This window comes from Eumetopias jubatus, unplaced genomic scaffold, assembly GCF_037043125.1.
Source record: "Eumetopias jubatus isolate StellerSeaLion01/CBP00866 unplaced genomic scaffold, mEumJub1_p1.0 scaffold_1, whole genome shotgun sequence".
Taxonomy (NCBI): domain Eukaryota; kingdom Metazoa; phylum Chordata; class Mammalia; order Carnivora; family Otariidae; genus Eumetopias; species Eumetopias jubatus.
In genome coordinates this window covers 67,999,414-68,062,007 of record NW_028274807.1, presented here as the reverse complement: position 1 = coordinate 68,062,007, position 62,594 = coordinate 67,999,414, and the positions used below count along the sequence as shown (strand labels likewise).

General features: G+C 37.6%; 1 protein-coding gene across 1 annotated transcript; it reads left to right on the top strand.

Annotated features, from left to right (window-relative positions):
* Positions 1-9,560: 9,560 nt before the first annotated feature.
* On the top strand, positions 9,561-62,114 carry CCDC14 (coiled-coil domain containing 14). The gene is made up of 13 exons (XM_028091293.2): positions 9,561-9,734; positions 16,517-16,572; positions 16,896-16,968; positions 17,205-17,274; positions 17,366-17,485; positions 18,528-18,764; positions 18,875-18,969; positions 20,060-20,558; positions 22,519-22,660; positions 36,737-36,819; positions 47,081-47,299; positions 47,375-47,507; positions 61,088-62,114. The coding sequence occupies exons 1-13, from the start codon at positions 9,561-9,563 to the stop codon at positions 62,007-62,009; spliced, it is 2,823 nt and encodes a 940-aa protein (XP_027947094.2). The 3' UTR covers positions 62,010-62,114.
* The last annotated feature ends 480 nt before the right edge of the window (positions 62,115-62,594 follow it).

Genomic DNA, 62,594 nt, shown 5'->3' with positions numbered 1-62,594 from the left:
ACCGAGGCGCCCCTGAACTCAAATCATTTTAATGCAAATCTCTCTGAGAGGTACCCATAACGTGTTACAGAGATCAGTATTAAAGTGGCAATGTCAGCAGATTTTTCTGACACCATATACAGATGTAATGGGACCCTCTTGGGAATTGCCGTGCATGAGCTGAAGACCCCTGACAAGGTCACTGAAAGATTTTTCTTTCTTCCAGGAAGCAGATGAGATGAACAGGCTGTGGGGTTATTGTTCTTAAGGCCAAGCGTGCCAAGGTTGCTGGATTCCTTCTCTCTATAATGCTCTTTTTTCTTGAAAGCTGTTTTTGTATAAGAATCATGTTATGGTGCTTTTTCCTTTATACATATCTTCCTTCTGAATTGGGGAGAAATTAATCTGTTAGTGTCTAACTCAGTAAAAGAATATTGTGAAGGGACGCCACCACAGGTCCTTTAATTTGGCCTAGAGTGAAGTACTAAAAAGAGCTGAAACACATTCTACCCACCCCAGTCATCCGGTTACACCCGCAGGGGTTGGGCAACAACCAATTCCCCCTGCTGTCTACCATCTTAGCCAATGCAGCCTATCATTTATATCCTCACTCGGGCACCTTCAGCTGTTGGAAAAGGCTGCAGCCCTCCAGGCAAATCCTGGCACTGGAATTAATTGGGGCTAGAGAATGAGAGAAATCCTTCAACCTGCCCCGGTCTCTTGGTTTCTCTCTCACTGTGATCAAGAATTCCAATATGATCTTGCCTGGGAGTGGGGAGTGAAGGGCCGTGGCACAGAGGGAACAACCCCCATTTGAAAGGTCCTAAAACAACAAGTTAAGGTCATAAACGTAATAGAAGCAGAAGGGGCCTTTGTATGTTTGAGAAAACAGATTGAAACTAGAAACCAAACCTCAGTAGCCCTGAGCATAATCTCTCAAGAGTGAGGCTAATGCAACCACAGTCATCAAAGTGAATAGTGGACCCAGATACGAAGTCACTGATGGCGCTGTGGCCACCAGTTGAAACTCAGCATAACTGGGAGTGCCACCTGTTCATCTTCTAACGTACCACGTGATGTCCACCATTTTCCTCTCCTGCCCTGGCTCACTGTGGCAACGCTTCCTCTAAGCCACTGAGACTAATGAGCCCCAGATGCTCATTAGAGACAGCCCCTATAGCACATCTGCCAAATTAGCCTACCTCAGAGGTCATCCCAAAGGTGAAGATCAGCTTTGGCCTCAACCTGCGCCATGCTATATTCACAGTATTATAAAGACGGTATAAATGATCATCACCAACATGTATTAAGCACCTACTATGTGCAGTCCCTATGCACACAGTTTTACATACATTGTCTAAATTTTCTTTACAACCTGACCTTGTAAACTCAATCTTATTCTACCCATTTTGTAGATGAAGAAACAGCCTTAGAGAAATTAAGTTGTTCACTGCCGCTGGTGAGAAGGAGTTTGACTCTAGGTCTGTCTGACTCCAAGCTTGGGCTGCCTTGGTTGCTCAATGCCCTTTTTAGTAGTTTCTTCCCAGAAACAGCCTCTGAGATAAGGATTTAAGTGCAAGTAGTTTATTTAGGAGGCAATCCCAGGAAGAGTGGAAAGGGAGTAGGAAAAAGTAATATAATGATGGAAAGAAAGCCAATAGACCATGTGTTATCAAGCCACTAATCCCTAAAGTGCAGTTATGCTGGAGGACTCCAGGAGACAGGGTAGAACACACCTAAGAATTGTCCCAACCTGAGGGATGAGGAAGCTCTTCATCATCGGCTACGGCTGCTTCCTCACCAATTTCCTGTCTGTCATTGACTAAGGATTGTTTCCAGAGGCATTGACTTACTGGCATTTCCAGCTTGACTGGCTTAAGGCCTGAGATTTCTCCTTTTGCTGCAGAAAAAATGCTCTCAGGTAGAAAGTCATGGATGTTTACAAGAAGCAGCCTTTGAAGGCATTTGCATGGGGTACCACCAACATCTGCTACAATGCCTTACAGAGAGTTTAATAAAACAAAAGTTTAGCATTTTCATCACAGTTGTTTCTTTCCTTGGGTCAGGCACAAGTCAGTAGGGGCTGCAGGGCAATAAGTAACCAACACCATGTGTGTTCAAATCACACTTGACCCTCAAACCTGGCACATTGTCCCAAACCAACAGTTTCTTCCTTATGATGAGATCATTCCAAAGGGGCTTTCTTGGTCCTTGCTGCTAAATAGACCCTTGTCAGATCCATCCCATTGGCCTTCCTCTCATGACCAGAAATATTTGAATCTTAGGATGATCTCAGTTAAGCTGTCAACCTGAGACCCCTGTAAAATATGGTTTATATTTCTCCTTTAAAAAGAAAAACATTCAGGAAGCAATCAAATCAAGATTTTATAAAGAAAAAGAAGTGGGCTCTTTCTTTCCTAAATTAGGCTATTTTGATTAAAGTGAAGACTGCATATACATTTAAAGCTTCAATGGGAAATGCAAAGATTATGGCTCAATTCCATGTTCTCTGTGCTTCATGCCCTTTCTCTCCATGATACTGTTCAATCAGGTAGTTTCTCTAACTATCCTTAGTTAACCAACAACCAAGATCGACAGGGCCCTGCAACAGAAGGAGCTGGACAATCACATGTGAAAAGTTGGTTTTGAATTAGGTATATGAATAGGATTCTTAACCTGAAATCCTTGGAGAGGTTCCTGAATGTTTCTGATAATTATATATACATATATATATACATATATATGTATGTATATATATGAAATATGCACATTAGCATTTTTCTGGGGAAAAAATAGAAAGCTTTTAGCAAATTCCCAAATTATATATGATCAAAAAAGGTTAGGAACCCTTGGGTTATTAATAATTCCAGAAGGTGCTGAATGGCTTGAGGAAAAGCAACAGGGCAGCCTTGGATCTTCCTAAGCAGAACTGAGCTCATTCTTCCAACATTTATTTTATAATCCAGTCTACAGCTTCTTTCTTTTTGAATCTTTTATCCTGTCTATAAATCTTAACTGGGTTTTTAGATTTTCATATACTTTGCAACTTTGGTGGTTCTATAAACTGGAGCTTGGTTAACATGAACAAAGACTTTCATACTTCAGAAGTGAGCCAATGGGAAAAGCCATAGGCCCAATGCTCTAAATTATAAAACATTGCCTAGACCAGGCAGAGTCACTAACCATGACACTACAAAAGACCTAAAGTTCCATATTAGGCTCAGAGGGCTGAGTCCTGAATAATCCTAATAACAGACCATCAAAATATATAAAGCAAAACTGACAGAACTGAAGGGAGAAATAAACAGCCATATAATAATAGTTGGAGACATGAATACCCCACTTTCAATAATGGATACAACAATTAGAAGATAAATATAGGACTTAAGTAACACAATAAACCAAGTAAATCTAACACATATACAGAATCAAAAATAAAACTGGAAAGGTCACAAATTTGTGGAAATTAAACAACATACTCTTAACCAATTGATCAAAAAAGAAATCACAAGAGAAATTAGAAAACACAAACAGAACATACCAAAACTTAAGGGATACAGTGAAAGTAGTGCTCAGGGAAAAATTTATAGCTACAAATGCTTACATTAAAAAACAAGAAAGATCTGGGGCACTTGGATGACTCAGTCAGTTAAGCATGTGACTCTTGATTTTGGCTCAGGTCATGATCTCAGTGTCGTGAGATCGAGCCCCGCAATGGGCTCTGTGCTCAGCGCAGAGTCTGCTTGAGATTCTCTCTCTCCTTCTCCCTCTACCCCTCCCCCTGCTCAAGTGTGCCTTCTTTCTCTTTCTCTAAAATAAAATTAAAAAAAAGATCACAAATTAACCACCTAACTTTATAATTTAAGGAACTAAGTGAGAAAGAAGAAAAAACTGAAGCTGAAGCTAGCAGAAGGAAAGAATAATAATTAAAGCAGATATAAATGAAATAGAGAATAGAAAAACAGTAAGGAAATCAATGATTCTTCAAAAGATCAAAATTGATAAACCTTTAGCTATATGGACTAAGAAAAAAAGAGAAAAGACTGAAATTACCAAAATCAGTAATGAAAGTGGAGACACTACTACTGATTCTACAGAAATAAAAAAAATATTTATAAGATAGTATTATGAACATATTGGATAACCTACATGAAATGGGACAAATTCCCAGAAATCAAGACCAAGATTAAATCATGAAGAAATTGTAAATCTGAATAGACCTATATCTAATAAAGAGATTGAGTGAGCAATCAAAAATCTCCTAACAAATCTAAGTACTGGACCTGAGGGCTTCACTAGTGAATACTACAAACATTTAAAGAAGAACTAATATTAATTCTTCTTAAACTTTTCCAAAAAATTGAAGAGAAGAGGACCCTTCACAATACATTTTATAAGACCAGCATTATTCTGATATCAAAGAAAGACAGTACAAGAAAACTATAGATCAATATCCCTTGTGAATATTGATGCAAAAATCCTCAACAAAATACAAGCAAAATGATTTCAGTATTACATTAAAAGGATTATACACCATGACCAAGTGGGATTTATTCCTGGATGCAAGGATGGCTCAACACATGAAAAATGGTCAATATAATATACCACATTAACAGAATGAAGGGAAAAAACCCACATGATCATCTCAACTGATGCTGAAAAAGCGTTTGACAAAATTCAACATCCTTTTATGATAAATACACTCAACAAAACAGAAATAGAAGGAGACTACTTTGAGGCATTTGAGTGGCTCAGTTGGTTGAGCGTCCAACTCTTGGTTTCAGTTCAGGTCATGATCTCACAGTTGTGGCATCAAGTCCTGTGTTGGGCTCTGCGATTGGTGTGGAGTCCACTTCAGATTCTCTCTTCCTCTCCATCCCACTCACACACTCTCTCTCAAATAAATAAATAAAATCTTAAAAGAAGGAAACTACTTCAACATAATAAAAGCCACATATAAAAACCCATAGAGAACATCATACTCAATGGTGAAAGACTGAAAGCTTTTCCTTTAAGATCAGGAACATGCAACAATGCCCATGTTCGCCACTTCAACATAGTACCAGAAGTTCAAGCCAGAGCAATTAAACAAGAAAAAGAAATAAAACACATTCAAATTGGAAAGGAAGAAGTAAAATAATCTTTGTTCACAGAGTGTGTGACCTTATATGTAGAAAACCCTAAAGACTGTACCAAAAAAACTGTTAGAACGAATAAATGAATTCAACAAAGTAGCAGGATACAAAGTCAACACACAAAAATTAGTTGCATTTCTATACAACTAATAAGGAACAACCTGAAAATGAAATTAAGAAAACAATTACATTTACAATAGGCTTCAAAAAGAATAAAACACTCAGGATTAACTTAATCAAGGAGGTGAAAGATGTACAATGAAAACTTCAAAACAATGATAAAAGAAATTAAAGACAAATAAATGCAAACACATCCCATGTTCATGGATTGAAATAACTTAATATTGTTAAGATGTCAGTATTACCCAAAGAGATTTACAGCTTAATTCCTATCATAATCCCAGTGACAGTTTTTGCAGAAATAGAAAAACTCTTCCTAAAATTCAAATGGAATCTCAAGGGACCCTGAATAACCAATATAATCTTGAAAGAGAACAAAAAACTGGATGGTTCACGCTTCCTGATTTCAAACTTATTACAAAGCTACTGTAATAAAAATAGTGTCGTATTGGGATAATGGCAAATATACAGAGCAATGGAATTGATAATCCAGAAATAAACCCTCACGTATATTGTCAAATGGTTTTTGACAAGGGACCATTCAATGGAGAAAGGACAGTTTTCCAAACAAATAATGCTGGGAAAATTGGATAGCTACATGCAAAAGAAAGAAGTTGGATACTTACCTGACACCATACACAAAAATTAACTAAAAAATAGATCAAAGATCTAAATATAAGACTTCAAACTATAGAAATCTTGGAAGAAAACCTAAGGCAAAAGTTTCATGACATTGGCTTTGTCATTGATTTCTTAGATATGGCACTAAAGACACAGGCAATAAGAGAAAATGGACAAACTGAAAACTTCATGAAAATAAGGTTTTGTACATCAAAATACAATATCAAGAAGTAAAAAGGCAACCCACAGAATAGGAGAAAATATTTACAAATCACATATCTGATAAGATATTCATATCCAGAATATGTAGAGAACTCCAAAACTCATCAACATAAATACAAACAACCGAGTTAAAAAATGGGCAAAGGACTGTTGATGGGAATGCAAACTGGTGCAGCCACTCTGGAGGTTCCTCAAAAAGTTGAAAATAGAACTACCTTAACCCAGCAATTGTACTACTAGGTATTTACCCAAAGGATACAAACATAGTGGTCCGAAGGGGCACCTGCACCCCAATGTGGGTTTTTTTTTGTTTCTTTTTTTAAAGATTATTTATGTATTTGAGAGAGAGAGATAGCACAAGCATGGGGAGGGGCAGAGGGAGAGAGAGAAGCAGACTCCCCACTGAGCAGGGAGCCTGATGTGGGGCTTGATCCCAGGACCCTGGGATCATGACCTGAGCAGAAAGCAGACGCTTAACTGACTGAGCCACCCAGTTGCCACTGCACCCTGTTGTTTATAGCAGTATTATCAGCAATAGCCAAACTGTGGAAAGAGCCCAATATCCACCGACTGATGAATGGATAAAGAAGATGTGGTATATATACACAATGGAATATGACTCAGCCATAAAAAGAATGAAATCTTGCCATTTATAATGATGTGGATGGAGCTCGAGTGTATTATGCTAAGTGAAATAAGTCAGTCAGAGAAAGACAAACACCATATGACCTCATTCATATGTGGAATTTAAGAAATAAAACAGATGAACATATGGGAAGGGGGGAAAAGGAGAGAGGGAAACAAACTATAAGAGCCTCTTAACAATAGACAACAAACTGAGACTGATGGAGAGCAGTGTGTGGGGGATGGGCTAGATGGGTGATGGGTATTAAAGAGGCACTTGTTGTGATGAGCACTGGGTGTTGTATGTAAATGATGAATCACTGAATTCTCTAGAAACCAATATTGGACTGTATGTTAACTAAAATTTAAATTTAAAAATGGGCAAAGGTCTTGAATAGACATTTCTCCAAAGATACATAAATGACCAATAAGCACATGAAAAGATATTCAACATTACTAATCATTAGGGAAATGAAAATAAAAATTACAATAAGATACCACCTCACACCCACTAGGATGGCTACTATAAAAAACAAACAACAACAACAACAAAACAAATGGAAAATAAGTTTTGGGGAGAATGTGGAGAACATGGAATGGTATCACTGTTGGTGGGAATATAAAATGGTACAGCCATGTGGAAAAGAGTATGGTAGTTCCTCAAAAAATTAAAAATAGAATTACCATATGATGGTATATACCCCCCAAAATTGAAAGCAGGGTCTGGCAGAAATATTGGTATACCCATGTTCACAGCAACAATATTTACAATAGCTAAAATGTGGAAGCAACTTAAATGTCCATCAACAGATAAACAAACAAAATGTGGTATATACATACAATGAAATATTATTTTGCCTTAAAAAGGAAGGGAATTTTGACATATGCTGTAAGATGGATGAACTTTTGAAGACAAGTGAAATAAGCCAGTCACAAAGGATAAATATTCTATGATCTTGTTTTGTTTTGTTTTTAAAGATTTTTATTTATTTATTTGACACAGAGAGAGAGAGAGAGCGAGCACAAGCAGGGGGAGTGGCAGGCAGAGGGGGAGGGAGAAGCGGGCTCCCCACGGAGCAGGAAGCCAAACCTAGGGCTTGGGGCTCCATCCTAGGACTCCACCCCAGGATCCCAGGATCATGGCCTGAGCCCAAGGTAGACGCTTAACCTACTGAGCCACCCAGGCGCCCCTCTATGATCTTGTGTATACGAGGCACTTTATCAAAATCAGAGACAGAAAGCAGAATGGTGTTTGCCGGGGCTTCCCGGGCGTGGGGTGGATGGAATGGGGAGTTGTTTAATGGGTAGGCAGTTTGACTTTCATAAGATGAAAACAGTTCTGGAGATGATGGTGGTGACGTTGCCCATTATGAATGTATTTAGTACCACTGAATTGTGCACTTAAAAATGGCTAAGATGTATATTTTATGTTTTGTGTATTTTACCACAGTAAAAAAAAAAGGTGAGAAAATAAAGACAAAAAACACTGGAAGCTATTACCTTAAAAGCTAAAAAAGAGGGGAAAAAGGGGAAAACCAAAAAGCAGACAAACAAAAAGGAGGGGGAGGAGCATAAAATTCCAAACAGTAGGAAAATGGCACACCAGGCAGCCATTTTGTAATTGTAAATTACTGAGAATCGATGTTGATATTAAAACTCTCATGTTACAATAATATGCATCATATCATTTTGTTGTTTTAATATATTTATACATATATATATATATATATATATATATATATATATATATATACATACAGTTGGGAGAAATCAAGAAGGGAATGCACCAAACTGCTAAGAGTGGTACTCTCTGGGATTATGGATGATTTTTTTCATTTCTTGTCTCTATTTTCTAAAATAAGCATGTATTAAGAAAAATCAGTGTAAGTTTCTAAAAATCAAGTCAACTTAAGGAAAAAACTTTGTAATCTCAAGTTAACTATGTTAAACACTTACAGGAGAGGGATGAAGAAGGGAGAGGTTTTCAAGTCTAATTCAATACAAAGCTAAATTTATTAAATACCTAGTTTCCCCAAATCAGTATGATTTTAGGTTTTGGATTTTTATTTTAACTAAGACTTTCAAAACGTAGCTCTTCTTCCTATTAAAAATGTAATCAGTTGGGTTATTTAATTTCTCCCCAATTCGATTTAAAACATTAACCCAAAACTCAATGTCTTAAACACTAAAGACTAATTCCCATTAAAAACCGTGAAGCATGCTAATATAGGAACACTGAGTCACTCTTCATTAACAGTAATTACCTCGATTGAAGAGTAAACAACTATGCATGGAAGTAAAACAAAAATCCCAATTAATGAGCATCATTCTGAGATCAAGGGCCACAGTGAATAATTTTGAAATTGCCATCAGAATTACGCAAAGATAACCAGACCGAGGATTGATTTTTATTGACTATCAAAAACAAAGTCATTCAAAATAGCACACAAAACACAGAACGAACCAATTCCTTCTAAAACCTAACCGCCCTCTTCCTCAGTCCCTTCCTCTGGCCCTGGAGAATGCCTGTCGCCACTTCCCCCCGGCTCGTGCAGGGCACCTGTCCTGCACCAGACGCCCTCGCAAAAGGGCAGTGAACTCAATTCTTTCAGGTGTTCAGGGGTGGGACTCCTCAGCCCCGCGCACACTCCGAGCCGCTCCCAGCCGGCCCCGCCCCTCCCGGCCGGCCCCGTCCCCTCCCCCCCGGCCCCGTCCCGCCCTGCCCCGCTCGCATTCTGTGGGCTTCTCCCACGCTCCCTGCGTGTGTGTGACGAGCCGGCGGCTGGGAGGGGTCGACAGCGCACGCCCAGAGCGGTGCGCTGGGAGTACTGGAGAGGCCTCGGCTGCACTCCCGAAACTATGAGGCGCGGGATTCGGCGGGCTCCTTCCCGGAAGCGGAAGCTTGGGGGGCGGGGCAAGGGGGGCCGGGAGTCCGCGGCGGTTAATTCCTTTTATCGGGCGGGTTTACTTCCCTCCGTGTGGGCTTCTCTGAGGCTGCGAGAGATGGTCAGGTCCGGATCTCGAGTTGGCCAGGTGAGGGCTGCGGACCTGAGGCGTCCACCATGGGGGTAGAGAGGGATTGAGGGGGTTCTAGTGCCGGGAGAAGTGCAAAACTCTGAAAAAAGTAAAAACAAAGACAATGCGGCGGCATTTAAAATGCTGAGAAAGGGGAGTTGGGGGGACACCCAATCTTAACATCCTAACAGCCGCTTCGTCCATAGATGTATATTCTGTTTTAATCGTAGTAGTCGCCAGAGTGCTGGCTTTGGTGTGGGGCGCGGGTTCGAGTCTAGCCTCCGCCCTGGGTGGAGGAACCTCTCCAAGGCTCAGTACATTGTCGCATCAAACCCAGGTTCTCGGCTGTTCCACCTAGCGCCGCTATTAGCTGGTCCTCCGTCACAATTGCTGGTTATTTTACCACTAGTAAAAACGGACGTCTCCCAATTAGTGCCCCGCCTTCAACCCTACCTTTCTCAAATGCATGCCCCTCGTTGTAACTAAATGATTCACTTTTCTGCTTAAAAATTGACACGAACACTTTGGTTTCAAAGTAAAAATCTCAGTTCTTTGGCCTGTCAACACAGCCGTTTTTTGATCCCACTAGTGCATTCCTTACCGGACCCCGCCTCCATTCCTGAAGTATCCAGCACTGTTCACCTGTTTGTTCTGCATGTCCTGGATGCCCCATGCCCCCTCATGCTTCCATGCCTTTGCACTTTCTTTTCTGTCCTGCTTAGAATCCTCTTCTATTCCTGGTACCTCCACTCTCCATCTCCTCCTCAGCTCGAGGACCACTTACAGAAGGCTTGCCTAGCACTCGTACATCCCCGTTGTTTGGGTGTTCCTTGCTGCCCCTTTTGTGCTCTGTGCTAACCAGAATCAAATTGCTTTTCAGGCGAGAGACATTGCCAGTATGTCTATCTCCCTTATTACACCATTTATCTCTATATCCTCAAGGCTTAGGACAGCACCTGGTGTATAGTAGATTTTCAGGTAATGAATCAACTATTTCTCACAGAGACTCACTATCTAGAGTGATCTTACTCTTTAAATATATCCACCTCTTTCTGTTTTCTTTTTTTTAAATCTCCCTTCATTTATCAATTCACCTATAATGCTGTCTTCCCCAGTAATGTGAATCTTACGCTTTTTTTCAAGACCTGGCTCAAAACTTTTTTTTTAAAGATTTTATTTATTTATTTGACAGAGATTGATAGCGAGAGCAGGAACACAAGCAGGGGGAGTGGGAGAGAGAGAAGCAGGCCTCCCACCCAGCGGGGAGCCTGATATGGGGCTCAATCCCAGGGTCCTGGGATCATGACCTGAGTGGAAGGCAGACACTTAACAACTGAGCCACCTGGGTGCCCCTCAAAAGACTTTCTTCATGAGTACTTCCTGACCATCCTCACCCTTTTAGATCTCTTACGTTGAGTAAACTCAAGAGTATGTGCAGTCAGAAAGGGGGGAAAAACATGGTTTTTGTAATCCTGGTCACCTACAGATTCAGATTCCCAGTCTGCCACTACTGTGGTAGTGATATTAAGCAAAGTACTTTTTACTTCTCCAAGTCTCCTTTCCCTTAGCTATAAAATAGGTGTAAATAGGTATCATTCTGCCTCAAAGAATTGGGGAGATTAAATGAGAGAACCTGGTAAAACATCTGTTTCACTCTTGGCGTAAATATGCAACAAAATTTGGTCCCCTTAAAAACAGTTTACAACCATCTTAACGATAAGAATAGCTAACATTTAGGTAGCACTTGTGTGACAGATGCTACTCTTAAGTATTTTTACATAGTACACATAATTCATTTAATATTCATAATAGCCTTATGAGGTAGATACTATTATCATTTCCATTTTATAGATGAGGAAAGTGAGGAACGAAGAGTTCAAATAATTTTCCTGTAGTTACAAAACTCATTAGCAGTGCAGCAGGATTCAGACCTACAAAGCTGCTGCCAGAGTCCATTCTTTTAAACATTACACTATATTTAATCAGATGTATGACTTTGAACAAGCCTCCTTTCTGAAATTTGGGTTCCTACTTCACAGAAATAATAAATCATGGGGTGTGGATTAAATGGAAATGAAAGACTTTGGGATACTCTAAATTATTCTACAAATGTAATTTTATCTTGTACTTGTTGGTAGGAGATATAACTTGTAAGAAAAGCTTATATTTTTCTCAAATAGCAAAGAAAAATAGTTTAATGATAATACCCAGTGGTAGTAAATGTGAGATAAAACAAAATGATTGTCTCATGCATTGTGATTTGAGGCACTCCTTTTGGAGAGTATTTTTGTAATTTGTGTCAAGGGCTATTAAATGAATAATGGCCTTTCACCAAATAAATAAGCTTTTAATCCTGACTATGAAAAGGCTTTTTTCTGTATATTGGGAGGTTTATGTCAGGCTTGTTTTTCAATTGTGAAAAATATGAAGCAAACCTAGGACATGTTATATTACTTCCACTCAAAGAAATACTATACAACCATTAAAAGAAAATTTGAAGGTATGCTAATATGGAAACAGATTTAAAAATAAAACCATAAGATTTACTTTTTTGTAACTAGCTAGTCATTATGACTAAGTAAATAATTGATATGAAAAAAGATTAGAAGTCCCAGTAGCAATATCTAGTGCCTAGATCTTGGTTTCTAAATACCATTGTCCACTAAAAGGCACCATGACTTCATGGAGGAATGGCCAACTCCACAGCTGAAGCAGGAAAATTATAAGATGAGCCTGGATACATCAAAATAAAAAGCATCTGCAGAGTAAAGGAAACAACAGAGTGAAAAGGCAACTTACGGAGTGGAAAAAAAGATTTGTAAACCCTCTGTCTACTAAAGGGTTAATATTCAAAATATATCAGGAACTCCTACAGCTCAATAGCAAAAAACCAAATAACCTGATTAAAAAATGAGCAAAGGACTTGAATAGACATTTCTCCAAAGAAGATGTATAAAAGGCCAGTAAGCACATGAAAAGATGTTCAACATTACTAGTCATTAGGGAAATGCAAATCAAAACCACAGTGAGATAACACCTCACACCTTTTAGGATGGCAGTTCTCATTGGCAAGGATATGGAGAAATTGGAACCCTTATAAACTGTTGGTGAAAATGTAAAATGGTGCAGCTGCTATAAAAAATAGCATAACATTTCCTCAAAAAGTTAAAAATAGACCTCTTATACGATCTAGAAATTCTACTCCGGGGTTTTTATACAAAAGAATACGATTTTAAGGAGATATTTGCACTTCTGTGTTCATTGCAGCATTATTCACAGTAGCCAAGATGTGGAAGGAACCTAAATGTCTACTGATGGATGAATGGATAAAAAAAAATGTGCTATATACACACAGTGGAATATTATTTAGCCTTAAAAAAGGAAAAATCCTGCCATATGCAACAGGGATGAACCTTAAGGATATTATGCTAAGTGAAATAAGCCAGTCAAAAGGACAGATACTGCATTATTCCATTTATATAAGGGATCTAAGATAGTCATAATCCATAGAAGCAGAGAGCAGAATGGCAGATGCCAGAGGCTGGAGGTGGGGGGATTTGGGGAGTTGCTATTCAATGGATATAAAGTTTCAGTTATGCAGGATAAATAAGTTCTAGAGATCTGCTGTACAACATCATACATGTAGTTAACTGTATGGTATTGTGCACTTAAAAATTTGTGAAGAAAGTAGAACGCATGTTAAGTGTTCTTACTACAATGAAAAAACAAAACCAAAGGATGAGCCCAGAGCACCTTGTTGCAGAAAGTAAGGAGTTACTCAAAAAATAGTGGGGACATATTAAAATGATACAAGAGCCAGTTTGAAAAGACTACCACTGACAGAATCTGGGACAATGGAGCATCAAAATATTTTAAATAATGATGATAATGGATCATAATCCATTGAATAAAATAAGAATGAGTCCATACTAACAAACAAGGAAAAGTGCTTACCTAGAGTTGAATGCCAACTAATAAATGTAGAAGGAATGATGTAAGTTAGACAAGTCACCCTTTCACAAACAAGTGGATTAAGGCAAGAATCATCAATGGGTGCTAAAACTACTGGGTGAAAGTCTAATGAATAGGAAGTCTGCATAATCTCAAAGTATCTGCCCATTAAATGCTTAATACAAAGGTAAAAATAGTAACCTTACAGTGAAAAATCTGGCAGACACCATCTTAAATAATCAAAGTTTACATCATCTATAATGGGAAAATTGATACCATGTACTTACTCGCATTAAGACAGACAAAACTTACCTTTTGTGGTATTTCTGCCAAAAATGTACAACCTCAATCTAATCATGAGGGAAAATCAGACAAGTCTAAATGTCCGGAGGGACATTCTACAACATAACTGGCTTGTATTTTTAATATGTGAAGCTTATAAAAGACAGTGATAACCTGAGGAACTATTCCAGATTAAAGGGGACTAGTGAGGTGTGACAATTCAATGCAACATATGATCCTGGCATTGCACATGTACTAGCATTATTTTTTATAAAGGACAGTATTGGAATAATCAGCAAAATGTGAATAAGGTCTGTAATTTATAATACAGTATCAATGTTAATTTCCTGGTTTTGATAATTATACTGTGGTTATATAAGTGACCATGTTCTTGGGAAATATTTAGGAATAAGTATTTAATATCATACCTGCAACTTATCCTGAAATGGTTCAGAAAAACAATAATACTATTTATATATATTTTTTTGTATTGTATATATTGTGTTAATATATATATTTTGAGAGAACATGGAAGATACAGTGAAATATCAACAGTTGGGGAATCTGGGTAAAGGTATACAGAAATTCTTTTGTACTGTTATTTCAAAATAAAAATTACAAAAAAAGTTTTGATGGAGATGTGCCATTATTATAGCTACTGTTGCTTTTATCCTGGGTAATTTTCATTACCTTGTTTTCTGTAATATAACCTCATGTATATTTTTTAGAGAAATATGTTATCCTACAATTATGCCATGTGTTTACCTCTGTATACTTTTTAAAAAATTTTGAAATAAAATAATTGTGGTAGGTGTTTTTGGACTTGGTCCAGAACATAGCAGCACCATGGTTTGGAATTTTATTATGATTCTGGCCAGAACACCAACATATGTATGTACCAATGGGAAAGACCCTACGGATGTCATGCAGGGACCAGCAGAGCAACACCACATAGGGTCTTATTTCCTACAGTGTTGGTTCTCATTGCTGGCCTTATGACTCCATGATATCCCAAGTTACCTCAAGGAGAAGTGTAACTCTATTAACCCAATTTTTAAAATGTGCTCTCAGTTGCATATAATTCCAGATAGTTTAATAGTTACTGCTGAAAGCTCTCTTGGGATGAAATATGTAACATGTCAAGAGAAACCATAAATGTTAACTGCCAACAGTGGTGACTACTTCTGAACGGTGAAATGAGGGAGTGAGTAGGGAATTTAACTTGTCTTTCAAAAATTCTATTTTAGGGACACCTGGGTGGCTCAGTCAGTTAAGCGTCTGCCTTCAGCCAGGTCATGATCCCAGGGTCCTGGGATCGAGCCCTGCATTGGGCTCCTTGCTCAGCGGGGACCCTGCTCTCCCTCTGCCTGTCACTCCCCCTACTTGTACTCGCTCGCTCTCTTTCTGGCAAATAAATAAAATCCTTTTTAAATTATATTTTAAATAGAGATTATAGTTACCTGTTATTAAGATGTAAGAAGGTATACCATAGAAAGTCTCCCTTCTTGCTCTGTTCCCCAGATTCTCATTTTCTCTCCCCAGAGGCAAACACAATGAACTTTTACTTGCCTAACTTTCAAGATATTGGATGCACGTTAAAGCAAGTGCATTTTTTTCTTGTACACAAAAGTAGCCCACTTATTTTACTTTTAATAATTAATAAATAGTTCAAATTGTTATGAATATTTAAAAATAAAATTGTTTTAAAAAATATTGTCATATGAGTTTGAGAAGAAACTAAGAGTGAAATGTAGATAACAAGTTTTCATGGGTTGGTCTTGTCAGGCATTCTAAATAATGTGGATAAATAGAATCAGAGTTATGAACTCTATGCTACATGTTGAATTAACTTTATGTTTTGAAGACTTGGGGAGTGTAGGACATGCTCAGATTGAATATAGTCCAAACTTAACTCTATTAGATACTTCTGGTTAAAATAATACCTCAATTTCATTTTCAGCTTACACAGATACAAGGAACAAATATATGTGCTGTTTGCTTGACATTTTATGTAGAACAAACTATTAGTAAGAGTTCAATTGTAATTACGGATTTATAGGATATATCACATTTATAAAAAATTAACAACATGCTATATACATCAAATAGAATATTATTCAGCCTTAAAAAGGAAGGAAATTTTGACACTTGCTACAAGACATTAGGTGAAGTGAAATAAGCTAGTCACAAAAGGAAAAATACTGTATGATTCCACTTATATGAGCTTCCTAGAGTAGTGAAATTCATAGAGACAGAAATTAGAAGGGTGGTTGCCCAGGGCTGGGGGCAAGAGTGGGTGGGAAGTTAATGTTTAATGGGTATAGAATTTCAGTTTGGCAAGATGAGAAGATTCTGGAGATGGATGGTAGTGTTGGTTACACAGTGTGATTATATTTAATGTCATGGAACTGTACACTAAAAAATGGCTACAATGGTAAATTTTATGTCATGTTTTTACCACAAAAAGAAAGGAAACAACATTTCAGGTTATGTCAAAAGACAGCCTACTGAGAATATAATAGAACAATATTTGTATATTTACTATAATATAATGCATTATATCATAGGTGTTATCTTCAGGAAAACACACCGGACCTGCTAAATTAACAAATGGAAAGAAAGGGTAAGTACTTAAAGAAGTTTACAACTTCAGAAAATCTCAAGAAACTTTTCAGGTCTTTGGGCTGCACTAAATTTTGCCTACCCCAGGAAACTAGACGGGTCTCTACCTTCACAGACTCTGGGGAGGAACCTTCCATATCTACTCATGTGGATCATTTTAGTGTTTAACAGTCCTTAAAGTCATTATAAAATCCTATATAAGTCCATTTTATGGACAAGCTTTCTTATCCAACCTTTGCTGGGAAGAAAATGACTACTTATTAATATATTTTAGAAAAAAAATTTTGTAGTATTTGTGAAAATATTAATGAACTTGTTTTCTAGGACCCATTTAAGAAAGATATCACGTTTTAATGCAGATTCTGGCTATGCTATCCATTCTGATTCAGAAAGTCAGGTAAGATTAAACTGAGGAGATACAATATACATTATTATAATTAATTTTCAGGTTAAAAACTAAGAATTGGGAATAAAAATTCAGAGGTAAAGTATTGAAGGCTTTTTGCTTTAAAATATTTCTACCAATAATAAATTGCTTCTGAAGAAAGAAATTTTAAAACTACATAATTTGTTTTTTTTTTCCTCTGCACTAAAATTTTGCCTATGCATTTCTAAATGGCTTTCTCCTTACAGACTGAAACTGTACAAGGGCTTGATGGTTGTGCTTCTTTGCTGCAGGACATTTTGAGAAATGAAGATTCAGGTTTTTCAATTTTTTAAATACCTCTTTGCCAATCACCTTTTCTCAAATAATTCTCTTAATGCAAATGAATTTTTGTTTTAATTATTAATAGGTTCAGAAATAGCATATTCCGAAAATAGATATAATCCCAGATTCTTAGAAGGCAAAAGATTTGGAGCTAAAAAGAAAGGACATGAAAAACATGTTCCTTCAGGAGTCCGGAAGGAAATTTGTAAGTATTTTTTTCTCTTTTTTGTTTAAATATGATCTTTGGGGCTTCTGGCTGACACAGTGCAGTGTGTGACTCTTGATCTTGGGATTGTGAGTTCGAGCCCATGTTGGATGTAGAGATTACTTTAAAAGTAAATAAAATCTTAAAATATATATATATATAATCTTTAATTCTGAGGGTTTTGATAAATTATTGGGCGTATGCAGTTGGTCTTTCATTTTAATATGTGGGTTATTCAGGTGTGTATGTGTGTGCTTATTTATGCTTCTCTTTCTCTATTCTGCTTCTAACTACTGGCTAGTTACTTTGTTTACCATCACTTTCTCAAGAAGAAGAGTAGAAAAAGTGACAGACTGGGTTTTGTAGATGAAAAGGTTCAAACTCAGAATGACATTTATGAGGTATATATAGAGTTATCTTTGTTCTCCTTGCCACTTAATTCCATAAGTAACCACAAATTGGTTGTGTTTCATGCGCATACTTATAGATACTAATTGTTTTAAAGTCATTTTATGTGTATATATTGTAAGTAGGTTTATTACTCAACTTTAAATGCCAGGTTTAAGATTTTGTCAAGGGCCCAGTGTGTAGATTAAGTACACTTTTATTCTTGCTCTCAAAGTTCTGATTTTTTTTTTAACGGTCCAGGTATCAAAATTGTAACAGTTTCCTGTCTCTCTTATTCTATTTTCCCCTGAGAGCATGAACTGGACAAGGAGCAAGGTGAAAGAGTTTTGTTAGATTTTAGAAATAACACCCATAAAGAGGGGTCTTGTAATTGTAGGAGAGAGTTTATAGATACCATTTAATAGAGATTTTAAAGATGTGGTAAAAATAATTTTTAACTGGAGAACGTGCACAATTCATTAACTACTTTTAAAAGAGAATTTGAGGTGATTTTCTTTAGGGGGTGATAGTGGTAAAGCCCTTCTATAAAGTAGATGATAAATTGAGCTATTTCTGAGAGTCTTTTCTTCCCTAATATTTTATGGTAATTAAAGAATCATATTTCAAGAATTTGTTTTCCCTTCTTCCGTATTAGTATCTTCAGATAATAAGAAACATATACCTAATGAAGCTTCTGCTGGAAGTGAGAGAGACTCATCAGATATACCACAAAATTGGTCATTGCAAGATCATTATAGAATGTATTCACCCATAATATACCAAGCCCTCTGTGAGCATGTGCAGACTCAAATGTCACTGATGAATAACTTGGCTTCAAAGAACAACCCTAATGGAATTCCTACTGTACCTTGCCAGACCATGTCTGATTCTGGTTAGTATGAATGATATTTTAAAAAGCATGAGTATAAACTCTAATTAAGTTGCCTACTTATTGTAAAAGCATTATGAGATGTGATAACTTTTTGTCCTCTTACCTTTTAGAATCTCAGGCAACTCTACATTCTAGTTATGGCTTATCTACCTCCACCCCAGTCCAGTTACCACAGCATCCATCCTGCCCTCCAATGGTTCATTCTGTGGGTACAGTTTATACATTATACAAGTAATTATTTGCTTTGAGAAATCGTCACCTTAAGAGAAAAAATTGAGTTTACTGATTGATAATGCATTATTTTTTCAAATTATTTTTTACTAGAAAAGTTTTACCCATTCATTAAGGATAATGGTAAGGGTGGGGGTCGGAGGAAAGAGATCATCAGAAAAAAGAAATCACCCATACCTACCAATTAAGCACATTTGCTGTTAACATATTGATAGAGTGCTTGCCAATCATTTAATTCTCTGGTTTTGTTTTCTGGTTTTTATTTAAGTTTGCTTTCTTTTAAAAATATAGTCATAAGGGCACTGGGGTGGCTCCGTTGGTTAAGCACCTGCCTTCAGCTCAGGTTATGATCCCACGGTCCTGGGATCTTGCCCCATGTGGGGCTTCCTGCTCAGTAGGGAGCCTGCTTCTCCCTCTCCCTCTGCAGCTCCCCCTGCTTGTGCTCTCTCTCTCTCTGTCAAATAAATAAATAAAATCTTTAAATATATATATATAGTTATAATTAAATTATACAGTTTTATATACTACCTTTTCTACTTAGCATTTTATTGTAAACATGTTTCTCAATTAACATACCTTTTGTAAATTTTTAATATGTTAATACTCTATTTAGTGGATATACTATAGTCCACGTAACTGCTCCCCTATGGTAGGACATTTAAGTAACAGTTTTTTACTACCATAACGTTTCTGTAAACATATTTGTGCAAAAGCTTCTTGTATGTTTGAGCTTATTTTCTTGCAATGCAATTTCCCAAAGTGGAAGTTTGTTTTAGTCCCAAGGTGGACTGATTTTTGATGCCTTTAAACCGTGTGTGATATTTGCAAACAGTTTATTTTAGTCATGGCTTTATAATGTTCCCATATTGCAGAGTGAACTAATTAATAAGCTTTAAAAAACTAGAACATTGTACTCAAGGGAAATCCAGCTTACTCACTGGTAAGCTATAACTCCATCCTGCAAAAGTCATTTTCTAATATTTCTGGTGTGAGTTTATTATAGTTAATGCCTACAAGTCAATGCTTATATTTTTGAAGGCTTAACTTGTTTTTTCTATCTGTAGGAGGTTCAGACTGATGGTGACAACCAGTTTGCATCAGAAAGTAAAACAGTTTCTGTGAACTGTACTGATGTTCTACAGAATTCCTTCAGTACTGGTCTTGGCGTTCCATGTAGCCTGCCTAAAACAGACAAACCAACTGTTCCACCATTTCAGCAGCTGGGTCTTATTAATGGAATTCTGCCACAGCAAGGAGTTCCTAAGGAACCAGACCTACTAAAGTGTTTTCAAACATACATGACTCTCTTGCATTCTCATCCGGACAGTCAGATTCGCCAAAGCCCCACTCTGTTGCCACCAGCTTTCCTGTCCAGTAATGAAGACAAATGTGCCAAAGAACAAATTGGAGAAGTCACAAGTGAAGGAAAGGATTTAAACATACACATGCGAGATTCAAGAATAAAAGATGTGCAGAAGGCAAAAAATGTGAACCAGAGTGCCGAAAAAGCCAGAACTATAAAGTATTTATTGGGAGAGCTCAAGGCCCTGCTAGCAGAGCAAGGTATATGAGCACATTTAAAATAATTTTCTGTAGCGGGGTGTTAATGCTAAGCAGCAGTGTCATATTATTTAGTCATCATTTATATTTAGAATAGTCGACATGGCGTTTGTGGTATTTTCCACAGAAATATGTCTTGAGCTAATAAGGAAGTGAGTTCTGCCTATTTTATTGTTACTTTTTAGGTTTTGATCTCTTGTTTCCTGTGGATTTGAAATGTACAAGAGAATATCAAACAGTCTTTTACTTGCAAATGTGTATTCATTCTACTTGATTCAAAAGGACCTTGGAAAGATTCAACCAAAGAGAATTTATAGCCATAAACTTTTAGGGGTTAGAAGAGCCCTAAAGATGATTAACTCCCTAGACTAGACTGGTGATTTTTCCTGTTTTAAAAAGATGCAGAGATTTTCTTCCCATCATTTCTTTAATAACCAGCTGTTATAACATTTAACAAATCTGACTTTGAGAAGTAATCCAAACCTTTTAATGCCGTTTTCAGTTTACTTTTGGTTTTTTTTTTTTAATTAAATCAAGAAAAATGTCTTAGGTGGAGTTATGAGATATTTGAGCCAAGTCATATTTATTTGTTTTCATTATGTGTATATGCTAAATAATAGCTTTCACTTGGAGTGAGTTACAGATTTGTCATCTTAGAAACCATAGAAACCACAGTAATTGATTATGGCAGCACTGACTGAATACCTAATATTTGCAGATTGACAAAAAGAGATTCCAAATCTTAAAATGTGTTATAGGAACATAGCACTATTAATCTGAAGGCTTAATATATTAAAATCTCTGTGTTTTCAGACCTTTAGTTTATTACTCTTCTCTTAACCAAATAATCACGGTAAGAATAATAATAAGAGTAACAATATTGTCATTTATTGAGTATTTACCATGTGCTTGGCACTGTGCTGAGTGTTTTATATGCATTATCTCATTTAATCCTCACAACAATTCCATGAGGTATTGGTATCTCTATTTAACTATCAAGAAATCTAGGCTTTGGGAAGTTAAGTAATTTGACTAAAGTTCCATTGCTAGAAAATGGTGGAGCCCAGGTCTCTGCCTCCAATGCTTATGAGCAAAACCACTCTACAAAGGATTGGTAGGGAACTTCTCAGCAGTTGGTCACAGATGTTCACTGTGTACGTGTACTTTATTTACATCAGGGTGTTAAAACACCCGTGGGATTGAGTAAAGTGTTGTAATTTAGAGTATACTTTCTACCTCTTTTGGGTATAAGAAAGTAAATATAATTATTAAATGTTTTTAGTCCACAGAAAGTTTGAATGGAAATGAAGGGGCAATTATAAAAGGACAAAAGATCTAAAATCCACCTTCTCCCTGTGTCTGTTTGCCACCTCTCAAACCATCCACTTCCCGAAATTAATAGCAAAAATGGTACTGCTTCTGATGTGGACACCAAATTAGGTGTGGCTGGTTGTTTTAAATCTACTTTATAAAATTAAATAATAAAACCTTATCAGAGTAGATCCTCCCTCAATATTTTGCCAAATTGAATCACCTAAAGTGAATTATTTGCTTATGCCAGGATCAAAGGTTGTGTTGTAAATGTTATTACTGTAATCAATTTTAGGAAACCCTTCAGCAGTGATAGGAGTCCAATAGTCCTTTGGGATTGTGAGCTAGGAGATATGTCAGCTGTCTTCCTACTAGACTCTAACTGAAAAAAATCACTAATAATCCTAGGATAGAAGATTAATCTTTAGTTCACTGAATTTAATTTCTTTAGAATTCTTTTGAATAAGCAAATACAGGGAGCAGGAAAGAGGAAAATAGGATTTATATACATCACAATTATAAGTAATTGAACTGTTTGTTTATAGCAAATATGTACATATCTGAAGAATTTTCTTTTTTAGTAATACACATGAATAATCATCCAAAACCAATTTACGGTATTGTTATTACTTATTTCTTCTCTCTTTTACAGAGGATTCGGAAATTCAGAGGTTGATTACAGAATTGGAGGCGTGTATATCTCTGCTTCCAGCAATAAGTGGAAACACAAATATTCAAGTTGAAATAGCACTGGCCATGCAACCACTAAGAAGTGAAAATGCTCAGTTACGCAGGTACTAATTGTTCTTTGAATATTTTTGTCATATGCAAAGATGTCCTATGGCCAGAACAAAGGTGCCAAATGAGCTATCTAGGACTCTGTAAGAAAAATAGATTTACTGTTTACTGCGTTTCTACTTTTACTTCTCCATTTCCAGCGTTCTCTGATTCCTCTTTCATTACTTCTGCTTGCTAGGACATATTTTCTCCCACCTCCTTTGCCTCCACTGTCAGTTGGTTGGTAGGGTATAGAGAGAAAAATGAAGTTCCTCAGGACATTGTCAGACTAGTCTGGGCTGTGCTGCAGTAACAAACTCTAGAATCTCAGTGGCATAGCATGGCCAAAGTTTCTTTCTCCTTCATGCCAAGACCCTCTTTCATTCTATCACTCAGGGTTTAGGTTCCCTCCATCTTATGAGGCCCCTGTCTCATAAGACATGTTTTTCAGGGAAAAGAGAACACGGACAGATTTGGCGCACCAACTCTACACACCCCAGCCCAGAAGTGATAGTCTTGCTTCTACTTCTGTTTTGTAGGCTAAAATGAGGCATAAGGCCCTGCCTAATGTGAAGCGTTGGGACATAAAATTTTCCCATACTGCCCATACACTCTGGGAGGAAAGGAGAGCCTGATAGGGGTGAACACCAGTAGCCCCACCATGCTCAGACGTAGAAAAAACTCATTTAAATTCTTAGGTATTTTTTTTTTTTTGGCTGTTTTAACTTATGTAGGAAATCACATATTATTAGCAATATCCTAACTTTGAATGTTTCAGTGATGGCCACCAAGGCCACTACCGCAGGGTCTGTACTTTGCAGAGAATTAGAATACGTTGTCGGTGCTTCTGCGGCCCTGCAGTGTGCGTGAGCCCTGAGGGGGGATTATGGTTGCATGAGCTGTAGACGTTGTCACAAACATTTTCAAGAAATTAGAAAGCAGTAAAATAGGATTCCTAGTTGGAGAGGAGCTTAAATTTATGGATCGGGAGACTGCAAAGGCATGACACCTAGTGAGATTTACTTGCTTAGGATTATTTCTCTGAAGATCATTAGTCTCTAAGATACTATGATATAAGATGGGATTGCTGGGCTTAAATTCTAATAGTACTGTCTTCAGTTCTGACCTATAATAGCATTGGTTTTTCAAAATAAAAAACATGTATAAATATATAATAGTAATGGTAATAGCTAATACCACTACTAACATTTATTGAATGTTTCTAAATGTCCTATGCCTTTATATATGTCATCTCTTTAAATTCTCAGAATGTCTCTGTGAGGTAGATATTATGTTATTCTCATTTACAGATGAGGAAACCAAGGCACAGAGAGGTTATGTAACTTGTCCAAAGTCACATATATAAAAAGATTCTAACTGGGTAGTTTGATTTTAGAGAACAAATTATCTTAATTTCTACATTCTGCATTGCTTCTGCTAGGAAATAGTATCTAACTTATTTTTACTTCAGGACTTCAATATTTAAGTGTATTTTGTGGAATAGCAGACTGTATACTGGAAGCTATTTGAAAGAAGCGTGTTTTTAAAGGTACGACTGTCAACTAATTGGTGTCTTTAAATAAACATACCAGAATTTAGTCTCACAATATTTCTCTTTTAATCTGTGCTCATGGGAAGTATCAGTGGTTCTTGTTTATTTCCCTTCTTTAGAACATTTTAGAATTGTTTTGGGAGCTAATTTATAAGCCACTCAGGAAAATGAGACTTACTTTATTGGTCCACTGCTTGTTTTTAATTTTTTAAAAAAGGTATTAGTTTAATGTTTAACCTTATTCTTCAGACTTGGCACAAGATCTTTCTGGCTCTGTGTCCTTAGAGGACAAAGATTATATAGCGTGCTATTCCCACTGTTTACTTGACCTTCTAAAAATGAAATATCTGAAAAACAAAGAATTTGTCTTTTTAGTAGAATGAGGTTTCCAGCAGAGGGGTAGGAATTTTTGTGCCTCTTTGGTAACTTAATTTAGAAAGAATCATCCATAATTTCCATTACAAATGTAAGTTGGAATACATAGGTTCATTCAATAGTGTTTTTCAGCATTTTTTTTTCTAAGATTTTATTTATTTTTTGACAGAGAGACAGCAAGAGAGGGAACACAAGCAGGGGCAGTGGGAGAGGTAGAAGCCGGCTTCCCGCCGAGCAGGGAGCTGATGTGGGGCTTGATCCCAGGACCCTGGGATTGTGACCTGAGCCGAAATGACTGAGCCACCCAGGTGCCCCTTTTTCGGTGTTTTCAATCAAAAAACTTTTTTTTTCCTGTTTGGACATTTAGAAACTATGTGTTTCTATTTAGCCAGAAAAGTGATCTTTCAGGACTTTCTTGGAGTTTATTGCCATCTTGTGGCTTAAAAAAAATAGCCAGGTGCAATGTTTTTATGGCATTTGGTCATTTTTGGCATTTGGGGCTGCACAGTTTTTATTTGGGACTTCTGATAACATTCTTAACATTTAGCTTTCCTGGTCCTTACTCATGAAATGTCTCTAGTGCCCCATTCATTGTGACCACCAAAAGCCCTGGCATTCCCAAATTTCCTGCATGAGTGTTGAGAGAGTACTACTTCCAGTTAAGAACCATTGAGCTAAAGAGTTCCTTAATATGTACAGGGCAAGTTAGAATTCATGACCACTTCCTGACTATAGACTCAAATATAAGACCATTATGTCCTAACACAGAACAAAAAAATGAAATAGAAATGAGAGGGAGGAGCCAGGGGTGGCATTCAGTCTTTTGGCTTGATCATTTGACAGATGGTAACATAGTTCTTCCAGATGGAAGCTACTAAAGGAAGAATATATTGTTTATTTGTTTATTGCCTGTTATTTTTGAGAAAGAAGATATAGGAGAGCCAGTGAGTTAAGATTTAGACATGCCAAATTTGTCATTTAGACCATCTGGAGATATATATGGTATAAGTGGAGCACAGAACAAGATCCAGGATATAAATGAAGACTGGGGAGTTATTCACTGAACACATTTTTATTGAGCTTTTACTATAGATTTGGCACTGTTGTAGGCATTGGAGACAATGGTGATTAAAAACAAATGATTTGTTATCAGCGTGTAAGTGGTAGATTCACCAGGAAGGTATCGAGTGTGAACCCAGACAAGGGTGAAGTGCTGGGGAATAACAGCTTTTTAAGGAAAGAACATGGGGGCAGGAAGCTGTGAGAGAAACCCAAGAAGGAGCGTGTAGGGAAGTGGGAGGAAAACCAGGAGAGAGAGATGTCACAAAAGCCATGGGAAGAAAGAATGTGTAGGAGAGATCTTTGCATAGCATTCAGAATAAACAAACTGACAAGAGATAAAAGGGGGTCAAGAATAAACATCACCAGATGACTTGCTCAAAGAAAACCCAAGAAAACTTGAAAAAGTATTCCATAGTTTCAAGGAAATTAAAGATAATAGAATCCTTCTTAGAGGCAGGAAAAGAGAGAATGCTGTTTAAAGGAGAAAAGACAGCAAAGGAGAAGAAAAATGAATCAGGAAAGTAAAAGCAAAACATCTTACAAAAATGAAAACAAACATGAAGTCAGGTTTTTTATATTTCGTTAGGATACTTATTATATTCCATTAGAACCTAAGCAATACGAATGCTGATTTTGTTGTTTGAGGGGTTTTGCTTTTTCCCCCCAAATCTTTCTGTTTCATTTGCTACTAAATTCATAGTTCAGTGTCTCCTACCAACTTTAGCTTATTCCTCTTCCCAAGCCCTTTTTTAAAAAAATTTATTTATTTTGTGATAAAATATATATGACATAATATTTATCTTTTTAACCATTTTGTAACTATACATTTGAGGGGCATTAAAGACTTTTATAATGCTGTGTTCCCATAACCACTCTCTATTCCCCCAAACTTTTTCATCCCAGCATAAACTCTGTACCCATTAAACAGTAATTCCCTCTCTTCCCTCCCCTTAGCTTCTGATAACGTCTGTCCTCTTTTCTGTCTATGTGAATTTGAGAAGGCTGAATTTTTCTCTCTTTTGTTTGTTGCTATTATTTCCAGTGCTGAGAATTGTGCCTAACCCTCACTCTGATAAATGTTTGTTAAATGACTGAAGGCATGGTGGGTAAAGTTGAAGAAATAAAACAAGACAAAATAGAGAATAATTAAAAATTATTGTAAAGAAGATACATATGGAAGACAAAGAATGCAAAATTTGGCATAATGACTGTTCCTGATAAAGAGAACAGAACAAGTGGATTAAAGACAATGTGAAAAGATAACGTAAATAAAGGGAAATTTACTAAAAATCTGTGTCAGCAGATTTCCAGGGCATTCAGGATCCCAGGAAAATTATTAAAATGATCCACACCAAGACATAAGCTAATAAAGTCAGCACATCTTAAGGACAAAATAAAATTAACTTTTCTAGACATTCAAAATAAAAGCAAATAATGTGTAAAGAGAAAAATATCAGGCTGACCTCAGCCTTTTCACAGGAATATTCATTACCCAAAGATCATAGAACATTATTTACAAAGATCTAAGGGAAAGAAGGTATGTCCCAAGAATCTCATATGTGGCCCAGCAGTCCTTTTAGTCTAAAGGCATACTCTCAAGTGTGCAAGAACTTAGAAAATGCAGCACCCTTGGATTCCTTTAAAAACAACAAAAAATAATTGTTGAATGGCAAATTCTAACTAACCAAGAGTTGAAGTCAAATAAAGGGGTGGATTAGAGATAAACATCGAATCTATACATAGAACTAAGACAACTGTGGAAATTAAGGTACAGAATAGAATTTGTTATCTTGACAATAAAAATTCCAAAATCAATGTTTTTATATCCTATTTCCTTTATTTAAGGTTATTTAGGAATACTATTTTATGAAGTAGAGAAATATTTGCCTAAAGTTCATTAGTTCTGATTTCAGTTGTTACTTTTCCTTCAGATAAAATCATGTAATCCTAAATTCAATACATAATAGTTTAAAATGGTATTTGTAATATTATAAAAATAGTATTTATAAAAAATATAATATAAAATAGCATTTGTAATATTATCTGTTTGGCTAATTTTTTCTCTCTGTATAGGCTTAAAAAATATCTGAATGATATCCAGCAAGTAGTGATTATTATTTCTATTTAGTATTGTGCTGGAGGTTCTACCAGTGCAATAAAGCAAGGAAAGGGCATAAAAGCCTTTTAAAGTACAGGCTGTCATACTCACAAATGACATGATAGTCTTTGTAGAAAATCCTACAGAATCTACAAAAAAGCAACTAGAATTAATAAATGAGCTTAGCAGGGTTGCAGGATATGAGATCAATATTCAAAGGCAATTATATTTCTATACATTGGCAATGAACAATTTGAAGTGAAATTTAAAAACAATACTATTAATAGTAGCATCAAAAATATGATCAATTTAGAGATAAACTTGATTAAAAATGTGTAAGACCAATATACTGAAAACTATAAAATGTTGCTGAGAGAAATTAAAAAGACCTGTGTAAGTGAGCGATAAACTGGATGCATAGATTATAAGACTTATTGTTGTTAAGATATTAGTTCTCCTCAAATTGATCTATAGATTCTATGTGACTCTGGGGAAAACCCAGCATCTTTTTTTTAGAAAGATTATTCTAAAATTTATATGGAAATTCAAAGAATCTAAAATAACCAAACCAAAACAACTTTGGGAAAGAACAAAATTGGTACTATCCTATTTCAAGACATAAAGTTATAGTAATCAAGACAGTGTGGCATTGGTATAAAGATAGACAGATATATAATTGAAACAGAATAGAGTCCAGAAATAAACTCACATATAAAGAAAGGTAATTGATTTTTTAGGGGCACCTGGATGGCTCAGTCGGTTAAGCATCTGCCTTCAGCTTGGGTCATAATCTCAGGGGTCCTGGCTCTGGCTCCCTGCTCAGCAGGGAGCCTGCTTCTCCCTCTCCCTTGGCCTCAAATAAAATCTTTAAAAAATAATAATAATAAATAAAGGTAACCCAATTTTTGACTAAGATGCTAAGGAAATTCAATTGGGAAAGAATAATCTTATCAATAAATAGTGCTGGAACGATTGGAGAGCCATATACAAAAAAAGGAAAAAAGAAGAAGGAAGGGAGGGAGAGAGGGAAAGGACCACTTCAACCTTTACCTCACACCATATATAAAAATTAACTTGAAATGAATCACAAATCTTAATATATAGGTTAAATAAGTTAATATATAACTTAAATATTTATTAAACTTAGTAAGTTAGGGCACCTGGGTGGCTCAGTTGGTTGAGCAACTGCCTTCGGCTCAGGTCATGATCCTGGAGTCCCGAGATTGAGTCCCGCATTGGGCTCCCTGCTCAGCGGGGAGTCTGCTTCTCCCTCTGACCCTCTTCCCTCTCGTGCTCTCTATCTTACATTCTCTCTCTCTCTCGAATAAACAAATAAAATCTTTAAAAAAAATAAACTTAGTAAGTTAAATAGAACTTATAGAAAACATAAGAAAAAAATTTTAGGGATCCTGAGTTGGGAAAGATTTCTTAAATATAACAAAAAATCTAAGTAGAAAAAATTTGTAAGTTGGACTTCATCAAAATTTAAAATTTGCTTCTCAAAAGACACTATTACTAAAAGAGGCAAACAAGAGAGAAAATATTTGCAATAAATATATCTGATGGACTTGTACATATAGAATGTATAAGGAACTGTTACAACTCAAAAAACAGGCAACATATTTTAACAGACACCACATCAAAGAAGATAGATGGCTATTAAATAAGCATATGAAAATCTCATCATTGTTAATCATTAGGAAAATATAGACTAAAACCATGATGATATAACACTACATACCCACTAGAATGACTAAAATTTAAAAGACTATACCAGATGTTAGTGAGGATGTGGAGGAACTGGTACTTGCATAATTTACTGACGGGAATATAAAATGGTACAACCGCTTTGGAAAATAGTTTGGTAGTTTCTTAGAAATTAAACATAAACCATATGACCCAGTCATTTCACTCTTAGCTATGTACTCAGAGAAGTAAAAGCATATGACCACACAAAAATTTACTTGTGAATGTTCATAGGAAACAGCCCAAATGTCTGTTAACAGGTGAATGGATAAACAAATGGTGGTATGTCCATACAATGGAATACTGCTCAACAGTGGAAAGGAAGAACTATTGATGCATGCAACAGCATGGATGAATCTCAAAATCATTACGCTGAATGAAGGCAGGCAGGCTAAAGAATATATTGTATGATTCCATTTACAAGATAATTATATACTGTATAAATATATAGTATAAAATTCCAGAAAATGCAAACTAATCTATAAATCGGTGGTTGTTTGGGAAGGGGATGCTATGAAAATGGAGCGTGTGGAAATTTGGAGACGTGATGAATATCTTAATTGTGGCGATGGTTTCATCACAACGTATTAAAACTTACCAAATTATATACTTTGATTATATATATGTGCAGTTTATTATATATGTTTCATTTCAGTAGAGCCATATTTTAAAACCGTGAGTAAACCAAAAAAAGAAGAATTTGCCTAAATGACAGCAGTTCTTTTCCTTTGTTTAAGTCAAGTACGTGAAAATATAATACATAATATTTGTTAAAAGCGTGTGTAACTATCCATTTTTAAAAGATTATCTTTTGTTATTTTTTATCATGTATCATTTTTTAATAGAACAATCATGTTTTAAAAGCCTGGCCCTGAACGCTGGGAATGAGAGGGAAGGAGAGCAGCTAATGGTACAGTTGGGTTGGAGGGAATATTTTCCTAAATATGGGAGTGCTTTTAGTATGCTTCTTGGCTAATGCACATGAACATCTAAAGAAGGAGAAGCTGCACGTGGAGAAGATAAAAGAAGTGGAATTGGAGCAGAGTCCTTTAGGGTAGAGGAGAAGTTGGGATCCAGGAAGCTGATGAAACTCCCTTTCTGTAAGACTAGAAGAAAGAAGTGAGGATTAGTGTATATATATATATATATATATATGGATAAATTTGTACACCCTGGGGCAGAAGGGTAACAGTTTGTCCCCAAGCCTTGTTATTTTTTTTTTAGATTTTTTATTGTTATGTTAATCACCATATATTACATAATTTGTTTTGGTGTACTGTTCCATGATTCATTGTTTGTTCATAACACCCAGTGCTCCATGCAGAATGTGCCCTCCTCAATACCCATCACCAGGCTAACCCATCCCCCCACCCTCCTCCCCTCCAGAAACCTCAGTTTGTTTTTTCAGAGTCCATCATCTCTCCTGGTTCGTCTCCCCCTCTGACTTACTCCCCTTCATTCTTCCTCTCCTGCTATCTTCTTCTTTTTCTTTTTTCTTAAAATATGTTGCGTTATTTGTTTCAGAAGCACAGATCTGTGATTCAACAGTCTTCCAGAAAGTGGTCGCTTCTCTGTTCAGATAGTTGTTGCTACTCTGCTCTTTGATCTCCTGTTGAGTTCGTAGGTGTTCAGAATGGTTTGATCCCTATTCAGCTGAATTCCTGAGACCAGACGAAATCTAGGTCTCCTACTCCTCTGCCATCTTGCTCCGCCCCAAGCCTTGTTATTTTTAGTGAAAATAGAAAAGTATCCTACTGAGAGAAGGAGAGGGTAGGAATGAGAGGCTTACAGTGAGGGTTGAAAGTTTAGGCTGGCCATATAGGGGAAGAGAAGAGAAGAATCTGACTAGGGACATGCATACAAGAAGATTGTCAAGCAAAGCTGTCACACACTTGGTGTGTAAGAGGACCTCAGTTTTCCTAGAAAATACCAAAAGAAGCAGTCTGGGTAGAGTTATAGATTACCAATCTATGCTGCCTTTCCTAGATCTGTACTCTTTGTTATAAAGGGGAAACTTTTCAGAAAAGCAGAATTGCTTTTAAACAAACATGGGATTGTATTATACTGTTGTTCTTCTGTAGCTTGCTTTTTTTCACTTCACAATGAGTCTTGAAGATATTTCCTTGTCAGTACATGTAGATGTCTCTTTTTTAAAAAGTACTTGTGTGCAAATATCATTCTCAATGGGGAAAAACTGAGAGCTTTCCCCCTAAGGTCAGGAACACGGCAGGAATGTCCACTATCACCACTGCTATTCAACATAGTATTAGAAGTCCTACCCACAGCAATCAGACAACAAAAAGAAATCAAAGGCATCCAAATCGGCAAAGAGGAAGTCAAACTCTGTTTGCAGATGATATGATACTTTATGTGGAAAACCCAAAAGGCTCCACCCCAAAACTGCTAGAACTCATACAGGAATTCAGTAAAGTGGCAGGATATAAAATCAGTGCACAGAAATCAGTGGCATTCCTATACACCAACAACAAGACAGAAGAAAGAGAAATTAAGGAGTCGATCCCATTTACAATTGCACCCAAAACCATAATATACCTAGGAATAAATCTAACCAAAGAGGCAAAGAATCTATACTCAGAAAACTATAAAATACTCATGAAAGAGATTGAGGAAGACACAAAGAAATGGAAAAACATTCCATGGTCATGGATTGGAAGAACAAATACTGTGAAGATGTCAATGCTACCTAGAGCAATCTACACATTTAATGCAATCCCCATCAAAATACCATCCACTTTTTTCAAAGAAATGGAACAAATAATCCTAAAATTTGTATGGAACCAGAAGAGACCCCAAGTAGCCAGAGGAATGTTGAAAAAGAAAAGCAAAGCTGGCGGCATCACAATTCCAGACTTCAAGCTCAATTACAAAGCTGTCATCAAGAGATTATGCTACTGGCACAAAAACAGACAAATCGATCAATGGAACAGAATAGAGAACTCAGAAATGGACCCTCAACTCTATGGTCAACTAATCTTTGACAAAGCAGGAAAGAATGTCCAATGGAAAAAAGACAGTCTCTTCAACAAATGCCGTTGGGAAACTTGGACAGCCACATGCAGAAGAATGAAACTGGACCATTTCCTTACACCACACACAATAGACTCAACATGGTTGAAAGACCTAAATGTGAGACAGGAGTCCATCAACATCCTAAAGGAGAACACAGGCAGCAACCTCTTCGACCTCAGCCGCGGCAACTTCTTAGAAACATTGCCAAAGGCAAGGGAAGCAATGGCAAAAATGAACTGTTGGGATCTCATCAAGATAAAAAGCTTTTGCACAGCAAAAGAAACAGTCAACAAAACCAAAAGACAACCGACAGAATGGGAGAAGATATTTGCAAATGTCTTATCAAATAAAGGGCTAGTATCCAGAATCTTTAAAGAACTTAAACTCAACATCCAAAGAACAAATGATCCAATCAAGAAATGGGCAGAAGACATGAACAGACGTTTTCCCAAGGAAGACATCCAAATGGCCAACAGACACATGAAAAAGTGTTCAGCATCGCTCAGCATCAGGGAAATCCAAATCAAAACCTCAATGAGATATCACCTCACACCAGTCAGAATGGCTAAAATTAACATGTCAGGAAACGACACATGTTGGCGGGGATGAGGAGAAAGGGGAACCCTCCTACACTGTTGGTGGGAATGCAAGCTGGTGCAGCCACTCTGGAAAACAGTATGGAGGTTCTTCAAAAAGTTGAAAATAGAGCTACCATACAATCCAGCAATTGCACTACTGGGTATTTACCCCAAAGATACAAATGTAGGGATCCGAAGGGGTGCATGCACCCCGAGGTTTATAGCAGCAATGTCCACAATAGCCAAACTGTGGAAAGAGCCAAGATGTCCATAGACAGATGAATGGATAAAGAAGACATGGTATAGGGGCGCCTGGGTGGCTCAGTTGGTTAAAACTGCTGCCTTCAGCTCAGGCCATGGTCCCAGGGTCCTGGGATCGAGCCCCACGTCGGGCTCCCTCCTCATGCAGGAAGCCTGCTTCTCCCTCTGCCTGCCGCTCCCCCTGCTCGTGCTCTCTCCCTCTCTCTCTCGCTCTCTCTGTGTGTCAAATAAATAAAATCTTAAAAAAAAAAAAAAAAGAAGACATGGTATATATACACAATGGAATATTATGCAGCCATCAAAAAGAATGAAAGCTTGCCATTTGCAATGACGTGGATGGAACTGGAGGGTATTATGCTGAACGAAATAAGTCAATCAGAGAAAGACATGTATCATATGACCTCACTGATATGAGGAATTCTTAATCTCAGGAAATAAACTGAGGGTTGCTGGAGTGGTGGGGGGTGGGAGGGATGGGGTGGCTGGGTGAGAGACATTGGGGAGGGTATGTGCTATGGTGAGCGCTGTGAATTGTGCAAGACTGTTGAATCACAGACCTGTACCTCTGAAGCAAATAATACATTATATGTTAAAAAAAAAAGATAGTAGGAAGGGAAAAATGAAGGGGAAATCGGAGGGGGAGATGAACCATGAGAGACTATGCCCTCTGAGAAACAAACTGAGGGTTCTAGAGGGGAGAGGGGTGGGGGGATGGGTTAGCCCAGTGATGGTATTAAGGAGGGCACGTATTGCATGGAGCACTGGGTGTCATATGCAAACAATGAATCATGGAACACTACATCAAAAACTTATGATGTAATATATGATGATTAACATAAAATAATAAAAAAGTACTTGTGTATTTCTTATTATGGATATACCATAATTTATGTAACATTGTAAGTTGTTGCTAACTTCTTACTACTAAATACCGCTATTGTGAACATCTTTGAATATATCTAAAGGTTGTAGATGCTTTTGCACATGTACAACTATAGTTGACTCTTGAGCAATGCAAGAGTTAGGTGCCCTTACGCCCTATGAAGTCAAAAATCTGTGTATAACTTTTGACTCCCCCAAAACTTAACTACTGATAACCTACTGTTGACTGGAATCCTTATCAATAACATTGAATGTTTTTATTGATTAACATATATTTTGTATGTTATATGTATTTTGTACCGTATTCTTGCAATAAAGTAAGCTAGAGAAAAGAAAATATTAAGAAAATCATAAGGAAGAGAAAAATACATTTATAGTATTGTACTATATTTATAAAATATCTCTGTATAAGTGGACCCACACAGTTCAAACCTGTGTTGTTCAAGGCTCAGTTATATTACTGAGGCTAGATAACTTAGAATTATTTTGTCAGAGATAATGAACATTTTACATTTTGTTGTGTACTGTCAAATTGCCATTTGAATGGTTATATCAGTAGACTCCCACCAATTGAAATAATTCATCTGCCTCACCAAAAATTGTTTCCTTTTATTTTTGTGAATCTTGTGGCCATAAAATATCTCCTGTTTTAACTTTGTATTTCTTAATATTAGTAATGCTGAGCATTTTTTGTATGCTTATCAGCCATTTTTTTAAGGATTTTATTTATTTGAGAGAGAGCAAGAGAGAGCAGCGAGCAGGGGGAGGGGCCGAGGGAGAGAGAGAAGCAGGCTCTCTACGGAGTGGGGCAGGGAGTGGGGAGCCAGATGCGGGGCTTGATCCCAGGACTCCAGGATCATGACCTAAGCCAAAGGCAGATGCTCAACTGACTGAGCCACCCAGGCGCCCCTAGGTCATTTCTCTTTCTTATGTGAATTGCCTTTTTTTTTTTTTTTTTGCCTTTCTTACTGATTTGCAGGAGCTCTTTAAGTGTTACGGATTTTTTTTTTTTGTCTCATATATGTGGCATGTATTTGCTTCCAGACTGCTAATTCTAGAACAAGTTTTAAATTTTGATATTAAATCTTTCATTCTTTTCCTTGATGGTTGTTGGATTTTGAGTCTTGCTTAGGAATGCCTTCCCCACTTCAAGATTACGTAAATTTCCACCTAAAACTTTTATAGTTGGTCTTGTTTGTCCATTTTATGTTTACCTCCTTAACCCATCTGGAATTAATACATGTAAATGATATGGGGTAAGGCACTATCATTTTATTTTTATTTTTTTTAAAAAGATTTTATTGATTTATTTGACAGAGAGAAACACAGCGAGAGAGGGAACACAAGCAGGGGGAGTAAGAGAGGGAGAAGCAGGCTTTCCCGTGGAGCAGGGAGCCCGACATGGGGCTCAATCCCAGGACCCTGGGATCATGGCCTGAGCCGAAGGCAGATGCTTAACAACTGAGCCACCCAGGCGCCCCAAGGCACTATCATTTTAGATTCAGTAACAAAAATAAATAATACAGAATATTTTCAGGTAATTAATTCTGGAAAGATAATAGAGACAACTGTTTTTCAGCGTTAACTTCTTAGAAGTAAACATTTTTGTGGTTCCTTTTATATGTTCCAGTTTGTAAAGTGGCCACAAACTGTGAAGCTCATTGTAGGGCAAAGTTACTGCTCATTAGCATTCACTTTTTTAAAATAGGGCCATTAACTTTTCCATCTAATAAAGAAATTATTAGAAGCATAGGTTTGCATTTCCCATTTTTTCAATATGTGACAAACCAAGCAGATGCATGTCTGATAGCAGTCAGTCCCTGTAGGTATTCTAGTTCATAGTTATGACAGATCTTTTAAAAAAGTAGGTTGTTTGTACAGTAATGAAAATATAGAGAAGGAAGACAGAAGAAGAAAATAGCAAGAAGTGATAGGAAGTGAAAGAAATGGAAAAAAAAGACAAGGAAATCATTGAGAGAACAAAAAAGGAAAGGAAAAATAAGAGAGGTCATCTTTTTTCTTATGAAGGGAGAGTTTATGCTGTTCCAGGCAATCTTTTAAAAATTATCTCAGGCCCTATGAATAATAGCAATGTAGCTTTGTTGTTTTATTTATTTGGTTTTTATCTTTTGTTTTGGGGATGAGATGGACTTCTGCAATCCTTGTTGGCACCATCTTTTATCTTGCCTTTTTATCTTTAATTTTTTAATCTTTTTCTTCGTGATACATGTACTCTTTAATGCCCATCCCCTTTTTTCCCCAATCCCCTACTCACCTGAGTGAAATAGGTCAAATACCATATGATCTCATTCATATGTGGAATTTAAGAAACAAAACAGATGAGCAAAGGGAAAAAAGAAAGACAAGCCAAGAAAAAGACTATTAATTATAGAGAACAAACTGATGGCTACCAGAGACAAGGTGTTGTCTTTTTTAATAGGCTGTTAGATGTACACTGTTAAATGAGTTTGGGATTCTTGGAATCATGTTTCTTTATTATTTCCTTTAGGCAACTGAGAATTTTGAACCGGCAACTTAGAGAACAAGAAAAAACTCAAAAGGCATCTGGTGCTCTGGAATGCAACCTTGAATGTAGGTAGAAGAACTTTAAGAACTGATAGTAAATTCTTTGTTCTGGAAATACTGATAAAGAATTGAACTTTCTTAATTACTTTGTCTTAAGAAGACTTTTAATTTATATTTGAAAAAATAGGAATAATACTTCTTATTAAAAATTAAAATAGCACAGAAACAAAAATAAAAGATCTGTGCTATTAGCAATGTCCACAATAGCCAAAATATGCAAAGATCCCAGATGTCCATCGACTCATGAATGGATAAAGATGATGTGAGATAGAGAGGTAGATAGATAGATAATGGAATATTACTCAGTCATCAAAAGAATAAATCTTGCCATTTGCAATGACATGGATGGACCTAGAGGGTATTGTGCTAAGCGAAATAAGTTGGAGAAAGACAAATACCATTATGATTTCACTCATATGTGGAATTTAAGAAAGATGAACATAGGGGAAGGGAAGGAAAAATAAAATAAGATAAAAACAGAGAGGGAGGGTGCCTGGGTAGCTCAGTTGGTTAAGTGTCTGCCTTTGGATCAGGTCATGATCCCAGAGTCCTGGGATCTAGTGCCGAATTGGGCTCCTTGCTCAGCAGGGAGCCTGCTTCTCCCTCTCCCTCTGCCTGTCGCTCCCCCTCCTGTGCTCTCTCTCTCTGTCAAATAAATAAATAAAATCTATAAAACAAAACAAAAAAACAGAGAGAGAGACAAACCATAAGAGATTCTTAACTCTAGGAAACAAACTGAGGGTTGCTAGAGTGGAGGTTGGCGGGGAGGATGGGGTAATTGGGTGATGGGCATTAAGGAGGGCACTTGATGTAATGAGCACAGGGTGTTATATGCAACTGATGAATCACTAAATTCTACCCCTGAAACTGATACTACACTATATGTTAACTAAACTGAATTTAAATAAAAAACTAAAAAAAAGATCTGTGCTATTATATCCCAATAATATACCCCTATTTTTTTTTTTTAAAGGCTGTATTTCCTTTCACATGTCTACTGGTCATATAGAATTGATCTGTTTCACATATACTGAGTTCCTATCGTGTGCCCGGCACTAAAAGAACTATATGTGTATTTTTTCTTTTTTAAAAATGAGATTACACTGCATATGCTCTTCTGAAGCTTGCATTTATTCACTTAATATGTAGTAGACAATCTTCTTTTTTTTTCTTTCTTTTTCAAGTTTTTATTTAAATTCTAGTTAATTAACATACAGTGTAATAGCAGTTTCAGGTATAGAATTTAGTGATTCCTCAATTACATACAACACCCAGTGCTCATCACAAGTGCCCTCCTTAATTCTTATCACCCATTTAACCCATCCCCCTGTCCAACTCCCCTCCAGCAACGCTCAGTTTGTTCTCTATAGTTAAGAGTCTGTTTTATTTATTTATTTGTTTGTTTGTTTATTTTAAAATTTTATTTATTTATTTGAGAGAAAGTGAGTGAGAGAGAGCACAAGCCAGGGGGAGAGGTAGAGGGAGAAGCAAATTCCCTGCTGAGCAGGGAGCCCGATGTGGGGCTTGATCCCAGGCCCCAGGGACCATGACCTGAGCCAAAGGCAGATGCTTAACCGGCTGAGCCACCCAGGTGCCCCAACAGTCTTATGGTTTACCTCTCTTTCCCCCACCACGTTCATCCATTTTGATTTTTAAATTCCACATATGGGTGAAATCGTATGGTATTTGTCTTTCTCTGACTTATTTTACTTTGCATAAAACTCTCTTGCTCCATCCATGTTGTTGCAAATGGCAAGATTTCATTCTTTTTGATGTATATATATATATATACATTGTGTGTATATATATATATATATATATATATATATATATATATACACCACATTTTCTTTACCCATTCATCAGTCGATGGACATTTGACTCTTTCCATAATTTGGCTATTGATAATGCTGCTATAAACATCAGGGTGCATGTATCCCTTCGAGACTGTATTTTTGTATCCTTTGGGTAAATACCCAGTAGTGCAATTGCTGGGTCGTAGGGTAGTTCTAGTTTTAACTTTTTTTTTTTTTTTTTAGATTTTATTTATTTATTTGAAAGAGAGAGAGATAGCAAGAGCAGGAGCATAAGCAGGAGGAGTGGGAGAGGAGAAGCAGGCTTCCTGCTGAGCGGGGGGCCCGATGTGGGGCTTGATCCCAGGACTCTGGGATCATGACCTGAGTTGAAGGCAGATGCTTAACGACTGCGCCACGCAGCTGCCCCTATTTTTAACTTCTTGAGGAACCTCCATACTGTTCTCCAGAGTGGCTGTACCAGTTTGCTTTCCTACCAACAGTGTAAGAGGGTCCCCCTTTCTTCACATCCTCACTAGCACCTGTTGTTTCCTGTGTTGTTAATTTTAGCCATTCTGACTGGTATGAGGATATATCTTGTTGTAGTTTTGATTTGGATTTCCCTGATGTTGACTGATGAGCATCTTTTCATGTGTCTGTTAGCATCTGTATATCTTCATTGGAAAAATGTCTATTCATGTCTTCTCCCCATTTTTAAACTGGATTATTTGTTTTTGGAGTGTTCAGTTTGGTAAGTTCTTTATGTATTTTGAATACTAACCCTTTATCAGATATGTCATTTGCAAATGTCGTCTCCCATTCGGAAGGTTGCCTTTTAGTTTTGTTGATTTCCTTTGCTGTGCAAAAGCTTTTTATCTTGATGAGGTCCCAAAAGTTTATTTTGCTTTTGTTTCCCTTGCCTTAGAAGACCTATCTAGTAAGAAGTTGTTAACAGCCAATGTCAAAGAGGTTGCTGCCTGTGTTCTCCTCTAGGATTTTGATGGTTTTCTGTCTCACATTTAGGTCTTTCATGCATTTTGAACTTATTTTTGTGTATGGTGTAAGACGGCGGTCCAGTTTCATTCTTCTGCATGTGGCTGTCCAGTTTTCCCAACACATTTGTTGAAGAGACTGTCTTTTTTCCATTGCATATTCTTTCCTGCTTTGTTGAAGACTAGTTGACCATACGGTTGTAGGTTCATTTCTGCGTTCTGTTCTGTTCCATTGATCTATGTGTCTGTTTTTGTGCCAGTATCATACTGTCTTGATTACTACAGCTTTGTAGTATAACTTGAAGTCTGGAATTGTGATGCCTCCAGTGTTGCTTTTCTTTCTTAAGATTGCTTTGGCTCTTCAGGGTCTTTTGTGGTTCCCTACAAAATCTGGGATTTTTTCAAGCTCTGAAAAACGTTGGTGGTATTTTAATAGGGATTGCATTAAATATGTAGATTGCTTTGGGAAGTATAGACATTTTATTTTATTTTATTTGAAGATTTTATTTATTTATTAGAGAGAGACAGAGAGAGCATGAGCAGGGCGAGGGGCAGAGGGAGAGGGGGAGAGAGATAAGCAGACTCCCCACAGAGTATGGAGCCTGACATGGGGCTCGATCCCAGGACCCTGAGATCATGACTTGAGCCGAAGTCAGGTGCTCAACCAACTGAGCCACCCAGGTACCCTGGAGTATAGACATTTTATACAATATTTCTTCTTCCAGTCCATGAGCATGGAATGTTTTTCCCTTTCTTTGTGTCATCTTGACTTTCTTTCTTTATATTGTATAGTTTTCAGAATACAAATCTTTTACCTCTTTGGTTAGGTTTGTTCTTAGCTATCTTATGGTTTTTGGTGCAATTGTAAATGGGATTGATTACTTGATTTCTCTTTCTGCTGCTTCATTGTTGGTGTATAGAAATGCAACAGATTTCTGTATGTTTTTGTATCCTGCGACTTTACTGAATTTGTGTATCAATTCTAGCAATTTTTTGGTGGAGTCTTGGGTTTTCTATATACAGTATCATGTCATCTGCAAACAATGAGTTTGACTTTTTCCTTGCCGATTTGGATGAATTTTATTTCTTTGTGTTGTCTGATTGCTGAGGTTAGGACTGACAATGCTATGTTAAATAACAGTGGTGAGAGTAGGCGTCCCTGTCTTGTTCCTGACCTTAGAGGAAAAGGTCTGTTTTTCCCCACTGAGGATTATATTAGCTGTGGGTTTTTCATATATGGCCTTTATTATATGGAGGTATGTTCCATCTAAACCTACTTTATTGAAGGTTTTTATCATGAAAGGATGTTTTAGTTTGTCAAATACTTTTTCTGCATCTATTGAGAGGATCATATGGTTCTTAGCCTTTCTTTTGTTAATGTGGTGTATCATGTTGATTTGATTTCTGAATATTGACCACTCTTGCAGCCCAGGAATAAATCCCACTTGATTGTGGTGAATAATTCTTTTAATGTGCTGTTGGATACAGTTTGCTAGTGTTTTGTTGAGAATTTTGACATTCATGTTCATCAGGGATATTGACCTGCAGTTTTCTTTTTTTGTGGTTTTGGAATCAGAGTAATGCTGACCTCATAAGATGAGTTTGGAAGTTTTCCTTCCATTTCTTTTTTTGGAATAGTTTGAGAAAAATAGGTATTAACTCTTCTTTAAATGTTTGGTAGAATTCCACTGTGAAGCCATCTGACTCTGGACTTTTGTTTGTTGGGAGATTTTTGATTACTGCTTCAGTTTCTTTGCTGGTTATTGGTCTGTTCAGGTTTTCTATTTCTTCCTGTTTCAATTTTGGTAGTTTATGTGTTTCTAGGAATTTATCCATTTCTTCCAGATTGTCTAATTTGTTGGGATATAATTTTTCATAAAATTCTCTTATAATTTATATTTCTCTGGTGTTGGTTATTATTTCTCCTCTTTTGTGATTTTATTATTTTGGTCCCTTCTCTTTACTTTTTGATGAGTCTGGCTAGGGTTTATCAATTTTATTAATTTTTTCAAAGAACCAGCTCCTGGTTCCATTGATCTATTCTACTGGTTTTTTAGCTTCTATATCATTTAGTTTTACTCTAATCTTTATTATTTCCATTCTTCTGCTGGCTTTAGGCTTTGTTTGTTGTTCTTTTCCTAGCTCCTTTAGATGTAAGATTGAGTTGTTTGAGATTTTTCTTGCTTCTTGAGGAAGGCCTGTATTGCTATCTGCTTCCCTCTTAGGACTGCTTTTGCTGCATCCCTAAGGTTTTGGACCCTTGTGTTTTCATTTTCATTTGTTTCCATATATTTTTTATTTCTTCTTTAATTTCCTAGTTGACCCATTCATTCTTTAGTAATAATGCTGTTTAACGCCCACGTGTTTGTGGTCTTTCCAAATTTTTTCTTGTGGTTGACTTCAAATTTCATAGCTGTGGTCAGAAAATATGCATGGTATGATCTCACTTTTTTCCTACTTGTTGAGGCCTGATTTGTGACCTAGTATATGATCTGTTCTGGAGAATGTCCCATGTGTACTTGAAAAGACTGTGTATTCTGCTGCTTTGGGATAAAATATTCTGAATATATCTGTTAAGTCCATCTGGTCCAGTGTTTCATTGAAAGCTATTGTTTCCTTGTTGATTTTCTGCTTAGATGATCTGTCCATTGATATGTAGGGTGTTAAAGTCCCCTACTATTGCTGTTTTATTATCAATGAGTTCCTTTATGTTTGTTATTAATTATTTTCTATGTTTGGATGCTCCCAGGTTGGGGGCATAAATATTTAATCGTTGTATCTTCTTGTTGGATAGTCCCCTTTATTATGATACAATACCCTTCTTCATCTCTTGTTATAGTCTTTGGTTTAAAGTCTAGTTTTGGGGCACCTGGTGGTTCAGTTGGTTAAGCATCTGACTTCAGCTCAGGTCATGATCTCAGGGTCCTGGGATTGAGCCCCACTTGGGGCTCTGTGCTCAGCAGGGAGTCTGCTTCTCCCTCTGCCCCCCCCCCCACTCGTGCGTTCACGCTCTCTCTCTCAAATAAATAAAATCTTCTAAAAGTAAAACCAAAAAAAATAAAGTCTGGTTTGTCCAGTGTAAGTATTGCTACTCTGGCTTTCTTTTGACATCCATTTGCATGATGTTTCTCCATCCCTTCACTTTCTTTCTTTTTTTTTAAGATTTATTTATTTACCTTAGTGCATACAAGTCGGGGGAGGGGCAGATGGAGAAAATCTTTAAGCAGACTCCCCGCTGAGTGCAGAGCTGGATACGGGGCTTGACTCCATAACCCTTGAGATCATGACCTGAGTCGAAACCAAGAGTTGGATGCTCAACCATCTGAGCCACACAGGTGCCCCTCCATGCCCTCACTTTCAATCTGCAGGTGTCTTTAGGTCTAAAATGAGTCTCTTATTTTTTTTATCCATTCTGATGCCTTATGTCTTTTGATTAGAGCATTTAGTCCATTACATTCAGAGTAATTATTGATAGATATATGCTTAGTGCCATTTTATTACTTGTTTTGTCGTTGTTTCGAGAGATTTTCTCTGTTCCTTGCTAGTCATTGTCACTTTTGGTCTTTCCTTCCCACTGAAAGAGTCCCCGTTAATATTTCTTGCAGTGCTGGTTTAGTGTTCATGAACTCCTTTAGTTTTTGTTTGTTTGGGAAACTCTTTATCTCTCCTTCTATTCTGAATGATAGCCTTGCTGGATAGAGTATTGTTGGCGGCAGATTTTTCCCATTCAGCACATTGAATATATCATGCCACTCTCTTTTGGCCTGTCAAGTTTCTGTGGAGAGATCTGTAGCTAGCCTTATGGGTCTTCCCTTGTAAGTTAGGGACTTGTTTTGTCTTGCTGCTTTTAGAATTTTTTTCTTCATCACTGTATTTTGCAGATTTAACTATAATATGTCTTGGTGTTGGCCTGCTTTTGTTGATTTTGATGGGAGTTCTCTCTGCCTCCTGGATGTCTGTTTTCCTTCCCCAGATTAGGGAAGTTTTCAGCTTTTATTTCCTCAAATAAACCTTCTGCCCCCTTTTCTCTCTCTTCTGGGACTGCTGTGATACAAATGTTATTACATTTAATGGAGTCACTGAGTTCCCTAAGTCTACTCTTGTGATCCATCATTCTTCTTTCTCTCTTTTGTTCAGCTTCATTATTTTCCATAACTCTATCTTCTATTTCGCTTATTTGTTCCTCTGTTTCTTCCATCCTTGTGGTCATTACATCCAGATGGTTTCAAATCTCAGATATTACATTTTTCATTTCTGCCTGATTGTTTTTTCACTCTTTTATCTCTGCGGTAAGGGCCTCTCTGAAGTCTGACATGCTTTTCTCAAGTCCAGCCAAGTATCCTTATGATTGTTGTTTTAAATTTTCATTCAGGCGTATTACTTATATGTGTTTCTTTTTTTCTTTTTATTTGTTTTGATTAGATCTCTGGCCATGACCTTTTCTTGCTCTTTTGGGATGAATTCCTCCGTCTTGGCATTTTGTCTAGGTCTCTGTCTTCTATTGTGTGTTAGGAAAGCCTGTGATGTTTCCTGCTCCTGAGAATAATGACTTTATGAAGAAGAGGTCATACAGTGTCCAGTCCAGGGCCTGGTGCTTCAGGGAGCATCTCTGATGTGTGCTGCGTGCACTCAGCTGCTGTGTTGGCTGCTCTGTCCTTCAGGTCAGTCGTCTGCAGAGGTTCTCCTTACCTGCCATGGGCAGTGTTTGAACCTTGGCCAGAGTGTGGCGAGTTTTAAGTAGGTATCTCTGGCCTGCTTGTTAAATGAGACTTGATGCTACTTCCACTAGAACTGAAGCCTTGCAGAACTCTCTGGTCGGTAGACGTGGTGCGTGCAGGGGTTTGTGCTGGTCTTCTGGGAAGGGGCCTGCTGCACTGGTCCTTAAACAGACTTGTCCAAGAAAAGCAGTACCAGTAGAGCACAGGGTGGGACTTGGTGTGAGCAGGTTAGGAGCCAGTGTTGGTGCTGTGCCGCTTACCAAATTGGTTTATGCTGAGGGTTGGGGAGGGAAATGGTGCCAGCCAGCCCCTTTGTTCCCAGAGAAGGGAGTCAATGCTTGCTGCTCTCAGGGAGGCCCTCTCAGAAGAGTGAATAATTTCCTCTTGCGTGTCCTGTGCATTTTTCAGATTGCTGTTTTCACACTGTCTGTCTCTGGGTCGCTTGCCTGCCTGGAGCAGCACAGTGCACTTTGGGCTCTATCCCAGCCAAGCCTGCTGACTTTTAAAACTCCAAACTCTGAGACCTGGTGTGGTAGAGACTTGCGCTAGTCTCCCGGGGGAGGGTCTTGCTGCACTGGGACAGAAGGGCAGTTATGCCAGAGGACAGGGGCGTGGGATTTGGAGCAAGCTGGTTAAACAGCCAGTGTCCTGGTTAGTTGCCCTCAGCAGGTGTCACTGCACCTTTGGTGAGGGGTGGGAGAGGGAAATGGCACCTGCTGGCTCTTTTGTCTGTGGAGAGGCAATACCAGCTCTCACAGATGTGCTCCCGGAAGTAGGAACAGTCTTTCCCTGGGCCCCTTAGGTGATCCTCACATTTTGCTGTCTGCCCTGGGGTTGCTTGCCTGCCTTCTCTCCAGGAGCAGGGCAGTGCCCTCAGAGCTCTATCCCAGCCAAGCCCAGGGACCTTTAAAACTCCAGTCTTTGAGCCCTGCTGTTTGCAAACTCTCAGGAAAACCAGCCCCTCTCGTTTTCCCAGCCATTGGCTTTGGGCAAGTGTTCTCCTTGTAGGTATCCCTGGGTGCCCCAGTCTCCCTTCGCTTTCTCTGTGACCAGGGCTCCCTCCCCTCTGCAGTACCTGCAACGCTCTTCTCCCCCAAACCACATCTCTGCACTTCCTCTCTTCCGCCATGTGGCCTCTTCTCTCCGTCTAGGTGTGCAGTTTGTTCTGTCAGTCCTCAGATCAATTTCTTGGCTGTTCAGAATGATTTGATAGTTATCTAACTGTGTTCAAGGGACGAGGCAAGCCTAGGGTCCTCCTACTACACCGCCCTCTTAGCTCCCTGCCCCAATAAAATCTAGTGGGTCTTTTTCTTTCTGTTTAAGAACTGTACGGATATTCTGCTTATGTGGTTCCATCATAACGTATTTGAAGTTCTCTGATGATCGTTATCTAGGTATCTTCCCAGTGCAAACAGTGCTGTAGTAAAAGTCTTATACATATGTCTTTGTGCACATATGTGAGCATTTTGTAGATTATAGCTATAGAATGACTGAATCAAAGGAGATATACGGTTGTAATTTTGACAGATATTGCCAAATTGTGCTTATGGATCATGGCATTTAAAATAATAGAAAAAAAGGAAAAAAACCTGTACCAGAGGAAAAGATGAGAACTGTTTGTTTTTTTGTTTGTTTTTGTATTCTTGGGATCTTTTCCTAAGCCTGACAAAACTCCGATGCCACAAAGGAAAAGATGATAAAATTTGTCCTCAGAATTTTTTTTCACTTTCTGCGCAGCAAAATTATAAACACATTTAAAACACATCAACAAAATGGGGAAAATGTTTTCATAATACATGATATGACAAAGGCTTAATTTTTTTAATATATAAATAGCTCTTACAAAGCAGTAAGAAAAATATGACCACCCCGAAGAACACACACTTCATAAAAGTGCTCATCTTCACCAGAGTACTTCTGGAAAAAGTCACTCTGATTCCCCTATGAATAAACAGTGGCGGTGGGGGTGGGCGGGAAAGGAGGCCAAGATGGGAAATGGGGAGATTGGTGGTTGCTGTGCTAAAGAGCTAATCTCTTTGTAGTCTCTGCTCATTTACCTTATTGTTCCCTTGAGAGCATTTATCACTATTTATAATTACTTGTTTGTTATTAGCTCTTTGAGAGTAGGGACCATGTCTGCTAATTATCACTGTACGTCCAGATTCGAACACCGTGCCTCACACATAGTAAGTCTTCACTCAAGGTTGCATTTGTTAAGTGAATGGCGCCGTAGACTTTTATAGCCATTAAAGAGAATGATAGATCTCTGTGCCGATACATATCAATCTTACGGGGGGGGAAAAGGCATGGTTAGAAACTATGGGTACAGTATGAGTCATCTCTTTTTAAATATATATGTTATATGCACAGGTATTTTTCCAGAAAGATACCAAAGTTAATAGTGATTGTCTTTAGGAGGAGAGCAGAGGTAGGGTGGGGAGGAAGATTCTTCATTGAGAATCATTTGGTATCATTGCTATTTCATAATATTTGAATTTTTTTTACTTTGTGCATGTATTATTATTTCATTAAAAAAGGTAAAAAAAATTTTTTTTGATGCCTCAGATATCAGTTGGAGAAGAAAGATATGACTTCTGCATCAAATATTAAAAATATATTTAGTATTTATATAGAACTACTCAAGCATATAATTGTTGAGCAAAATCAATAAATTCCAGATCTTTTCTTTTTTAAAAGCAGATCTTCTCCAGGTTTGTGCTTTTTAAATTCAGGCAACAATTATTTGATCTGTTTTGTCTTGCAGTGTTTTCCCTTCAGTCATTGAACAAGTCCCTGCAAAACCAATTACAAGAGTCACTGAAGAGCCAGGAATTACTGCAGAGTAAAAATGAAGAACTTTTAAAAGTGATTGAAAATCAGAAAGATGAAAACAAAAAATTTGCTGGTATATTTAAAGAGAAAGATCAAACTTTACTTGAAAATAAACAACAATTTGACATTGAGACAACAAGAATAAAAATTGGTATGTATTTGAATTGTAGTTATGGTTACATTTTTTCAAAAGATTGAGGAAACTGAAACTTTTTTGTGGTTTCAGAATTGGAGGAAGCCTTGGTCAATGTGAAAAGCTCCCGGTTTAAGTTAGAAGCTGCTGAAAAGGAAAATCAAATATTGGGAATAACATTACGTCAGCGTGATGCTGAGGTGACTCGCCTGAGAGAATTAACCAGGTAATGTTGACTTCATTTGACTAACTTGCCTCCTGTCAGATTATTTATAGACTTCAAAAATCATTGTAGGCCTGCTCTCTTTCCCCCTTTTCTCTTATTTTGTCAATAATTTCTAATGATGTTTTCTTCTGCTCCAGCTGGGTTTAGAAATGCCAAACCTGGCTCAGTGCTTTTTTAAACCATGTGATTCCAGGAAAAGGGCTCTTGTAAGGAGCTTCAGCTTTTTATAAGTAAGCTGAAGAGTAACTTAGCAAATGGTGGAGAGCCCTCTGGCTCTGAAGCCAGAGGGACCTGAGTGGAATCCCAGCTCTACCATTGTACTGGCTGTGTGACTTGAAGCAAGTTATTTACCCTCTCTAAACCTCAGCTGTAAAGTGCGGCATGATTAGGGTTGATGGGAACACTAAGAAATCATTCACATGAAGCACTGAGCACAGAAGCCCTCATGCCAGATGATCTCAGGAAAGTCATTTAGCCTCTTTGAGCCTCAATCATTTCATCACAAAAGTGAAGGAATTGGCAGCAACCCCTAAAAGCCCTTGCTTCCCTAACATGTCTTTTCTCAAATAAATAAAATCACCCCACTCAATTTTTATATGATACTTATTTTCAAAGTTCAGTTTTCTCTTGAGACATTTGTTAAGAACTGGATTTCCAACTACTTATTTAAATCCTAGAGAAGTCAGTGATTTTGATGAATATCATCAGATCTGACCATGCATTTGAATGATCCTGGAAGTTCATAGTTCCAAATATAAAACAATTTTGAATATAAAATAATCTCCTTTATATTTCAAATGAGAAGATCTGTTTTGAATTATGAACTTCTAGGGAACTAGATGAAATAGTGATATATATGTATATACAGGATAATTTATTTAGTTTTGTAAACACATTTGAAATGATTATATATATAAGCTATGTTAATATAGAAATACTGCTTTTTTCCCCATTCACATTTCATTCAAACTTTTGTTGAACAGTGGGGACAAGCAAAAGACACTTGTATATCTATGTAGTGTTGTAATTAATTAGGCTCTAGTCAGAGTTTCTAAAATGTTGGCTTATACCACTCTTGTTCAAAGTAAAGTGAGAGAATGTCCCTCCTTATGAAAGCCTTTATAACATTGCCAAAGAAAAGCATCTCCTCTTTTTGGAGGAGTAATTTTGGGATGAAAGCTCTGTTATTACCAAGTATTTATGGTAAAAGAAGCCAGTCACAAAAGACCACATTCTATGATTCCACTTAATATGAAATGTTCAGAATAGGCAAAACCCATGGAAACAAAGAATAGATTAGTGGTTGCCGAGGGCTGGGAAAAGAGGGGAAGAAGCGGGGAGTGAGTTCTAGTGGGTACAGAGTTTCCTTTTGGGGTGATGAAAATGTTCTGAAATTGGATGGAGGTAACAATTATATAACTCTATGAATATACTAAAAACAACCCAGTTGTACACTTTAAAAGGGTGAATTTTATAGTATATAAGTTATATATCTCAATAAACTTTTTTAGAAAAGACATATGTTGTATAGTCCATTTGGAAAAGAAAACTAGGACCCCAAGTCAGCATGGGCAGATTCCATGAGCACTTACGTAGGTGTCCCTGGGGAGCGTCTCCTCAGTGTAGGCCCTGAGGAGAATATAGCGGAAGTAAAAGGAGAGTCGTGTTCACTGGTGACTTGGAGAGAAATTAAAGATGAGTGTCATTTGAGGAAGTGTAGAAGGGGCATGGTGCTCAGCCTCTAGGAGAAAATGCAGCAGAGGATCTAGTTGCCTGAGAATGTGCTTTTCATTTCACAGGCTTTACTTCATACTACTAAATCTAGCTCCTTTATGAGCATGAAATCAGAAGCTGATGTTTTCATTTATTTATAATGTACTTGGATTTTTTTCTCAAAGTCTTCTCCATCCCATATCTATTATTTTGTTTGTGCCCATCTATGATGGGAAGATTTTAATATCTGCATTTTCATAGATGGGGAGACTGGGACCATGTAAGTTAAATATTAAGAGAAAGTTAATAACGGAGCTGGGACTGGAACTCACATCTCTTAATCCCTAGGCAGGTTTTCTCGCACTCTTGCACATGACATATCCTTAGCTAAACTAGTTTATTCCTGGTAACAACTCCATGCCTAATTTAGTCTAAGTGAACCTTAGTATTTTTAAAAAAAAACACACCAGAGAGACGGAGGGATGAATGGATGGATTAGTTTGCTTATTCATGTATTCCACAACATTTATTGTATATCATGTTCCAAATATACACGTGTGAAATACAAAAATATATAATCATTTTAGTTGCTGAATATCCGTGTCATCGAGTTAAAAGCTTATTCTGGCACTTTGATGATGGATATAGGAAGCCACATCCTTTTTTAAGAATAAACTCAACTAACATGTCGAGTTTAACATGTGTGGTGCATTTGTGAAGAAAATTAATAATAAAAGTGTAAGGGCAATTTTCATAGTAATAGTGTAATTATTATAGAAATTGGCATAAATGGAAGCACACAGAAATGAAGGGACTTGCCTGACTTTCAGAGCTCGTTGTGCCCAGGCTGGTACCTGAGCCAAGATTTTAGATTTCCTCTTGAGCCTTCCTTTCTGGTTTGGAAAGCACAGCTGCTCTCTGACAGAACAGGACATGTTTTTGAGAGATTCTTCTACCTTTGTAGGAGATACCTTTGTACCTGCTCATTCTTTAAAAATAATACAGTCTGCCTTTTCCAGTGTTTTTTTTAATTTTTTTATTGTTCTGTTAATCACCATACATTACATCATTAGTTTTTGATGTAGTGTTCCATGATTTATTGTTTGTGCATAACACCCAGTGCTCCACGCAGAACATGCCCTCTTTAAGACCCATCACCAGGCTAACCCATCCCCCCACCCCCTCCCCTCTAGAACCCTCAGTTTGTTTTTCAGAGTCCATCGTCTCTCATGGTTCGTCTCCGCCTCCAATTTACTCCCCTTCATTCTTCCCCTCGTGCTATCTTCTTCTTCTTCTTCTTTTTTTTTTTCTTAACATATATTGCATTATTTGTTTCAGAGGTACAGATCTGTGATTCAACAGTCTTGCACAATTCACGGTGCTCACCATAGCACATACCCTCCCCAATGTCTCTCACCCAGCCACCCCATCCCTCCCACCCCCCACCACTCCAGCAACCCTCAGTTTGTTTCCTGAGATTAAGAATTCCTCATATCAGTGAGGTCATATGATACATGTCTTTCTCTGATTGACTTATTTCACTCAGCCTAACACCCTCCAGTTCCATCCACGTCATTGCAAATGGCAAGATCTCATTTCTTTTGATGGCTGCATAATATTCCATTGTGTATATATACCACATCTTCTTTATCCATTCATCTGTCTATGGACATCTTGGCTCTTTCCACAGTTTGGCTATTGTGGACATTGCTGCTATAAACATCGGGGTGCATGCACCCCTTTGGATCCCTACATTTGTATCTTTGGGGTAAATACCCAGTAGTGCAATTGCTGGATCGTATGGTAGCTCTATTTTCAACTTTTTGAAGAACCTCCATACTGTTTTCCGGAGTGGTTGCACCAGCTTGCATTCCCACCAACAGTGTAGGAGGGTTCCCCTTTCTCCACATCCCCGCCAACATCTGTCGTTTCCTGACTTGTTAATTTTAGCCATTCTGACGGGTGTGAGGTGGTATCTCATTGAGGTTTTGATTTGGATTTCCCTGATGCCGAGCGATGCTGAACACTTTTTCATGTGTCTGTTGGCCATTTGGATGTCTTCTTTGGGAAAACGTCTGTTCATGTCTTCTGCCCATTTCTTGATTGGATTATTTGTTCTTTGGGTTTTGAGTTTGATAAGTTCATTATAGATTTTGGATACTAGCCCTTTATCTGATATGTCATTTGGAAATATTTTCTGCCATTCTGTCGGTTGTCTTTTGGTTTTGTGGACTGTTTCTTTTGCTATGCAAAAGCTTTTTATCTTGATGAAATCCCAAAAGTTCATTTTTGCCCTTGCTTCCCTTGCCTTTGGCGATGTTTCTAGGAAGAAGTTGCTGCGGCTGAGGTCGAAGAGGTTGCTGCCTGTGTTCTCCTTTAGGATGTTGATGGACTCCTGTCTCACGTTTAGGTCTTTCAACCATTTGGATTCTATTTTTGTGTGTGATGTAAGGAAATGGTCCAGTTTCATTCTTCTCCATGTGGCTGTCCAATTTTCCCAACACCATTTGTTGAAGAGACTGTTTTTTTTCCATTGGACATTCTTTCCTGCTTTGTCAAAGATTAGTTGACCATAGAGTTGAGGGTCCATTTCTGGGCTCTCTATTCTGTTCCACTGATCTATGTGTCTGTTTTTGTGCCAGTACCATACTGTCTTGATGATGACAGCTTTTTAATAGAGCTGGAAGTCCAGAATTGTGGTGCCGCCAGCTTTGCTTTTCTTTTTCAACATTCCTCTGGCTACTCGGGGTCTCTTCTGGTTCCATACAAATTTTAGGATTATTTGTTCCATTTCTTTGAAAAAAGTGGATGGTATTTTGATGGGGATTGCATTGAATGTGTAGATTGCTCTAGGTAGCATTGACATCTTCACAATGTTTGTTCTTCCAATCCATGAGCATGGAACGTTTTTCCATTTCTTTGTGTCTTCCTCAATTTCTTTCATGAGTATTTTATAGTTTTCTGAGTACAGATCCTTTGCCTCTTTGGTTAAATTTATTCCTAGGTATTGTATGGTTTTGGATGCAATTGTAAATGGGATCGACTCCTTAATTTCTCTTTCTTCTGTCTTGTTGTTGGTTTATAGGAATGCCACTGATTTCTGCGCATTGATTTTATATCCTGCCACTTTACTGAATTCTTGTATGAGTTCTAGCAGTTTTGGGGTGGAGTTTTTTGGGTTTTCCACATAAAGTATCATATCATCTGCAAAGAGTGAGAGTTCGACTTCCTCTTTGCCGATTTGGATGCCTTCGATTTCTTTTTGTTGTCTGATTGCTGTGGGTAGGACTTCTAATACTATGTTGAATAGCAGTGGTGATAGTGGACATCCCTGCCGCATTCCTGACCTTAGGGGGAACGCTCTCAGCTTTTACCCATTGAGAATGATATTTGTTGTAGGTTTTTCATAGATGGCTTTTATGATATGGAGGTATGTACCCTCTATCCCTATACTCTGAAGAGTTTTGATCAAGAAAGGATGCTGTACTTTGTCAAATGCTTTTTTTTGCGTCTATTGAGAGGATCATATGATTCTTGTTCTTTCTTTTGTTAATGTATCGTATCACGTTGATTGATTTGCGGATGTTGAACCAACCTTGCAGCCCAGGGATAAATCCCACTTGGTCGTGGTGAATAATCCTTTTAATGTACTGTTGGATCCTATTGGCTAGTATTTTGGTGAGAATTTTTGCATCCATGTTCATCAGGGATATTGGTCTGTAATTCTCCTTTTTGATGGGGTCTTTGTCTTGTTTTGGGATCAAGGTAATGGTGGCCTCATAAAATGAGTTTGGAAGTTTTCCTTCCGTTTCTATTTTTTGGAACAGTTTCAGGAGAATAGGTATTAATTCTTCTTGAAATGTTTGGTAGAATTCCCCTGGGAAGCCATCTGGCCCTGGGCTTTTGTTTCTTGGGAGATTTTTGATGACTGCTTCAATTTCCTTAGTGGTTATAGGTCTGTTCAGGTTTTCTATTTCTTCCTGGTTCAATTTTGGTAGTTGATACATCTCTAGGAATGCATCCATTTCTTCCAGGTTATCTAATTTGCTGGCATATAGTTGCTCATAATATGTTCTTACAATTGTTTGTATTTCTTTGGTGTTGGTTGTGATCTCTCCTCTTTCATTCATGATTTTGTTGATTTAGGTCATTTCTCTTCTCTTTTTGATAAGTCTGGCCAGGGGTTTATCAATCTTGTTAATTCTTTCAAAGAACCAGCTCCTAGTTTCGTTGATCTGTTCTCCTGTTCTTTTGGTTTCTATTTCGTTGATTTCTGCTCTGATCTTTATTATTTCTCTTCTGCTGGGTTTAGGCTTTATTTGCTGTTTTTTCTCTAGCTCCTTTAGGTGTAGGGTTAGGTTGTGTATTTGAGACCTTTCTTGTATCTTGAGAAAGGCTTGTATTGCTATATACTTTCCTCTCAGGACTGCCTTTGCTGTATCCCAAAGATTTTGAACAGTTGTGTTTCATTTTCATTGGTTTCCATGAATTTTTTTAATTCTTCTTTAATTTCCTGGTTGACCCATTCATTCTTTAGTAGGATGCTCTTTAGCCTTCATGTATTTGAGTTCTTTCTGACTTTCCTCTTGTGATTGAGTTCTAGTTTCAAAGCATTGTGGTCTGAAAATATGCAGGGAATAATCCCAATCTTTTGTACCAGTTGAGACCTGATTTGTGACCTAGGATGTGATCTATTCTGGAGAATGTTCCATGGGCACTAGAGAAGAATGTGTTATTCCATTGCTTTGGGATGGAATGTTCTGAATATGTCTGTGAAGTCCATTTGGTTCAGTGTGTCATTTAAAGTCTTTATTTCCTTGTTGATCTTTTGTTTAGATGATCTGTTCATTTCAGTGAGGGGGTAATTAAAGTCCCCCACTATTATTGTATTGTTGTCGATGTGTTTCTTTGCTTTTGTTATTAATTGCCTTATATAATTGGCTTCTCCCATGTTAGGGGCATAGATATTTATAATTGTTAGATCTTCTTGTTGGATAGACCCTTTAAGTAGGATATAGTGTCCTTCCTCATCTCTTATTACCGTTTTTGTTTTAAAATCTAATTTGTCTGATATAAGGGTTGCCACCCCAGCTTTCTTTTGGTGTCCTTTAGCATGGTAAATGGTTTTCCACCCCCTCATTTTCAATGTGGGGGTGTCTTTGGGTCTAAAATGAGTCTCTTGCAGACAGCATATCGATGGGTCTTGTTTTTTAATCCAATCTGATAGCCTGTGTCTTTTGATTGGGGCATTTAGCCCATTTACATTCAGGGTAATTATTGAAAGATATGAATTTAGTGCCATTGTATTGCCTGTAAGGTGACTGTTACTGTATATTGTCTGTGTTCCTTTCTGGTCTATGCTGCTTTTAGGCTCTCTTTGCTTAGAGGACCCCTTTCAATATTTCTTGGAGGGCCGGTTTCGTGTTTGCAAATTCCTTTAGTTTTTGTTTGTCCTGGAAGCTTTTTATCTCTCCTTCTATTTTCAACGACAGCCTAGCTGGATATAGTATTCTTGGCTGCATATTTTTCTCGTTTAGTGTTCTGAAGATATCATGCCAGTCCTTTCTGGCCTGCCAGGTCTCTGTGGATGGGTCTGTTGCCAATCTAATGTTTCTACCATTATAGGTTACATATCTCTTTTCCTGAGCTGCTTTCAAGATTTTCTCTTTGTCTCTGAGACTCGTAAGTTTTACTATTAGATATCGGGATGTTGACCTATTTTTATTGATTTTGAGAGGGGTTCTCTGTGCCTCCTGGATTTTGATGCCCCTTTCCTTCCCCAAATTAGGGAAGTTCTGTGCTATAATTTGCTCCAATATACCTTCTGCCCCTCTCTCTCTCTTTCTTCTTCTTCTGGGATCCCAATTATTCTAATCTTGTTTCGTCTTATCGTATCACTTATCTCTCGAATTCTGCCCTCCTGATCCAGTAGTTGTTTATCTCTCTTTTTCTCAGCTTCTTTATTTTCCATCATTTGGTCTTTTATATCGCTAATTCTTTCTTCTGCCTCATTTATCCTAGCAGTCAGAGCCTCCATTTTTTATTGCACCTCATTAATAGCCTGTTTGATTTCGATTTGGTTAGATTTTAAATCCAGCAAGGGTGTCTCTAATAACTTCCATGCTTTTTTCAAGTCCAGCTAGTATCTTTAAAATTGTGATTCTGAACTCTAGGTCTGACATCATATGAATGTCCGTACTGAGTAGGTCCCTGGCAGACGGTACTACCTCTTGTTCTTTTTGCTGAGGTGATTTTTTTCGTTTTGTCATTTTTTCCAGAGGAGAATAGATGAATGAGAGAACAAAATGCTAACAGGTTAACAACGTCCCCAACAACTATACTCTAAACAAATCATAAAAGACCTGAAACCAGGGGAAAAGAAAGGGAAAGAAAGAAAAAAGAAAGAGAAAAAGAAAGAAAAAGAAAAAGACAAAAACAGAACAAAACAAAACAAAAAAACCCAGAATATGATCAAATATGATCAGGCTAGTGCATAGATCAGTGCCACACACTAGATTTTGGGTGTATTTTGGTCTGTTAGAAGAAAGAGCCTCCTAAAATTTTAAAGAAAGAAAGACTTATATATGTACAAAATAAGGGTGGATATGATGAAGGGATGGAATATGAGTGTAAAGATGAAAATTATAAAAGATTTTATAAAAGGAATTGATAAGATAAGAAGTTGTTTGAAAAAAGAAAGAAGATTTTTAAAAAAAGGGGGGAGAGAATGTGATCAGGCAGGAGACTAGAATAAAGCCATACACTAGTGATTTAGGGTATATTTTGATCTGTTAGAAGAAACTGTATCTCAAAATTTTAGAGAGAGAACAACTTATATATATATATGCCAAAAATAAGGGTAACTACTATGAAGGGATAGAATATGACTCTAAAAATGAAAAATAAAGAAAAATTTTTTTAAAAAAGGGATTGATAAGATGTTCATTGAAAAAGGTAAAAAGAAAAATTAAAAAAAAAAACAGTTACAAAAATTAACTTTGAAAAACTAATGAATCATGGTAAAAAAGCCATGAATTCTATGTGCAGTATTCCCCTAGCACTGAAGTTCTCCCGTTCTCCTTGATCGGTAAACTTCGTCTTGGCTGGCTGTTCGTGCTGATCTTCTGGGGGAGGGTCTGTTGCCGTGGTTCCCAGATGCCTTTGCCAGAGGTGGAATTGCCCCTCCCTTGCTGGTCCGGGCTAAGCAATCTGCTCAGGTTTGCTCTCCAGAGCTTTTGTTCTCTGCAAGCTTTCCTTACAGCGCTGAAGGATGACAGTGAAAATGGCAGCCTCCCAGTCCCCGCCCGGAGGAGCTGAGAACTCAGAGAACTCGGGGCCCCGCTCCTCACTGCACCCCCAGAGAAAAGCAGTCAGTCACTCCCATGTCCCCGGTCTCCAGCCGCACTCCTTGCTCACCTGGCCTGTGACCAAGCATTTCTAGCTCTGGCACCTGACCCCGTGTGGAGTCTCCAAACCCAGCAGATCCCTGCGGTGCGCTCCCGCACCGCTCCTCCCAGGGGAGGAAGGGGAGTCTCCCCGGCTCTGCCACTTGTTGGGTCCTTGCTGGAGGAGCAGTGGCCCGACTGGGCCGTGGATCATAGTTTATGGCAACCCCAAGCTGAGAGCCACACCTCAGCTCCATTTCTGCAGCCGGCTTCCCCGCTCTGATACCTGGGAGCTCTGCCACACTCAGGCACCCCCGGTCTTTCTGTGACCCTGAGGGTCCTGGGACCACACTGTCCCGCGAGGGTTCCACCCCCAGCTTAGCCACTGGAGTGACGTCCCTCAGCGGAGCCGACTTCTAAAAGTTCCGATTTTGTGCTCTGTGGCTCTACCACTTGCCAGAAGCGGCCGACGGAGGCCCCCCTCCCCCTCTGTCTATCCTCCTGAATATCTCCTCGGATTCACTTCTCTGCATGTCCTACCTTCCAGTAAGTGGTCGCTTCTCTGTTCAGAGAGTTGTTGCTACTCTCTTCTTTGATCTCCTGTTGAGTTCGTAGGTGTTCAGAATGGTTTGATCCCCATTCAGCTGAATTCCTGAGACCAGACGAAATCCAGTTCTCCTACTCCTCCGCCATCTTGCTCCCAGCCCATCACATGCCCTCCTTAATGTCCATCACCCAGTTACCCCATCCCCCCACCCCCCTCCTCTCGAGCAACCCTCAGTTTGTTTCCTATGATTAAGGGTCTCTTTTGGTTTGTCTCCCTCTCTGATTTTGTCTTGTTTCATTTTTTCTTCTACTCCCTATGATCCTCTGTTTTGTTTCTTAAATTCCACATATGAGTGAGATCATGTGATAATTGTCTTTCTCTGATTGACCTATTTCGCTTAGCATAATACCCTCTAGTTCTATCCACATTGTTGTGAATGGCAAGATTTCATTTTTTTGATGGCTGAGTAGTATTCCATTGTGTGTGTGTGTGTGTGTGTGTGTGTGTGTATATATATATATATATACTAGATGGATAAAGATGATGTGGTATACATGTATATATGTGTGTACGTGTATACCACATCATCTTTATCCATCTAGTCTTTTTTTTTTTAAGGAATGAAAAGGATTCACTTGCAACTAGAGCCTTTTCTTAACATTCACCCTAACATAGAAGCATAGGAAATGAAAAAGGTCATTACTTCTTGTATATTATCTGCTTTTAGAAAAGAGTGTGTCTAAAATATTAGGTGAAAATGTTTTGCTCTCCTTTTCTTAAGGCTCTTGAGATTTTCCTATCATGTGTTTTCCATTGTTGTCAAGGACCTTTGCTTTTTACGCTGGGGATAGATCCTGTGTCATGACTACTAACTCACTCATTAGATTAAGTGGCCTTTTTAAATGATTATAGAAACACAGTGGGCAAACTTAGCAGTGTCTTACAGGGCTCAGTACTACCCCTGCATTTTCTGAAGATTCAGTAACAACTTCATAATCTAAGTATACCCACGGATGGCAATTTTTTTTTTGTCAGGACAAAATAAAAAGTTTGTATTTGAGCTAAATTCACCCACATTGGTAATTTATAGTATGTTTCGTGTTACCCTGTGCGATTTAGTTAATTAGGAACATCTCCAATACGATAGCTGGGCTACTGTGACCACTTTAATTTTACTTTTGACAGAGAGTAAAGCAGCAATATCTGACAGTAGAGCTAAAGCTTCATGTTCAACTAGCCCATCCTTCTTCCCTATAGTCATACACCTTGGTAGGGTAGACATATGGTTTTTGTATGTGTTGTAAATAATCTCTTAAAGATTTCACAAAATTTCTGAGTGCCTTTCTCAGATTGTTGGAGAGGGATAATGGGACTAGAAGGTACACGTATGAGTTCTAAGCAAATACCCTAAACCAGTTCTAAACAAATACCCTAAACCATCTCTCTGTTCTCCAGCCTTCAATAATTTTGAAATACATCCTATCACTTTTTCAAAATTTTTCTACAATATGTGTTATAAAACCATTAAAATGTGAGGGAAAATTAATATATTTTCAGTGAACAAGTGTAAATATTCTCATAGCTTCTAAGAACACTCTTAAAAGTGCTGATACTTACTTAAATTAGTATATTTTTATAAGTAGCTGAGAAAGAACCTTGAATGTCTATTATAAAGATGTGTCAGTTTTCTAAGCATTAAAAATCAGTGTGTTTAGGTGTATCCCGCAGAATAGAAACAGAAATATATCTACTTTGTAGCTATTCAGGTGTTTGTATTGCTTCCTTTAAAATTTTGACATACTGTCATTTCTTTACTTACAGAGATTTTTCTTTTAGTTTCAGAGACAATGGTCAGTCACGTTTCTTGTTTAAATCAGAAGCTTAGTGATTACTATTAATTTCCAGAGATTAAACTTATTAATGTCATGTCCCTTCTTCATCACTGATTTTGTTCACAGCAAAGATAACATTTTTATTTAAGTCTGGAAAGAAACCTCAACATAAGTATTCCTTTTCTAAAAACAAATAAAATGAAAATTCTAGTATGTAGTCTGATCAAATTAATTAGTGGGTGATTATTCATTACAGCATTTTTTAAAGATATGTTCATATAACATATTTTTTGTCTTTTAGTAATAGTTCATTAGCTTCTTGAGAGAGGTATGAGAAAAAGTGGTAGGAGCCATTGCCATTTGAAGAGCAATCAGAACTCAAAATATGTTTAAGATGACAGGGTAAGGGCGCCTGGGTGGCTCAGTTGGTTAAGCGACTGCCTTCAGCTCAGGTCATGATCCTGGAGTCCTGGGATCGAGTCCCGCATCAGGCTCCCTGCTCAGCAGGGAGTCTCCTTCTCCCTCTGACCCTCCCCCCTCTCATGTGCTCGCTCTCTATCTCTCTGTCATTCTCTCCCTCGCAATAAATAAAATCTTTAAAAAATAAAAAAAAAAGATGACAGCGTAAGCCAGGTTGGAAAAAAGTTTGTTTTTCCTTTTGTAGGAAAAAAAAAAACACTAATTCTATATCCAGAGATATAATCACTGCTGTTTAGTATAGAGATTTCCTGTTAGTATTTTGTTTGGATGTGTGTGACTATTTTTACAAAAATAGTATTGTATCCATGTTACTTATGGACTGCTCTTTTAAGTTTAACCTTATATACTGAACATTTCTCTATCAATAAATATTCCTTACAAGGCAACTATAAATGGTTATGGTGTGATTATAGCATAATTCAATCGTTCTACTGTATTTGAAGATAAAGATACTCAGTCCATCTATTTTCTATTATAAATTATATCTTTGTAAGTATATCTTGGGGGTACAGCCTTTTGATGTATATATGTAGGCTGAATTCCTAGAGTGCAAATTATTGGGTCCAAAAATGTGGGATGTACAAATATTTAAGACTTCTGACGTATTGCCAGTTTGCTCTCTGGAAGGGTTATACCAGTGCACACTCCCACTAGTAGTATATGCCTCTTCAAGCTTCTCTGACAGTGGGTATTAGTCTTATTTTACCATGTTAATTTGATAGGCAAAAAAAAAAAAAAAATCACATTTAAAAAATTTGAACTTCTCCATTTAGAAGTTGAACTTTTAAAAACTAGGCTAGTTGTAATCTTTTAAAATTACCTGTTGATGTCCTCTGCATCTTTTTAAAAATTGATGTATTTCTTTTCTTATTGATATGTAAGAACCTATATATGATTCAATTCAAAAAGACCAAAAGCTTGGTATAAATTAATAGGACTATTAAAAAAAAGTTGCCATCAAATGAACACCCATATAGCCTGAAGCAGTGCTAAGCACTTTACCTTCATATTTTATTATTTTATCTTATTCAATGTTCATTGTAATTCTGTAGTAGATGTCTTCGTTTTGCAATGAAGGAACTTGAGATTCAGAAAGGTTGAATGACTTGCCCAAGATCACAGGTAGTGATAGGATTTGATTCCATTTCTGTCTCACTTCAAACCCCAAGTGGTTTTTCTTATAACACACTTCTCCTGGTACCTAGCTGTTGCTCGTACCTAATTATCCCAGATAATAATTATCTCTGTCCTTTTTTCCCAGTATTGTTCCAGTGCCTTTTGCATATATATTTTGAATGGAGAGAAATAACTTCATTCATCCACACCATTTTGCAATGTTGCTCAAGAATAAAGCATTTCATACCTTAAGAGAAAAAAATTCCTAAGCCTGTATTTTTAAATATCATTATATTAGATTTGATATAGACCAAGATCTTTTAATCATCTGTTTTGTAATTTACTCGTTCCAGACGCATTCTGTGATTTTGTGCTTTCAGTTGCTTTTTTCCATGTTATGAACCAGGTACTTGCCTCAGATCCTTTCTTTTAAAGATGAGGCATAAATAAATAAATGAAAGAAACAGGTAAAAAAGAATAATTAGTGTACTAAATTCTTCTTAACAGAACTTTACAGAGCAGTATGGCAAGGCTTCTCTCAGATCTTAGTATGGACAGTGCTCGCTGCAAGTCTGGGAATAATCTTACCAAATCAATTCTGAACATTTATGAAAAACAGCCTCAACATGACCCAATCCCTGCTCATACTTCCATAATGAGCTACCTAAATAAGTTAGAAACAGATCACACTTTTACACATTCTGAGACACTTTCTGCAGTTAACAATGAGGAGAGCATGGAGCCAGATAGACCTTATGAAAATGTCCTGCCCTCCAGAGGCCCTCAACATAGTCACACAAGGAGCATGGAGGAAGCATCAGGCCCTGGGATGATTTCTACGCTTTCAAAACAGGATTCTGTTGAGGAGAGTGAAATTACAACTCTAATAGACAATGAGTGTAATTTGGATAATACAATTTACATTCCTTTTGCTAGAAGCACTTCTAAAAAGAAGTCACCACTATCTAAGAGACTGTCCCCCCAGCCAGTCGGCAACAGTGGACTTGTCTCTGAAAAGGCAAATAAATTGTGTGCACCTGTAGTTTGTTCCTCTTCCAAAAAGGAAGCCGAAGATGCACCTGAGAAACTTCCCAGAATAGCTGATAGGGAAGACAAGCAGCTCCTCAAGAAGATAAAGGAAGCCATTTGCAAGATCCCTGCTGCCCCTGAGGAGCCGCCGGAGCTGGCTGCGGAGCTGGCTGCAGGTCCTGGCCCCACCACCTATCAGAGCAGCGGCATTCGAGGGAGGAGTAGTGCGGTCTCCGACGGTAGCTTTTTAAATTCTGACTTGACGTCGGACTGGAGCATCTCTTCCTTTTCAACCTTCACTTCTCGTGATGAACAAGACTTCCGGAACGGCCTTGCAGCACTGGACGCTAATATTGCCAGACTCCAGAAGTCCTTAAGGATGGGTCTTCTGGAGAAATGAACTCAGAAGAATAAGGGACTGAGTGCTTCTTTTAAGAATGACCTTGGCTACATTGAATGTATATTTTAAATTTCTTTAGAGAAATGATGTCTTATACCAATTATGTATGATAAGTGTATGAATAATAAATTTATTATTGTCCTTATTATATTTGAACATAAAGGAGTTTGTAAATCTTGCACTGGTTATAATTCTGCCTTTCCGCATTAATTCCTTTTCAGCCCTTTAGCTGAGAATGTTCTCTATTTTATAAGTAATATGAACAAAGTTAGTCTCTGCTTCTCTGTACTAGCACTTCTTAACTACTCAGTATCACCTCTGTCCGTGTAAGCAGCACATTCGAGCTGTTAGAAGCCTGAGCGTTGTACTGTCACCAATACCTCCTGGTCACCAGCCAGTGTCTTTATGTACAGTGCTTGGGCAGGCCTTAGCATTAAAATGTTCTGCCGGCACCAGGACCTCCTCCTACTGGTTTTTAAGTGTTGGTGCTACAACTTCTGAAGGACCCAGATATAATCTCTTTGACATGTCCAGATTTTATAGATAGGGATTTCTTAAGTCTAAAAATACTAAATGAATTTTTAG

Coding starts and splice junctions, on each gene's coding strand:
- CCDC14 (XM_028091293.2), top strand. CDS start 9,561: ATGAGGCGCGGGATTCGGCGGGCTCCTTCCCGGAAGCGGAAGCTTGGG. Junction 18,970..20,059: donor GCCCTCCAATGGTTCATTCT/GTGGGTACAGTT, acceptor TTCTATCTGTAG/GAGGTTCAGACTGATGGTGA. Junction 22,661..36,736: donor GAAAATGCTCAGTTACGCAG/GTACTAATTGTT, acceptor TATTTCCTTTAG/GCAACTGAGAATTTTGAACC.